Below are 72,089 nucleotides of genomic sequence, written 5' to 3'. Positions count from 1 at the left end.
TAGTGCCACTTTCCATTGAGTATTTTGTTAGTGTCTTCTTGTGAGGGATTAGCTTCACAGGTGGTCCAAATATTTCTCTTGGATTCACTTCATTCTATTGTATCGGTTGGATCCTCTTTGTTCTTCTTGGATCCTATTTTTTATCTCTTGGACCTTTTATGGTGGGTTGTATCAAATGTATTTATGTATGTCTTCACAACAATTGTAATTTGATGTAATCATTATGTATTTATATGAGACTTGGTGTACTAAGTAAAACTGTAATAATATGTTATCCTTGCAATATAAAAACATTGTATTATGATGGGATTTAGATGATAGGATTTATATCTTTAATTTAAATCATTGTTGGAATGTAATTGAATGTATTATCATAAAAGAAGCACAAAAATGTTAGTGTTATCTCATGCAAAGTATGAAACAATCATTGTTTAGTGTAATTAAGTTCCTAATGGATAAATATATATCTTAAGAGGATTAATTGACCTTAACTAAGAATTAGTTTAATTAAGTAATCCACATTGGGAAACGCTTTAGGAGTTAAGGCAACGTCTTCTTCTTTTGCAAATTCTATTGAAATGTTCATCTTTTACGTTTATGCATTGGGTATTGTTAATTACACTCTTTTCAAGTGTTTGTAGTTGAATCCTTTAGGGTTTCTTAACTGGACATTACAGGGTGACTCCTATCAGTGAGTTACGAGACAAATCTTCTTCTGGACTACAACTTTCCTTATAATGATCTTAACTGACTAAGATTCTTTGGTGGTGGCATCTCCATGATAGCTTAAACTATTTCTGGGTCCACTTCAATTCCCTTTTTTGAAACTGTACAACCTAGCAATTTTCCCGATGTTACACCAAACACACACTTCTTAGGATTGAGTCAAAGGCTAAACTTCTCCAATCTTGTGAAAATTTGGTCCAACATGTGTGAGTGATCTTTCCCTTTTAGGGCCTTTTCGAGGATATCATCCACATAATCTTCCATTGTGATATACATCATATCATGAAAGATGGTTGTCATTTCTCTTTGATAAGTAGTCCGGACATTTTTGAGCCCAAATGGCATGGTGTTCTAGTAGAAGGTACCCCAAGGGAACGTAAAAGTTGTCTTATCTTGATCTTGAGGAGCTCTTTTTATTTGATTATATTTGGAGAAGTCGTCCATTAAGGAGAACATTTCATGCACATCTGTTTGATTTACTATCATGTCTATGTTTGGTAGAGGAAAACCATCTTTTGGGAAAGCCTTATTTAGGTCTCTGAAGTCAGTACATATGTTGATGGTTTTGTCATGCTTTGATATTGGCACAATATTCGAGATCCATTTAGCATAATCGATTACTCCGATATAGCCAACATCAAGCAGCTTCTTTAGCTCAACTTTCACTATTATTGCACTGTGGGGGTACATTTTCCTCAACTTTTGCTTGATTGGTTTTACACCTGGTGCTATGGATAGTGATGCATGATGTGATATGAATCTAATCTAAGCATGTTTGCATAAGACCAAGCAAAGTTGATTTTCTTCTCTTTGAATAACTTGGTATGATCCCAATTCTCTTGATCAGATAGAGATGCGGTCAAATGAACAAGATTGGGAGTTTTTCTTGTTCCCATATTGACTGGTATTATTGGTTCAATCAAGATTGTTGACCTTTCCTGATAGTGTTTGGGGAGAGTATCAAGTCTCCCATCCTCTAGTTGGTGATCCTGTCATGCCCAAAATTTAGGGCAAAAACGGAACAATTTTTTTTTAAAAGATACTATTTTAATTAACAAGTTCGCTCTTGCGACAAGCGTTAAAGAATTTTTTTCCATTATTAAATTTGAGCTAATTCCGAAACGAACTGAGCATCGATTAATTTTTTAAATTTTAGTTGCGGAGAACCTACTGGCTGAATTTTATCTCCAAGAAATACTTATTCAATAGTTTTATTAAATTAATCAAACTAAAAGATTAGGAGAGATATTTTAATTTATCCTCCGATATGACTATACAGTCTTTTCAATTCATTTATATTTCACTTTATAATTCATCCCAATATTAAAATCAAGATATATATATTTTTTTTTGTTTAATATATACATATATACATTTTTGTATATGCATACATATATATATTTATAAATTAATTTACTTATTCTCAATACTCCAAGAATCATGCATCTACACATATATACTTAATACTTATTTGGCAAAAATGCCAATATTTTAATTCCAATTTTAAAAACCATTATATCCTCCTAAAATTTGTTTCATATTTCCCTTAACCCTAATTAAGGGTTTAATCTTCCCTCTTATTTCTCTTATAATCAAAATAGCTTAATTATTAATTTATTTAATATTATCCTGCCCTAACCCCACACGGTTAGGGTTTAAACCCTATATATTTTTTTAACTGTTAATGTTCCTAGCTGGGCCGAAGCCCTTGGCGGCCATGAATTCATCTATATTTTTTTTTGACCATGCTATGGCTGGGCCGAAGCTCTTGGCGGCCATGAAAACCCCTTTTTTCTGCAGGTCACGGAGGGAACAAACAAGTCTGGCCGCGCGCGCGCCACTGTGTGAGCGCACAGTGGACGCCGCGGCACCACTGTGTGCCCACACAGTGGCGGCCGTGGCCGTCCACTGTGTGCCCACACAGTGGGAGCCGCAAGCCGCTCCACTATGTGTGCACACAGTGGGCGCCGCACGGTCGTCCACTGTGCGTACACACAGTGGAGTCCGCAGGGCCCCCAAAACTTAATTTTTTTTTTTTTATTAATTTTTTTTTTAAAATAAAACATATAAATATATATATATATATATATATTTATATATATATATATAAATATAAATATATATATATATATATATATATATATATATATATATATATATATATATATATATATATGCTGGTATTTGCAAAATTAAATAATCATAGATAAGAAGATTAACCTAAATTCAATATAACATTTACATATATTTTTTTTTTTAAAAAAGAATTTTACTTGCTAAAACTTAAACTAATATAGTAAAGGGAAAGAATATGAAGTTAATTCAGATCTAAAAGTATATATATTTAGTTATATAGAATCATTGAGCTTTTAAAACAATGCTAACCCAAAATACAATTTTAAATACTTTTAAAGGTTACAAAATACTTTTTTAAAATAAAAGGAAATCTTTCATCGATTTTTTCTCCTCTAATCTAATATTTCATAAATCTACTTTTTTTTTTAAATACATAGAAATCTTTCAACAACAATAATCTTTTATTTGCCACAAGTGAAATATAATTAAAGTCTAAATGAAAAACAAATCTTTTATTTCTTTCCATAATACAAGAAGCTTTTTGCATGCAACACAATTTAACCTTTCTTTTTTTTATAAACCAGAAGTAGAAATAACAAGCTTTTCTTTCTTTAAAACATCTCTAAAATATTCTACCAAATTTACAGAATGTTTTCTCTGAACAGTCACAACAATAAGACTTCAAGTCTACTATTACAAATTACAACTTGCTTCTCCTTTCTCTTGAATTGAGGCATTTATTTATAACAACTTTAAACAAACATCTGCAACTGAATTCAAATATCTTCAAATACAATCTTCTGAATATCTTTCTTGAATCCTATCCTCTTTCTTCTGAATTTCCTACATAATAGAAAACACAAAATTGACCACGGAGTGCTCACCTCCCAGCCTAGGCTAACTGGTAGCCACCCCCGAGCTCGGAGAACCAATTCCTAGACGGGTAACAAATAGGCAAACACATAGAAACACAAAGCATACAAATAATCCAGACACTTTCCCAACCTGGCCTTTCACAGCACCACACTCTGGTGGTGATCATTTTTCAAAGGGTGGTAGTGGACCAAATACCCTGAGGAGAATCTGCAAGTATGTAATAAACAAGAAGCCATCTCATGGCACAAAGGAAATATCAAGAATCTCAACCCCTAAATCCTTATGCCCCCCAAAGGCATTCTAGCCTTATTACCCTCCTTATGACCCCCATTGCACAAACAGGCCATGTAGCAAGGGTCACACCAAGATCCCTTGTGATCGCTCTCAAAAGAGAGTCTCTCACTCGAGGGCTGTCACTGCTACCACCCTCAAGATCCTCTTCTCTCCCAAGAGTAAGAGATCTTGAGAAAACTCCCAAAACACATTCATTCATAAAACAAAACACCAAAAGATTTTCAAACATCCATTTTCAAGAATACAGATTTCGCATTCAACAATTTCCAGACATAAACAAGAAAAAGGCATTAAACGTAAAAATTGAAACCAACCTTAATCCGCCCAAAGGTTATTATGATATCTGAAGAAGAGCTGCCCAATCCACAAATCTTTTTCCTTCTACCCTTATTCAATTTCTCTATTCCATAACATTATTTTCTTTCCAAATTTTCTTCTGTCTCCAAAAATGGAGAGTGGGTGATTACCCTGCTATTCCCAAAAATCTTCCTTAAGAAGCTCACTCTCTGAGTTCTCACAGGATTCTCAAAAAAAACAAAAAAAAAAAGAGGAAAGAAAGCAAAAATGCAAAAAGACTCCCCTTCCAAAAGGAAAAATCTTGATTTGATTTAACTTCCAATTTTCAATTTTCGCTCAACTCAAAAAAGCCAATTTTTAAAGCATTAAAAAGATCATTATAAAGTAGAAACTTGCCTAAAATTACCCCTAACCCCTAGGTATACCTTATGGGCTTTAGGAAACCCTATTAAACTACCCCTAGGTGTTCATTTAACCCATTTTAAACCCCTCTGAAGTTTAGTTTCGGGTCAAACATAAGTTGACCACTCCAAATATTATATTCCCAAAATATTTATGACAACACATTAATTTATTTAAGAAAACTATAATTAAACACTTTCCCACCAAGAGACAAAATAAAATATTTAAATTTAAATCCACACATGTGTTAAGTGACACTAATAAAATACTTTTACAAAAATAAAACATGAGATTGTCTCTCGTTGTTTTTACACATTAAATTTAATTAACACTTAACACTCATGCAGCATATACTGATACGAATAAAATACAACACAAACGGGGTGTTGTCTCTCCAAATAGACAAACCCTGGCTTTACGAACATACATAAGTCTAGGTTTGATTCTCCGTAATTTTCCATGGTCACATGGTAAATTTCCTGCGCATCTCAATTTACACATTAGTACTTCCAAATATCCAATTATAATATAATTCAATAATATAACAATGCACATCATCAGTAGCATACAATTTTCATCTGCACAAATCAAATACAACTTTTACCAAGCAATTTCTCATAAGCAATTTTCATCCCAATTCGCATAAATTAAACATACATCATAGTTCTATATTCAGAATAAAGTCCTGCAAATTCAATAACGACATCTATCATTGCAATATCATTCTATCTAATAATCATGTAGTGTTCTATCTCATAAAGCATGTAAGTAAACCATCAAATCATAGCAATGTTATCCAAATCCTGAAATCATATAAGTTCTAAGTCTTTAAATGAATCAAAATAAAGTATCCATAATAGTCTAAAATATAAAATCCACTGAATGTCAGACTAAGTCGAGGTGAGGCCTCACATCCTCCCCCTCTAGGCATGAACTTCCTCCTGGAGTTCATCAAAGAGGTGAGGGTACTCTGATCTCATACGTGCTGCGTCCTCCCATGAAGCCGTAACCTCATCATAGCAATCCCACTGGACCCTAACCTGGTCTAGCTCTCGACCTCCAAGGGCCAATGTCTAGTGTGCCAAAATGCGAATGGGCTCCAAAGCTAGCTGCCCGTCCGACTCCACCTGCAAGGCATCCCAGTCTAAAATGTGAGACTCATCATAGATATACTTTCTCAAAACTGAAACATGAAACACATCGTGGATGCGTGACAGGCTAGGTGGCAAAGCTAAACGGTAGGCAACTGGGCCTATCCTCTCCAAAATCTCAAAAGGTCCAACAAAGCGAGGTGCGAGCTTAGAACCCTTTCCGTAACGGATCGGACTCTTATGCGGTCGCACTCTCAGGAAAACTCTGTCTCCAACCAAGTAACTATGATCTATCCTCTTTGCATCGGCATACTTCTTCTGTCTATCTTGAGCCTCTCTGAGACGCTGCCTAATCAAATCCACCTGCTGTTCCATATCCCGAACTAACTCAGGACCAATAGCAACTCTATCCTCTATGCGATCCCAACTCAAGGGCGTCCCGCAAGGCCTGCCGTATAATGCCTGGTAAGGTGGCATCCCCAAAGAAGTGTGATGCCCATTGTTATAGGCAAACTCCACTAAAGGAAGATACTCCTCCCACCGGGTCTAATGATCCATGACGTACATACGAAGCATATCCTCTAACACCTGATTGACCCTCTCTGTCTGACCATCTGTCTCCGGGTGATAGGCTGTACTGAAATTGAGCTTAGTGCCCATAGTTGCCTGTAATGACTTCCAAAAGGTGGAAGTGAAAAGAGAATCCCTGTCAGAAATAATCTTGCGGGGTACGCCATGTAGTCTAACAATGTCTCGCAAGAACACCTGTGCTACTGCTGGAGCTGTGAATGTAGTACGAACTGGTGAATAGTGAGCTACTTTGGTCAACTTGTCAACTGTCACCAAGATAGCATCATGGCGACGAGAAGACATAGGGAGACCAATGATGAAATCCATGGATATAGTATCCCACTTCCACTCTGGTATAGCATGAGACTGAAGCAACCCACCTGGATGGTGGTGCTCCGCCTTTACCCTCTGACACTCGAGACACCGAGCTACTATCTCAGCAATGAGCTGCCGCATTCCCGGGCCAATGATACAACTGTCTCAAGTCTGCATGCAACTTCTTAACCCCGGGATGTGCTGCATAAGGAGCTCTATGAGCTTCTGAGACAATGAACTCTCGCAACCCTCCGGAGGAAGGTACATAAATGCGCCCTCTGTGGCGTAACAGTCCATCGGACTCCAAAGAATAATCCGCAAATTTCCCTTCTAGAGTAACCTGAGAACATAATACCTGACAAACCTCTGCATACCATCCATCCTCTGGCAAGTGCCGAAGCATACGGTCTCTCAAGTCTGTGCCCATGGATATGGTGTAAACCTCATGACGTCTCCTACTCAAGGCATCTGCAACAACATTTTCCTTTCCCTTGATGTAGTGAACGTCAAAATCATATTCGCACAAGAACTCCATCCATCTCCTCTGACGTGCATTAAGGTTCGGCTAAGTGAAGATGTACTGAAGACTCTGATGATCTGAATGCAACTCGAAGTGATGACCTAAAAGGAAGTGTCTCCACCTCACAAGTGCATGCACTACTGCTACGAGCTCAAAATCGTGAGTGGGATAATTAAGTTCATGAGTCTTAAGTTTCCTAGACTCGAAAGCTATGGCCCTACCACCCTGCATAAGAACTGCCCCTAAACCCTCTAGGGAAGCATCTGTACAGACCATGAAATCAGCTGAAGGATCTGGTACAACAAGGATAGGAGCACTAGTAAGTGCCTTCTTGAGTTCCTGAAAGGCCTTCTCGCACTTCTCTATCCACTCAAATTTCTTCCCTTTACGCTGAAGAGAGGTAATAGGGTGTGCGACTCTGGAGAAACCCTCGACAAAACGTCGGTAATATCCAGCTAAACCCATGAAACTCCTGACCTCTGTCACACTCGTAGGTGCTGGCCAATCCATAATAGCCCTAATCTTTGATGGGTCAACTGAGATCCCATCACTGGAAATAACGTGTCCAAGGTACTTGACCTTAGACCGAAAGAAAGCACACTTCGATAGGCTGCCAAACAACTGGTTATCCCGCAAACACTGTAATACCTGTTTCAGGTGCTCCTCATGCTCCTTCTCATTCCGAGAATATATCAGTATATCATCGAGGAACACAATAACAAAACGGTCCAGAAAGGTACGGAACACCCCATTCATGAGACTCATAAAAACTGCTGGGGCATTTGTAAGTCCAAAGGGGACTACGGTAAACTCATAGTGACCATATCTAGTGCGAAATGCAGTCTTGTGGATATCACTTTCCACTATTCTCAACTGATGGTATCCTGACTTCAGATTTATTTTGGAAAAGACTTTGGCACCCTGAAGCTGGTGAAATAAATCATCAATCCTGGGCAAAGGATATCGGTTCTTGATGGTTACTTTATTTAGCTACCGATAATCCATACACAATCGTAGAGATCCATCCTTCTTCTTAACGAAGATGACTGGTGCACCCCACGGGGATACGCTAGGACGGATATGACCCTTCTCAAGAAGTTCCTCAAGCTGGATTTTAAGTTCATTAAGCTCATTTGTGGTCATTCTATAAGGTGCTCTGGAAACTGGCTCGGCTCCTGGTACTAGGTCTATATGAAAGTCAATCTCTCTGCGGGGAGGCATTCCCGGTAACTCTGAAGGAAATACATCTGAATATCCTTGAAGGATAGGATGGTCATCTAGCGATGTTTCTTTTTCCTCCTCTTCTCCTCTGTCACTGATAGTGATAGCAAAAAGCTGACATCCCTTCCGCATGCTCCGCTTAATCTGCATTGCGGAAATCATATGAAGAGACACGGGCCTCTGAATTCCGGTGATAACTATGGGCGAACCATGATCATCCTCACACTCGATCCTTTTCAGGCGGCAATCCATCTTGGCTCTGTGGGCACAAAGCCAATCCATGCCAAGTACGATTCCATAAGATCCAAGTGGAGTCACTCTAAGGTCAACTAAAGTGGTGGTCTTGCCAATCTGCAGCTGACATGCCTTAACCTCTGATTCCACTGACACTCTAGCCCCTGAAGCTAATTCCACTTCCCAACTGACATCCTGCCTAGTTGCCACTAGCCCGCAACGCTCCACAACCAATGGAGATATAAAGGAGTCAGTAGCTCCTGAATCAAACAAAATAGATACATTGTTACCTCTGATAATACCTGAAGATTCGATAACCGTGGCCTGATGATCAGCCTGGCGGTTGTCAACCACTGCGAATACTCTATGGGACCTGCCCATATCACCAACTGTCAGCTCTGAAGCGGCCATCCGCTGACTCCCTGCTACCTGTCCCTGAGGGCAATCCCTCGCCAAGTGCCCCATGGCTCCACAAGTAAAGCAAGCACCCCGTGCCTGGAACTGGGCACCCTGAGGCCTAGAAAAAGCCTGACCTCCTGTCCTACTGGATCCGCTGTACCCACCCCTGGAGGACTACTGAGTCCCCGCCGGCTATGTGTATTGCCCCTGTGCTCTCTGATCACGTTTCTGTCCCTGAGTCTGCCACTGCTTGGGCTTGGAGCCCTGCGGATACTGTGGAGGCTTCTGCCTCTAGTTCTGTGGTGTCTGTTGTGGAGGAGGGGGTTTGGAGAACCCCTGAGAATTTCGGTTGTTCCCCTTCCAATGTGGTTTCTGGAATCCATAAGTCTGAGGTGCGAGATTTCGGTTCTGATACCGATCCCTATTGTCCTATGGTCTAACCTGAATTTCCTCGGCAATCAGTGCCTTCTCTACAGCAACCCGAAGGCTCTCTGGAGCGGACATCCTAACAGGCCCGGCTATACCAGCATTCAATCCTCGGATGAAGCGGTTTACAAGAAGTTTCTCATCCTTTAGATAATCTACATATGGCAACAACTCAAAGAATTTACTCTCATACTGGGTTACTGACAAGCCTTTTTGTTGGAGATCATGAAATTCGTCTATACGACGCTGCCTGAAGTGCTCTGATAGGTACCTCTCACGGAACCTCTCTGTGAATATCTCCCAAGTGAGTGTATCAGGTACTAATCCGCATTTGTACTCTTCCTGTCTCCACCAGGTGGAAGCTGTCCCTCTCAGAAGATGAACTGCAACACGTGCTTTCAAGTTGCTCTCATAAGAACGCAACGCAAAGCACCTCTCAAGACTCAGAAGCCATGCCTCGGCCTCTACTCCATCTGTAGAACCTCCGAAGGATGGTGGTTGGAGGCGCATGACCTCCCTGATGAGATCCCCTGGATCTCGATGACCTCTCTCAAAATAAACTGGTTCCACCGCAGGAGGTGGTCTAGGCATATGCACTGACTCTGGCTCATTACCACCCTGGCTCTCTACAGGAATCAGAGCTGGGCTCCTGCTTCATTCTCTATCAACAGATCTATGACTCCCAGAGTCATGACTCCTAACTGGAGGGTTCTCTGCTGGAATCCTTTCCTGAACAATGCCAATAAGATTCTGAATGGCTGCTAGAAGGTCACGGTTAGGTTCATTTGGCTGTTCGGGAGGTGCTCCTGGGTTCTCCTCTGGAACCGATGCCTCCCTCTCTTCCTCATCGCGAGCTAGGCACTCACGTCTAGGACCCCGTCCGCGCTTACGAGCTTGTCGCGTCAACGGAGGCATCCTAAGAGGAAATAAGACAAAACAATTAATTTATTTCTTTGAGAATTAAATTTATTTAAATTCAAAATTCCATTTAACAAAATAATTTTAAATATATTTAAGGCGAAACGTAAGTGAGTAAGGTTCCTAGTGTGGAAACCTTGCTCTGATACCAAAATGTCATGCCCAAAATTTAGGGCAAAAACGGAACAATTTTTTTTTAAAAGATACTATTTTAATTAACAAGTTCGCTCTTGCGACAAGCGTTAAAGAATTTTTTTCCATTATTAAATTCGAGCTAATTCCGAAACGAACTGAGCATCGATTAATTTTTTAAATTTTAGTTGCGGAGAACCTACTGGCTGAATTTTATCTCCAAGAAATACTTATTCAATAGTTTTATTAAATTAATCAAACTAAAAGATTAGGAGAGATATTTTAATTTATCCTCCGATATGACTATACAGTCTTTTCAATTCATTTATATTTCACTTTATAATTCATCCCAATATTAAAATCAAGATATATATATTTTTTTTTGTTTAATATATACATATATACATTTTTGTATATGCATACATATATATATTTATAAATTAATTTACTTATTCTCAATACTCCAAGAATCATGCATCTACACATATATATTTAATACTTATTTGGCAAAAATGCCAATATTTTAATTCCAATTTTAAAAACCATTATATCCTCCTAAAATTTGTTTCATATTTCCCTTAACCCTAATTAAGGGTTTAATCTTCCCTCTTATTTCTCTTATAATCAAAATAGCTTAATTATTAATTTATTTAAAATTATCTTGCCCTAACCCCACCCGGTTAGGGTTTAAACCCTATATATTTTTTTAACTGTTAATGTTCCTAGCTGGGCCGAAGCCCTTGGCGGCCATGAATTCATCTATATTTTTTTTTGACCATGCTATGGCTGGGCCGAAGCCCTTGGCGGCCATGAAAACCCCTTTTTTCTGCAGGTCACGGAGGGAACAAATAAGTCTGGCCGCGCGCGCGCCACTGTGTGAGTGCACAGTGGACGCCGCGGCACCACTATGTGCCCACACAGTGGGCGCCGCTGGTGGCACCACTGTGTGGCCACACAGTGGCGGCCATGGCCGTCCACTGTGTGCCCACACAGTGAGCGCCGCGCGGTCGTCCACTGTGCGTACACACAGTGGAGTCCGCAGGGCCCCCAAAACTTAATTTTTTATATATATATATATATGCTGGTATTTGAAAAATTAAATAATCATAGATAAGAAGATAAACCTAAATTCAATATAACATTTACATATATTTTTTTTTTTAAAAAAAGAATTTTATTTGCTAAAACTTAAACTAATATAGTAAAGGGAAAGAATATGAAGTTAATTCAGATCTAAAAGTATATATATTTAGTTATATAGAATCATTGAGCTTTTAAAACAATGCTAACCCAAAATACAATTTTAAATACTTTTAAAGGTTACAAAATACTTTTTTAAAATAAAAGGAAATCTTTCATCGATTTTTCTCCTCTAATCTAATATTTCATAAATCTACTTTTTTTTTTAAATACATAGAAATCTTTCAACAACAATAATCTTTTATTTGCCACAAGTGAAATATAATTAAAGTCTAAATGAAAAACAAATCTTTTATTTCTTTCCATAATACAAGAAGCTTTTTGCATGCAACACAATTTAACCTTTCTTTTTTTTATAAACCAGAAGTAGAAATAACAAGCTTTTCTTTCTTTAAAACATCTCTAAAATATTCTACCAAATTTACAGAATGTTTTCTCTGAACAGTCACAACAATAAGACTTCAAGTCTACTATTACAAATTACAACTTGCTTCTCCTTTCTCTTGAATTGAGGCATTTATTTATAACAACTTTAAACAAACATCTGCAACTGAATTCAAATATCTTCAAATACAATCTTCTGAATATCTTTCATGAATCCTATCCTCTTTCTTCTGAATTTCCTACATAATAGAAAACACAAAATTGACCACGGAGTGCTCACCTCCCAGCCTAGGCTAACTGGTAGCCACCCCCGAGCTCGGAGAACCAATTCCTAGACGGGTAACAAATAGGCAAACACATAGAAACACAAAGCATACAAATAATCCAGACACTTTCCCAACCTGGCCTTTCACAGCACCACACTCTGGTGGTGATCATTTTTCAAAGGGTGGTAGTGGACCAAATACCCTGAGGAGAATCTGCAAGTATGTAATAAACAAGAAGCCATCTCATGGCACAAAGGAAATATCAAGAATCTCAACCCCTAAATCCTTATGCCCCCCAAAGGCATTCTAGCCTTATTACCCTCCTTATGACCCCCATTGCACAAACAGGCCATGCAGCAAGGGTCACACCAAGATCCCTTGTGATCGCTCTCAAAAGAGAGTCTCTCACTCGAGGGCTGTCACTGCTACCACCCTCAAGATCCTCTTCTCTCCCAAGAGTAAGAGATCTTGAGAAAACTCCCAAAACACATTCATTCATAAAACAAAACACCAAAAGATTTTCAAACATCCATTTTCAAGAATACAGATTTCGCATTCAACAATTTCCAGACATAAACAAGAAAAAGGCATTAAACGTAAAAATTGAAACCAACCTTAATCCGCCCAAAGGTTATTATGATATCTGAAGAAGAGCTGCCCAATCCACAAATCTTTTTCCTTCTACCCTTATTCAATTTCTCTATTCCATAACATTATTTTCTTTCCAAATTTTCTTCTGTCTCCAAAAATGGAGAGTGGGTGATTACCCTGCTATTCCCAAAAATCTTCCTTAAGAAGCTCACTCTCTGAGTTCTCACAGGATTCTCAAAAAAAACAAAAAAAAAAAGAGGAAAGAAAGCAAAAATGCAAAAAGACTCCCCTTCCAAAAGGAAAAATCTTGATTTGATTTAACTTCCAATTTTCAATTTTCGCTCAACTCAAAAAAGCCAATTTTTAAAGCATTAAAAAGATCATTATAAAGTAGAAACTTGCCTAAAATTACCCCTAACCCCTAGGTATACCTTATGGGCTTTAGGAAACCCTATTAAACTACCCCTAGGTGTTCATTTAACCCATTTTAAACCCCTCTGAAGTTTAGTTTCGGGTCAAACATAAGTTGACCACTCCAAATATTATATTCCCAAAATATTTATGACAACACATTAATTTATTTAAGAAAACTATAATTAAACACTTTCCCACCAAGAGACAAAATAAAATATTTAAATTTAAATCCACACATGTGTCAAGTGACACTAATAAAATACTTTTACAAAAATAAAACATGAGATTGTCTCTCGTGGTTTTTACACATTAAATTTAATTAACACTTAACACTCATGCAGCATATACTGATACGAATAAAATACAACACAAATGGGGTGTTGTCTCTCCAAATAGACAAACCCTGGCTTTACGAACATACATAAGTCTAGGTTTAATTCTCCGTAATTTTCCATGGTCACATGGTAAATTTCCTGCGCATCTCAATTTACACATTAGTACTTCCAAATATCCAATTATAATATAATTCAATAATATAACAATGCACATCATCAGTAGCATACAATTTTCATCTGCACAAATCAAATACAACTTTTACCAAGCAATTTCTCATAAGCAATTTTCATCCCAATTCACATAAATTAAACATACATCATAGTTCTATATTCAGAATAAAGTCCTACAAATTCAATAATGACATCTATCATTGCAATATCATTCTATCTAATAATCATGTAGTGTTCTATCTCATAAAGCATGTAAGTAAACCATCAAATCATAGCAATGTTATCCAAATCCTGAAATCATATAAGTTCTAAGTCTCAAAATGAATCAAAATAAAGTATCCATAATAGTCTAAAATATAAAATCCACTGAATGTCAGACTGAGTCGAGGTGAGGCCTCACAGATCCATACCTCTGTCAGAACTAGCATGAGCATGAACGTAAATATTTTTGATGGGCCCAAGCTCGAGAGCGTGATGTTGTGTCATAGTCAGCTAGTGTGGCTCCAGCACCCAACGTTGTCGTTTCAGATCCTATTCCCTCAGTTCCTCCCATCTTTGCACCTGTTTTGGTCTTTCTCCCTATTGCTTCAGGGGTTTTTGATCAACCTCCCTCTAAACGAGTGCAGGTTTTCATTGCTCCTTATTTGGAGCCACCTCTTATCACTTCTTTACCGGACATGCCTCCCTTGTCCCAACGCCTTAACATGTCACATAGACAGGTGGTGCCTATTAGATACCGCCATTCATTTCTACTATCAAGATATGTTTTCATTGATGTCAACATATTCCTATGATTTTTCTAGTGATTGTTGATTGGGAAGATCTTATAATCCATTTTGATGTTGTTGCTTTGTTGATCACTCTTTTGTAGAGTTCAATATTTCCCCCAGTATGTTCTGATGTGATCAGAGCTTGTGCTAATATTTTGGGATATTTTTTGAGATGGTCTTGTGTATCTTCATTTCTGATGGTTCATGATTCGGTTCTCCGCAAGTTATCTTTCTTCGTGACAATTGTCGATTGGTTGTATTCTTGAGATTTCAGATGTTGATTGATGAAGATTTGATAAGTGGTATTGGTGCAATTATTTCAAATGATTCTAACATGCTTTCTATTATTTCCTAGTCATGTCCTATTTGTTTTGGCAATCTACATTGATCATTGTTCAAGTTTTTGGTGGTTTTCATCAACCAGTATTGATCTACGTGTTATGCAATTTTCTTGGTTGTGTAGCATGTTATGGTTGATCTTGGTGTGATTTCTAGTGGACTTGTGCATTTGGGAATTTGATTTAGGACCATGTTATTCTATGTAAACCAATATATAGGTTTGGTGAATGATCTTTCTATCGTGTGATGTAATTTTGTAATTATGAGTTAAGGATTAGGGTTTAGCCAACCTTGTTATCAAGGTTGATGAATTGTATATTTAGGTGATATAGTCATGTAGTCTGGGTGTTGATGTTGTGTCTACATTATCAGAGAGAGTTTTAAGTGTGAACAAATTATTTATCCTTCGGTGTTGATTTTGAGGAGAGATTGGTGTTGTAGAGAAGACAACCATGCTTAACCAGAACTGTAATCAAGCATTCGGAGATGTTATTCTTTCAGTGAATTCATTTTGGATTGTAGTCTGAATCTTATTATAAGTTAGTGAGACTTCCTTGAGGGTTGTAACCTTCCAGGCCATTATATTTGAACATTGAGTTCTAGTAAGTGTACCTAAATGCATGTGCATTCCCCATTGTAATATTTTCACATACTACTGCAGAGTATCATCTTATCATGGGTAGGCTCCCATCATGTTTTTTCCCTTAACCGAGTTTTCCATGTCAAAATCTTGGTGTTGTGTGTTGTGCTTTCAATTTTCCTATTTGTCTTATGTTGTAGTTTATTAGATGTGTTTTTGGTGGTTAAGTTTGTTATTCTAGTGAAGAGTGATTCACCCCCCCTCTTAGTCTTCCTTCTTGATTGCTGCTAATAATTGGTATCAGATCTAGATCCTCTGGTACAAGATTAATCACTTGAGGAGATCCAAGATGGCAGCTCAAGGTGTAATATTTAAGAAGGACAGTCTGAGGTTTGATGGAACAATTATACTATATGGAAGAACCAGATGGAAGTGCACTTGAAATGTCCTGGTGAAGATTATTGGAAGATTACAAAGAATGTCTATGTTGTTCCTCAGAATGGACCTTCTACTCCTGATGAGATCAAGGAAGTTGAACCCAATATTAGAGTGAAGGAAGTATTTCTTAGTGCCTTGACTGATTCTGAGAAGAAAAATGTGATGGGACTTCAAACTGCACATGAGATCTGGGAGAAGCTTGAGATCTTGTATGATGGTGATAAACAAGTGAAAGTTTCCAAGTTGAAGATTTTGAAAGGAAAGTATGAGAGATTGAAGATGGGAGATGATGAGAACACACACTCTTTTATGGCTAAGGTGAATGACCTTGTCCTAGGTATCAGATGTGCTAGTGGAACTATTGAGGAAGATGAAATCGTTGCTAAGGTGTTGAGAGCTTTGCCTCCTGCTTATAAACATAAGGTTGTTGCTAATGATGAGATCCATAGTGTGACTACAATGACAAGAGATGTGTTGGTTGGAAAACTTGCTGCATTTGAGGTGAGTGAATTTGGAGAATCACATGGAAAGTCTAAGACATCATTTAGAGCATTTGCATCTATATCTGGTAAGTAGAAATATGATCCTGATGAGTGCAGAATATCTAGAGATATGTGTGTGTGTGAGAGAGAGAGAGAGAGAGAGAGAGACAGAGAGAGAGAGAGAAAAGAGATGGAAGAGCAAGAAAGAGAGCTAGATGAGCTTGAAGCATTGTTTGCCTGAATATTTCCTAAAGGTTTCGATAAGCATGATGGAAAGTTTCCTTTGAAATGTTTATCTTGTAATAAGATATGACATTTTTCTTCTAGATGTGTGGAGAGAATGGCTAAATATGAAAGGCATGATAAGTTTGATAAGCATGGTAGGAATGATAGATATGACAAGCATGAGAAATATGATAAGCCTTACAAGTCTAACCAGAAGTTTAGAAATCAGAAGAACTGTTATTATGCTACTGATCAAGGTGTTGTAGATGAAGGATCAGAAGGAGATGAAGTTTTGTTTAATGGTATTGAAGAAGATGGAACCTTACCCATTGATTCCACTTGCTGCACTATTGAGGAGAAAACTTTAGCTACTAACGTTGAAGAGAAAGATGAATGGGTAATTGACAATGTTTGTTCACATCATATGACCGATGATAAAAACAAATTTGTAAGTATGGAAAGATATGATGGTGGAATAGTTAGATTTGGAGATGACAAAGCCTGTGTAATCCATGGGATAGGTTCTATTTCTTTTGATAGTAAGAATAACACTGATGATGTATTGTATGTTGAAGGCTTGAAGTATAATCTTTGAAGTGTTGGACAGATGGTTGACAAAGGTTATGATCTACAATTCAAGGATGGTAAATACAAGATTTTGAATGCCTATGGTATAGAGATTGCATCTGGAATTGAGACTAAAGGTAACTTTTTTCATGTGAATGTTGGTGAGAAATGTTGTTTGATTGTTTAGATAGATGAGAGTTGGTTGTGGCATAGGAGAATGTGTCATGTGAATTTTGATTCAATGATTAAGATCAGTTCTACACATTTTGTTAGAGATCTGCCTAAAATTGCTAAGCCTACCAATCTGTTATATAATGAATGTCAGTTGGGTAATCAAACAATGATTTCTTTCAAAAGAAAATAGTATACAATAGAAGGAATATTAGATCTTGTGCACACTATCCTATGTGGACCTACAAATGTTGGAAGTGTGTAGGGTGATAGATATTTTATGCTTCTAATTGATGATTATTCTAGGATGATGTGGGTTGTCTATTTGAAGGAGTTATCAGAAGCATTTGATAAATTCAAGATATTCAAAGCTAAGGTGGAGACTGAGTCTAGACTGAATGTGAAGTGTCTGAGATCTAATAGAGGCGGAGAATTTTGTTCCAGTGAGTTCAATTCATTCTATGAGAAGTATGGGATTAGAAGACAATTATCTACTCCTAGAACCCCTTAGCAGAATGGAATTGTTGAGAGGAAGAACATAATTGTTTTGGATGCTACAAGGACTATGCTGATTGAAGGAAATGTTTCGAAGATCTATTGGAGAGAAGCTATTAGCATTGTTGTTTACACATTCAACAAAGTTCACATCAAAGGTGATAGTGGTAAGACCCCTTATGAGTTATGGTTTGGTCATGTTCCTACTATGAGATATTTTAAAGTATTTGGTAGCAAATTTTATATCAAGAGAGATGAGGATATAGGAAAGTTTGATGCTGGAAGTGATGAAGATATCTTCTTAGGATATTCTACAAAGAGAAAGGCCTACTAGGTGCTACAATAAGAGACTGAGAGATTGTAGAGAGTGCAAATGTGAAGGTGGATGAGAACCTTGGGAAAGAGATCAGAGAATGTGGTTATGATGATGGTCAACATATTGTTTTAACACATATTCAACATGAAGAGCCTAAGTAGAATGATCTGATAGAGACAGTTAACTCGGATGTTGTTGTTGTTGCTGTTGCTGATGGAGTACAAGAACTTGATAATCAAAACAATCAGAAGACACCGAGGTATGTAAGATTGAATCATTTTGAAAATCAGATTATTGGTGACAAGAATAAGGGTGTGATGACTAGAAGAAGAATCATTGTTGAAGAAGTATGCTTGATTTCCAAAGTTGAACCTAAAGATGTTGTTGAAGCTTGTAAAGATGAAAATTGGATGAGAGCTATGGAAGAAGAACTAAATCAGATTGAGAAGAATAACACTTGGGAACTTGTGCCTAAACATAAGGATAAAAATGTTATTGGTACTAAATGGGTATTTAGAAATAAATTGAACGAAGTTAGTCAAGTCAAAAATAAAGCTAGACCAATTTGCAAAGGATATTCTTAATAAGAAGAAATTGATTATGACGAAACTTTAGCTCCAATTGCCAGACTTGAAGCTGTTAGACTGTTGCTTTCTTATGCTTCTTATAAAGATTTCAAGGTATACCAGATGCATGTCAAATGTACTTTATTGAATGGTGATCTTGAGGAAGAAGTATACATTAAACAAGCTGATGGATTTTCATTATCGGATGATGGAGACATGGTATGTTAATTGAAGAAAGCTCTTTATGGATTGAAACAAGCCCCTAGAGCCTGGTATGCTAGATTAGATAAATACTTGTTGAAATTGGGATTTACTAAAGGTGCTACTAACAATAATTTGTATTTCAAGATTGAAAATGATAACATCATGATTGTTGAAGTCTTTGTTGATGATATTATCTTTGGTAGTGATAATAACTTGACCATGAAGTTTGTCGGTGATATGCAGAAGGAATTTGAGATGTCTATGATTGGTGACATGAAATTTTTCTTAGGTTTGAAAATTGCACACACTGGAAAATGTATATTCATATCTCAAACTAAGTATGTGAAGGAATTGCTGAAGAAGTTTGGGTTAGATGACTCCAAACTGGTTGGAACTCCTATCGTGACTGGTTATAAACTATCTAAAAATAATGAGTCTCCAAAAGCTAATCAGAGTTTGTATAGATCTATGGTTAGTGGACTACTATATCTTACACACACTAGACTAGAGATTATGCATGTTGTGTGCATGGTTGCTAGATATCAAGCTAATCCAAAAGAGAGTCATGGCACTGTCGTTAAGAAGATATTCAGATACGTGAAGGGAGTTGTGGACTATGGACTATGGTATCTGAGGAATGATGATTTCATACTATGCGCTTACACCATGCTGATTGGGCTAGTGATGTAGATGACTGGAAGAGCACTACTGCTGGAGCAGTCTTTTTGGGTAAGAAACTGGTTTCATCGGCAAGCAAGAAACAAGATTTAGTGTCCCTATCTACTGTTGAAGCTAAGTACATTGTTGCTGCTAGTAACTGCACTCAGGTAGTTTGGATGAGGCAAATGTTGAAAGATGTCAGATTTATTCATGATGAGCCTACTGTTGTCTGTAAAATTCATCTTAAAAACAATTGAAATTAGAAACAAAGGGAAATCAAGAATCCCTATCTAATCAAAGAATCTTAACAAACTAACAATGAAATAACACAATCAAGCAAATAGGAATTAAAATAATTTAAATCAAACTCCCTATTCCAAGAATGCATATAGATTCCATTGCTCTTCTCTTCTCTGTGGTATGATGGCTCTCAAATATTGTGCTGGTAACCTGCAAGTGACACAAAGATTCAAAGTTTGTGATTATTGAAAATGGAGATTGAATGCTCAATTTATAGATTTTTGGATGAGATTTATTGAAAGGTGGAACAAATTGATCAAGAGGTGGAACTTAGGTGAGCTCACATGAAAATTGATAGTTGAACTACTGATTGTAGGAGTGAAACTCAATAGATTGAATAGATTAATTGAGTCAACTGATTGAGAAAAAGATAACTTAAAGAAGAAAAAGAATGATTGGAGGAAATTAAGAAGATGACAAAGAAAGCTTAATTTAGAAAAAGCTAATTGAAAGATGGAAATAGAGCTTGGAGAGATAATGATTTAATTAATTAATTTAGCATGTGCTTGCATTTAGACTTACATTTTCAATTTAATATTTGCATGAGATTTATTCAAATAATTGAATTTATTTAATTCAATTTAGTATTTGAATATATTTAGAACTTGACTTTGATTTTCAATTTGATTTTTGAAATCATGCACATGTAATTGAATTTGGAAGAAATTAGAAGAAATAAGAAATTAAATGAAATTAGAATTTGAAGAACTAGAAGAATTAATTAGCTGAAATTAAATCATTTAAAGAAACTATTTAATTATTTAGAAATAGAATTTAATTAAATAATAAAGATTATTTAATTTAAAGGATTAAATCACAATTAATTAAATAATAAATATTTAATTAATATTTAGAAGAGGGTTGAATGATTAGATGATTAGAGGTAGAAAACGAGAATTAACTTATTTAAATAATAAAGATTATTTAAATTAGGGAATTAATTAGAATCAATTAAATAATTAATATTTAATTAATATTTAGAAAATGGTTAAAAATGATTAAATGATGATAGAAATAGAAAATAGAATAATTAGTAAGATGATGAGGAAATATGAAATTAGAAGAATAAGATTAATTAAATTAATTAAATAATAAAGATTATTTAATCAATTAGAGGAATAATTAGTACATGATCAATGAGACATTTTTAGGTGTCTACATTTGCCCCTCTTTGAGACAAAATCGAAACAACATTGTTTCAAAGAGAACAAAAAAAAATTATGCCCTAGTATGTCCCGGCAGCGCTGCCCCCTCAAGAGATTGTTTGTGCATTAAAGACATGAATGATCTCTCGAAAAAAGAAGAATGTGAGATAAAAGATAGAAGAATGGTTGGTTGATTAAAGATAGAGATAGGTGATGTGAAGATGATATTGAGATAGAATATGAGAGAATAAACCTTAGAATGAAATAGAATAATGAGAATTAGAAGCAATTGAAAATAATTTAGAAAGAGATGATGAGAAAAGAATCAACAAACTAGCAATAAGCAAATGAGATGAAAATTAAATTAAATGAATCACGAACCTGTGTCATTTATTTTATTGCATAATATACATTCATCACTGAGCCTTATTATTGAACAATGAAGCTTAACACATCAAGGTATAAGGAACCAAGACACAAAGATATCTCATTGAAGAAAAAACACGTAGCAAACAAGCAACAAACAAAGAAAAAGATAATACCCATCCCAGCTCCTCTAGTCACTTGTGGACATCCTTGAGTAGCATAGGAACAATACGTGTTGCCAAATGATACAAGATAAAGACTGACACGGATAAAATTCAGCAACTATACTGACCTTGTGCCTTCGTTCTTAGTTGCTTGATGTGATGGTTGATAATGTCTGATCTCAGAAAGTTGCGGACCCCGTTTAAGACTGACTTGTCTGATTTTGAGTGTATCCTCTTCTATTTAAGACAAGATAATGATCACTTTGATATGGACATAATATGATTGATAAGACAGTTTGATCAGTTGATTACAGATGTTTGACTGGATAGTTGTATCCTTTCTTAACTTTGCACAAAATGTTTGTTGGATATATGCTAGGGTATTTGTTTCTCACAAGACATTTTATTGCAAGTTTTTTGATTGATTGATTTTTTATTTTTAGTTCTTTTCCAAGAGCTTTTTTGATGTTTTTGGATTATGTAGATTGCTATTTGAATGTTTTTGGATCGATTTTTCCAAGACATTTTGCAGATGTGTTTGGTTGATTTTTCTGGACATTATATGAATGTTTTTGGATTTTATGGTTTTCAGTGTTTTTTGGATTTTGAGTTTTTCAGTGTTTATGGATTTTGAGTTTTTCACTATTTTTGAATATTTTCGAAGGACATTATATGATTTTTAGGATTTTTCAAGACTTTATATTATTTTTAGGATTTTTTTAGTTATGCCCCTAGTGTGCAGACCTGTATGACATGATGATCTGCAGAATGCACGTGGAGACAAATGAATTTTTGACATGACCAATGTTAATGCAATATGCATGATGAAGATGCTTTTCCTATTTGAACAAGGTTGGTTGTCTTTGTTTTATCATTTGTAATACACCAATTGAAATGGAGGTGCAAAACATTTCATAGATAAGTGGTCAATCGATCCTTAAGGTCCTTTGGAACATTCAACTCAACACACTTAGTGACTTAGATTTACAAATGGAGATGTGAAAAACTTCCCCATTGGTTCTTGAAACTTTGATCTTTTTTTTTTTTTTTTGCCCATGTGTGTGCAGATGAGTTAATTCCTACTCTTGTGTTCACTAAAGATCCTTAGCATCCTATATGACTAGCTACCTGGATTATCCTAACTTCAAAAGTAGCCCGAATAGAGCCTCGCTGCCAGCAAGCCTTGAGAGCTCTAACGAGGTTATAGACTATAATTTCTCAAATATTGCTCCATTGCCAGTAGGCGTTCATAGCCCTGATGGAGTTACTTGCATATTCCCATAGTCAATCTTTTTGTTGCTCTTTGTATACATGATATTTCTATTATATATCATTGCTCCTTTGCCTTGCGATGGATATTTAGCATAGCTCTTTTTCTTTTTTATTTTCTTGCCTTGACTTGTAAGCAATGAAACCTTCTTGGGTGTGACAATTACAGTGGCACTGAAGCAGAATTTTAGATTGTTCACTAGTCATATGATCAACTAGGTGTCTATAATGAATTAGAGATCTTCTTAATATGTTTGAGATATAGCAATTGATAGATTTTGGGTTAACAAGTCTCAAATAGTGAAATCATTACCCAACTATAAGTGAAGTGTCGTCACAAGGTGATGTTGAAAATGAATGACCTTAGAACACCAAAGACTTCAAGTCTGAATATCTAAGAAATGAGATGACCCTTATTTCTCTTGAATGCAAATGAATGATAAACTTGGATAGCTGCCTTGTTTTATTAATGCTGGTCTATGAAAATCAATATGATGTGCTTAGAAAGAAACTACATTTAATGCAATGCTTTGAATAATATGATATGCAATGTGGAAAGTAAAACCTAAACTAACCCAACCTTTAGGTATAATATTTGTGTAGGTAGTTCATTGGTCTTTGTTTGAAGAGTTGGATAAAGATTTGTTTTTCAATAGTATATAAGGACTCAACTAAGTGTATATGTTTAGTATCTCCAATGTTGATTCTATTAGTTTTTGGATTTTGTGGATCATCAGATGGAAATCTAGCTCCTTGAATTCAGCTATAGCCTTATGAAAATAAATGCAATTCAACTGTGGTAGATCCTCTTGCCCCTAGTCTTTCAAGTGTGGGTATGTGAGACAAATTGATTATAGTTCTAAAGTTGTGACATGAGTGGGTGTTATGCTTGTTTTTGTCACTACATTGGCATTTGATGATGGCACACATACAATTGTTGACAAGTTGCTCTGTATAGTATGATTTGGATTGGTGATTTCATTGATAAGCGGTTAATGAACAACTTGTGTAGAGGGATTGGGATCATGAGGAGAAATGAAAAGTTTGTTTGAGAGGGAACCTTGTGAGGAACATGGAGGATTATGACATGGAGATGAAGGGATGGAGGGATCTTGATCAGGATTTGGAGAAATAATGGGATCTTGTTTAGGACATGAAGGTAAAGGTATGCCTTGATCTTTGTTTGTAAAGGGATTATTAGGTAGGATGGAAGGAAGGTCTTGATCTTTCTTAGGAGGTGGATGTTGGATGGGACTTGAAAGGAAACTTTGTTCTTGAGATGGAAGGGTTTGATTATGAATGGAATAGAAAAGAGCGAGGGGATCATCATAAGATTCTTGGTCGATGGGATCTTGATCAAAAATCGGGTAGAATGGAAGTGGTTGTTCTTGATCTTTATTTATTTCAGGACTCATTTCTTCTGATTTTGGATCATCATCTTGACATGGGGAAGGATTTTGGATATTCATGGGAGATTCTTGGAATGTTTCAACCTTTTGACTTGATGAAGAATTTTTTTGAATGAGACTCTTTGAATCATGACTTGAATTAGATTGGATTTGTACGATGGATATTCCTTGGGAGGTTGTGTTATTAGATAGAGATGTCATGGATTGGTCTTGTGTGACTTCAGGGGATGATGAAATGGTGGACAAATATGGATGATTTGGGATTCGGTTGAAAGGGATTTGGTTTTTGTTAAAAGGAGTATGAGTTTGGGTGAAAGATGTTTGATTTTGATTCAATGAATTTTGATTTGTACTTTTGTTGAAAGGGGTTTGAATTTGGTTGAAAGAGGTGCTTTGATAGTTGGGTTGAAATGATTGATATAGTGGGTTTAAAGAAAAATAAGGTTTACGTGACTCTAATGTTGGGTGAACTGGGGTAGGAACAATTTTATTGAAGAATGAAGGTTGGCATGTTTGAATGGTCTCACAAGAATAAGAAGGTTTGTCTGATATCGATCCCCTCGTGGCTATCACTTCTATCATCATTTTTTCTAACTAGCCCCTATGGTTGTTAGGACTAGTCATGTCAGTCACTTGTTGTTGCAAAGTTTTTATTTTTTGAGCTAAGGTTTCCATGGATGGCGATGGAATAGGAATGGAAGGGATGAATCCTCCACCTTCCCTACAAAATGTATAATTCCAATCCATGATGTTTGTTTGTTTGGTTTGGACCTAGGATCACAACATGTAAGATGTTTTCTCCATTTCTCTAGATGTGATAATGTTTGATTGAACTTGACCAACTTGTTTGAGTTGAGGTTGAGTTTGATTGATCCTCTAATTGTGATTTGGACATTTGGGGTATGAATTTCTAGGATGATTGTGCAAATGATGATGGACTAAGATAGACGTATATGAGATCTAAATGAAGATGTATATGAGGATGATAATGCGAACTCAAAATTAGGACTATGTAATGACTATGGGTGATAATGAAGACATGAATGAGGACTATATGCAAAGACTTAGGATGATAATGAGGACATAAGTGCAAACTATGCAAAGACTTAGGACGATAAAGAGGACACAAGTACAAACTATGCAAAGACTTCCTAGGGTCACAAGTATGTAGAAATTTTGAGTTTTGACATTTCAAAAATGGACTTTGTTTTCTGTAACTTCGTGTGTATGACAAGTTTTTTGTAGTTTTCCAAATCTGAGAACAATTTTTTGGAGGTATGTATAGCTAACTGACTCAATTTTCATACAATCTCAAAAAATTTAGAGATACGTAGGATGGGGCCTGAAATAGCCCACAAGACTGACTCAATACTAGTCTAACACAATGATACATAAAAAAGCATAGAATACAATCTTAGGATGGAATGTGGACACCATTCAATGAGGTCCTTACAATAAAATACCGAAACAAAATGAACAAATAGAGAGTCTGGTAGCACTAGCTCCACTCCACGGCACACACTTCTTGGGCATGCCAGTCTCTCTTACTCTGAAGATCCTAAGATCTTATAGCCAGGGGTTTTCTGTATCATAGTGTAAGGTACATGAAGGGTATCTATGGGGTACGATCCTCACTCCCGGAATCACTGAATGCAAGATTTTTGGCAACTAAATTTGTTCGTAGTATTAGGTTTCGAGGGATCCCGATCCAATGACAGATTCTCAGAGCCAGCCACTTAAGACTTTAGTTGAGCTTATCAGTGAGGGAAAGGCCCCTTCATATGTCGAATTCACTCAATGCTCTAGCCACCTGACCAATATACTTATATAGTGGCTCAAAAAACCCACTTGAGAGTATGCTAGGAAGGATGATATCCCCAATGCATCCCAATTCAAAATACCTCTATGGGGTGATGAAATCCCTAGTCAAAGATACCCCTCACTACGTAGAAAACAATAAAAATTGGACGTCATTGTCACCTTCCTCCTTTCTTCCAAGACCCCAAAGGCAGGTGGAAAGTTGGTTAATGCTATAGTAGGTCCACCCCAAACACGATAAAAATTCTTACCTTAAGAAAAAAGAAAAATGATTTAATCTAATGCAGCCTGATTCACGTTCATTTTATAGCCTAAATTTAGGTGTTGAATACGCATGTGTATATCCATTTTAAATACCAACTCGAAAAATGAAGGCATACATGTCAATTTTAACCATTTGTTGATTTTAAGCACCAAAAGACAAAGTGTGAGATACATGCATGTCAATTTTAGCCCATGTTCATTTTAAGCACCAAACAACGAAGTGTGAGATTATCCATGCATGTCCATTTTAACTGTTGTTGATTTTAAGCACCAAAAGATGAAGTGTTAGATGATGCATGCAAAAATACTAATCTAATCCTTTCTGTAAATCCATCACATGCTATAAATAGGAGATTAGTAGTAAAATCAAACCAATAGAAAACAAAAACTCAAAACTTGACAGAAGTGAATGCGTAACAATATTTGTGCGATTGCGTGATACTTACAGATCGAATGCTTCAATCTGACAAAGCGTATGCATAATTCTGACAGACCGAATGTGTGATGATAACAGATTGATTGCGTAACACTAATAGGTCGATTGTGTGACAGACAGGCAAACAACAAAAAAAAATTAAAAACTAAAAATAAATAAAAGAAAACTAAACCCGATCAGAAACCTGCAAAACAAATTGTGAGGCCCTAGCCAAATCTCTCATCATCCATTCAATATTGATTAGATTATATTTAACTTGATAAGAAAGAACTAAGCTGTTATATCTATAAAAGGCGAGTTGTTCTTCTGAATCTTGTATCTACTTTTCTTCTTGGAGAACCTTTTGATAGCGTTTGGCTTCTCTTCTTTGTTCTTTCGTCCTTCTTGCACCTGAAATCTCGAACTATACCTTTCTTGCCATAAATTGTTATAATCAAATCATGAAATAGAAGCAATCTATTTCCAGATTAACCCAATTTTAGACAGAATTAGATAGATCAAATAATAGACAAAATAAAAAATTAGACAACAATTTTCCCTAGGAATGCGTGATTCAGAAAGGGCGATTGCGTGATTTGGATAGGGCGATTGCGTAACCCTGTAAGAGCGAATGCGTGACCCCGAGGGGTCGAATGCATAGCTCTGTCTATGTGATTTCAAGATGATGTAAGCACGATTGCATGACGAAAGATCTATTCTCAAAATTCATGTCAAATCTGTAAAAAAAAAATGCAAAAATCTGTATGACCTGCAAAAATTACACAAAAAACAAAGAAGGTAAATTAGCTGTTGATTCACGTCAAGTTCACCAAAAAGTCATCTGTAAAATTCATCTTAAAAACAATTAAAATTATAAACAAAGGGAAATCATGAATTCCTATCTAATCAAAGAATCTTAACAAACTAACAATGAAATAACACAATCAAGCAAATAGGAATTAAAATAATTCAAATCAAGCTCCCTATTCCAAGATTGCATATAGCTTCCATTTCTCTTCTCTTCTCTATGGTATGATGACTCTTAGATATTGCGCTAGTAACTTGCAAGGATTCAAAGTTTGTGATTATTGAAAATGGAGATTGAATGCTCAATTTATAGATTTTTGGATGAGATTGATTGAAAGGTGGAACAGATTGATCAAGAGGTGGAACTCAGGTGAGATCACATGAAAATTGATAGTTGAACTATTGATTGTAGGAGTGAAACTCAATAGATTAAATAGATTAATTGAGTCAACTAATTGAGAAAAAGATAACTTAAAGAAGAAAAAGAATGATTGGAGGAAATTAAGAAGATGACAAAGAAAGCTTAATTTAGAAAAAGCTAACTGAAAGATGGAAATAGAGATTGGAGAGATAATGATTTAATTAATTAATTAATTTAGCATGTGCTTGCATTTAGACTTACATTTTCAATTTAATCTTTGCATGAGATTTATTCAAATAATTGAATTTATTTAATTCAATTTAGTATTTGAATATATTTAGAACTTGACTTTGATTTTCAATTTGATTTTTGAAATCATGCACATGTAATTGAATTTGGAAGAAATTAGAAGAAATAAGAAATTAAATGAAATTAGAATTTGAAGAACTAGAAGAATTAATTAGCTTAATTAAATCATTTAAAGAAACTATTTAATTATTTAGAAATGGAATTGAATTAAATAATAAAGATTATTTAATTTAAAGGATTAAATTACAATTAATTAAATAATAAATATTTAATTAATATTTAGAAGAGGTTTGAATGATTAGATGATTAGAGGTAGAAATTGAGAATCTACTTATTTAAATAATAAAGATTATTTAAATTGGGGAATTAATTAGAATTAATTAAATAATAAATATTTAATTAATATTTAGAAAATGGTTAAAAATGATTAAATGATGATAGAAATAGAAAATAGAATAGTTAGTAAGATGATGAGGAAATATGAAATTAGAAGAATAAGATTAATTAACTTAATTAAATAATAAAGATTATTTAATCAATTAGAGGAATAATTAGTACATGATCAATGAGACATTTTTAGGTGTCTACACCTGCTATTATTTACTGTGATAATTCCAGTGCAACATCCAAAGACTAAACATGTTTCAATCAAATATCATTACTTGAGAGAGCAAGTCAGTGAAGAGAATGTGAAGTTGGAGTATGTATCTACAAAGGAACAAATTGGTGATATTTTCACTAAGCCTTTACCTGTAGATACATTTGTCTACTCGAGAGACAAGTTGGGGGTATCCACCCCTCTTGATGAGAACTAGATGCATTGATTTGCATCAATCAAATGGATTTCAAAGCCTTATCTCTTTATTTGGATTGGTGTGTTGGTGTTTCTTCTCTAGTGGAGTAGTTTATTGATCTGGTTATGCATTTCAGGGGGAGAGGGATTTATGTCCCTTTTTCGAGGAGAGAGTTTGGTTATCTATTTAAGAGCTTTGGCATTGTTGTCAAAGGGGGAGAGATATCATGTGAAAATATTATTTCTAAGTCCTAATCTTAGGGGGAGTTTGTTAGAGATATCTTCTTTCGTTGCATTGATTGTTTTTCACATTCATATGTTGCCATCAATGCCAAAGAGGGAGATTGTTGGATATTGTCATGCATTTCTACTGCTAGGATATGTTGTTGTCATTGATGTCAACGTATTCATGTTATTTTTTCCAGTGATTGCTGATTGGGAAGATCTTATGATCCAATTTTGTTGTTGTTGCTTTGCTAATCACTATTTTGCATAGTTCAATATTTCGTTTACTATATTCCGATGTGATCAAATCTTGTGCTAAGATTTTGGGATATTGTTTGGGATGGTCTTGTGTATCTTCATTTCAAATGGTTCATGATTTGGTGCTCCACAATTTATGTTTCTTTGTGATAGTTGCCGATTGGTTATATTCTTGAGATTTCAAATGTCGATCGATGAAGATTTGATAGGTGGTGTTGGTGCAATTATTTTGGATGATTCTAACATGGTTGCTGATTCTTCCTAGTCATGTCCTATTTTTTTAGTAATCTACGTTGATCTTTGTGCAATTTTTTGGTGGTTTTCATCTATCAATATTGATCTACGTGTTATGTGGTTTTGCTGGTGGTGTAGCATGTTGGGGTTGACCTTGGCATGATTTCCATTGGATTTGTGTGTTTAGGAATTTGATTTAGGATTATGTTATGCAATGTAAACCATTATATTGGTCTAGTGGAAAATATTTGTATTGTTTGACCTAATTTTATAATTATGAGTTTAGGATTATGGTTTACCCAACCTTGTTATAAAGGTTGATGAATTGTATGTATAGGTGATATAGTCATGTAGTTTGGGTTTCGATGTTGTGTTTGCATTATCAGAGAGAGATTTATGTGCAAATAAATGATTTATCCTTTGGTGTTGAGTTTGAGGAGAGATTGGTGTTGCGGAGCACACTACTATGCTTAACCAGAACTGTAATCAAGCATTTGGAGATGTTATTCTTTTAGTTCATTTCTTTTGCATTGTAGTCTGAATCTTATTGTAAGTCAATGAGACTTCCCTAAGGGTTGTAGCCTTCTAGGCTATTATATTTGAGCAGTGAGCTCTATTGGAAATTTGGAGGAATTGATTATGTGGTGCATCGATGTTTTGTCATGGATGGCAACACTGACAGTTTTGGTTATTTACCAGTTTTCGGTTGGTTTTGGTAGAGTGGTTGGTTTATAATATTAATTCGGTATGCTCTTGTATGCTTTGGTTTGTGGATTTGTTTTGGATTTGTCATTCATGCTATTCATATGTGTGTCACAATAAGTTGGTTTGGGATTTGATGACTTAGAGCTATCATTTGTTCTAGTAAGCCTTTTTGTCACTCGTAAGGATTTTACCAGCATAGCTTTGTTGAAGATATTTTGATGCATGTGATAAGTGGTGTTAGTGTGGCTTCTCGATGGATTTCAAGATGGTATTGGTTATCTTGTTCATGTTCTTGTTGATCAGTGGTGTTGGATTTGGTTTATGGTGACCTATTTTGGGTTCGGTGTTATCTAGGTTATAGACCAATTTATGTAACATGTTGGAGGATGTTCCTAATGCGTTACTGACAAGATTTAATGATTGGTTTACATTATTTTTGACCTAAGCCAAATTGGTTGATATGTTATGAATTTATTGTATTATATTTTAGGTGGTTGACCTAATTGTCTAGGTCTCGGGTTGGTATAAATACGATGTAAAATCTCTTTGTAGATCATGTATGTGTATGGTTTGCGATATAGGATTATTTGTTTGCAAATAATATTGTAATCATATGCAGAGGTTTTGGTTGATCATAGGTGATCAAATTGGGTTTGTAAGAGAGGTTTAATTCCTTTGGTATTAAGGTTAACTAGAACTATACTCAGGCATAGGAGATGTTATACTTGCAGTTCAATCTTCATTCTAGATTGTAGTCTGATGTATTTTGTAGCTAGTTAGGCTCCTTTTGTGATGAGAAGTGCACTCTAGGCTATTGGCCTTCATGCATGTGTAGGCCCCCTTGATATTGTAAACACATACTTACTGCAAAAGTATTATTTGATTATGGGTAGGCCTCCCACTATGGTTTTTCCCTTCACTAGGTTTTCCATGTACACATATTTGTGTCATGTGTTATGGATGGATGGTAACATTTATGTGATTTATGTTTATGTTTAATTTCTATATCTGCTATTCCGATATTTGGTTTATGCATTCTAGTATTGAGTTTATGTATTCTAGTAATAAGGATTTAAATACTTAAAGTTCTGTAATCTGGTGACAATTGATTCACCTCCCCCTCTTAGTTGTCCTCTAGTTATCTAATATTTCTAAACATTGGTATCAAAGCTTGTTCCTCTCTGCATAACCTTAACCTCTTTAGGAAGATCATATGGCATCTAATAGTGCAAGTTCATCAAGTAAATCTGTAGTTGTTTTCCAAAGAGAAATTCCTAGGCTTGATGGAACAATTTATAGGGTATGGAAGATTCAAATGGAGACTCATCTGAGATGTCTTGGAAAATATATTTGGGAGATCATTGAGAATGGTGTTAGACTTTTTAATCCAACATCTGACAATCCTCCTCTGGGAGGTCTTGATAAAGAGCTTGAGAATGATTGTAGAGCTAGAGAAGTCATTTTGTGTGCACTCTCTCATTAGAAAAATTATGGGACTAACTAATAAATCAACTGCAAAGGATATATGGGACAAATTGGAGACTCTGACTGAAGGTGACCCTACTATTCAAATTGCTAAACTTGATGGTTATCGGGTGAGGTATGAGAAATTGAAGATGGAAGAAGATGAAATGATTACTCCTTTTATGGAGAGAGTTAATGAGATTGTTATGGGAATTCAATGTTGTGGTGGATCTTTGAGTGAAGATGAAATTGTTTCTAAAGTATTGAGAGATTTGCCACCAGCTTATAAGATGAAGGCTATTGCAAATTATGAATTGAGAACTAAGGCAAATACTTCTATTAATAGGGATACCTTGGTTGGGAAGTTCTCTACATTTGAGCTTGAGGAATTTGTACGTTTTGTAGCTACAAAATCTGAACCTGGTTTTCATGCATCTACATAATCTATAGGAAAGAGTGATTGGAAAGGTTTATATGTGAAGGAACTAGAGGATATGAAGAAAGAAGATGAAGAGTTAGAGCAACTTGAAGCCTTATTTTCTCGAAGAGTACCTAAAGGACCAGAAGGAAGTAAGTATGAAGGAAAAACACCTTTTAAATGCTTTGCATCTACTAAATAGGTCATTTTGTAGCTAGATGTCCTTAAAGGAATTCAAGATTTGAGGAAAGAGCTAGAAGATCTTTTAGGCCTAACCATGATTATCAGAACAAGAATAAGTATAGGAGAAACAAAGAGAAATCTTGATACTATGTTGATGAGGAAGGTGTGACTGATTTTGATGATGAACCGACACAAGATTCAGCTAGTGGATCTGGAAATGGAAAGGAATGGGTATTTTTGGCTATCTAAGAAAATGATCTAGTACATGGTGTGGCCCTACTAGAATCAAAAGTTTTCAAAGTGATAGATATTGCATGCTAATCATTTATGACTATTCAAGAATGATGTGGGTTACTTTTCTAAGGGATAAGTCTAAAGCATTTGAAAATTTTAAAATCTTTAAAGCTAAAGTTGAGATAGAGACAAGATTGAAGATTAAATTCTTAAGTTCAGATTAGGGTGGAGAATTCACATCCGGTGAATTTAAAAGCTATTGTGAGAAGAATGGGATAAAGAGACAGTTGTCTGCACCTCGGACACCTTAGCAAAATGAATTTGTGGAATTGAAGAATAGAACTATCTTGGATGCAGCTAGAACCATGATGATGGAAGCTAATCTACCTCATGTATATTGGAGAGAAGTTGTAAGAATGATGGTATACACACTCAACAGAGTTCATATCAAAGGAGACACCGGTAAGACACCTTATGAGTTATGGTTTGGTCATACATCGATAGTTAAGTATTTTAGAATCTTTGGTAGTAAATGCTATATCAAAAAAGATTATTCCATTGGAAATTTTGATCCTAGATGTGATGAAGGAATATTTGTTGGTTATTCTAATGAATGTAAAGCATATAGATGTTATAACAAAAGATTGTAGAGAAGTATGAAGAGTACAAACGTCAAGGTGGATGAGCAGAACATAAGTCAAATCAGTACTTATGAGAAGGGACTAGCAATGAAAATGATCATAACTAAATAGGTAGCATCTGCACTGGAACAAAATGTTGAACCTGTTACTCTAGAAGTATCAGAAAATTCAACAGTAACTAAAGATCAGGATAGAGGAACATAAAGTTAGAAGACTCTTAGGTAAGTAAGGTTCAATCATTCAAAAGATCGGATCATTGGAGACAAAACCAAAGGAATGATGACAACAAGAAGGTTGGCAATTGATGAGGTATGTTTAATTTCTCATGTTGAACTGACATCACTAATTGAAGCTTGTAAAGATGAATTTTGGATGAAATCTATGGAAGAAGAATTAGATCAGATAGAAAAGAATAACACATGGATTTTAGTTCCCGGGCCTAAAACTAAGAATGTTATTGGAACTAAATGAGCTTTTAGGAATAAATTGAATGAATATGGACAAGTGGTGAGTGTTGGAAACCAATAACACTAAGCTAGGGGGATGAGTCAATGTTATACTAGAATAGTAGATTTTAGCTTTACTAAAAGATTCATACACCAACTGATTTATCAGTATAAAAAAAATTGAAAGAAGTAAAGCAAACAATAAGACAAACACATAAATGAGAACCATAACACATAGATTTATACATGGAAAAATTCAATGAGGAAAAACCACGGTGGGATTTGTGACTCACAATATCAATCCACTAGCCATATGAAGAGATATTACAATATATAATGGGCCTGCACTTGTAGGAAGGCTTACAACCTACAACTAATGAATAGTAAGAGGGGGGGGTGAATTAGTATGCCAAAAATCTCTGCACTAAAACACTTAAATAGTCTAAAGACAAACCAGTAAAACAGTTTAATAGACAGACCGATTATCACACATGCAAACCAAAATGCAAATAAAACATTCACCCACAAAAGAAATACAACCATAACACAAGATATTTGACATGGAAACCCACATGGGAAAAACCACGGTGAGATGGAACTCACAAGTCACTATCTGCATAATAGAAACTAGACCAGTTAAGGTCAGAGCGGTTAAGGTCTTACAATGTTCTTCACCAGAACAGATCCTGTTAGGAATCTCAATCTCTGTTAGGAGATAAGTCTGATTAAAGACTACCTTGCTAGAGGATTTTAGATTCATAGAGATGAACCACCTTGTTAGAGGATTTTACAAAAGGCTTTTGGGCCTACCCGATTAAGGGCTACAGACTTGTCAAAGATGCGAGTAATCAACAAGTGTTTGATCTATCTAATAGCACAGACTACTTGGTTAGATCCAGTATAGCTCATAGTTAATGCATTCCAACATTACTTCAGTCTTCTTTGTCTCTCACTTATTTACAACTTGATCTTCTCAAATAAGATCACTCTTACAACAACTCAACAACCACCTTAAACCCTAGCACAACATAAACCCTTTTTGCAACAACCTAAAACCCTAGACATGATGTCCTTTTAAAGGAATCTGATTTCATGTCGGTCCAATAGGATTACATTATAATTTCCTAGGTTCTATGAATCTAGACATACTTAGTAACATGACACAAAAAGCACCGTCAGTGTGTCGGCACCGTCAAACAATCGGTGGATTGGTAACTCATCACAAAATACCGGTTGGTAACTCATCACAGAGTATTACCGGTTCATACAAAATACCGGTTGTCAGTTTGACAAAAATGAAGACTGGTAAAAATGTGTTATGCCACTTTGCTCCCTCGTACTGCTTGAGATCTATGAACTGCTTGGGGTCGACATGCCGCTTCAGACCGGGAAACACATTCTGCAAAATCACCAATAGTCTAAAGACTAGAATACAACATACTGGTTGGAATAGATACCGGTTGAGCTCTAGCTCATACATATAAAGGGGATCTCAATGCAAGTGTGTGTCCATCAATGACAATCACAACATAAACATTAAAAATGCCAACAATCTCCCCCTTTGGCATTGATGGCAACACTTAGGAAAATAAAATTTTGACATCTAAGTGTTTTACAACAAAAACATGTCATTAACAAAATTGCTCCCCCTAAGCATATACACTATCCCTTAATCAATACAATGTATAGCAATTTTGCATACAGAGCATAATCATTGAGATATCAGAGCATATAGAATATTTCAAAGCATATAGCAAAATTTTAAAACTAGATACTTCTCCCTATACTTCTCCAAAATAGATAGAGTACTTCTCCCCCTTTGCCAACAATGACAAAGTACCGTTGAACAACCCTGTTTCCATTTGATATTAAAATAATAAAAGTTTATGAGAACAAGGAATAATACTAGTCAAAAACCGATTTATAGTCCTGCAAAAATTGTTTCATTGATAGAGACCATGACTCAAGTAGGGAGGTCACCACTTCTTTCTCTGTTTCCATTTGGGATACCTATTCTTCCATGGCATCAATTGTGCTCATCTCCTACGTAACTGTCAAGGCATCCAGGTTTAGATAACACTTCTGAAGAATTTGTAGACGTGGAAGTAAAACCAATTGTAGCTCTTGCAAATCTCTAGACCGTGTACTAATCTCTTGCTCCATTTTGGTTGACTGGATTTGAAACCGGTGAATGGTTTGCCCATAAGTTGCAAAGGAATCATAAGGTGGCTTAAATGTGCTCAAGTAAGACTGTAAGTCCGTTTGAAGCTTTTGCTTCTGAGCTAGCACATCATCGTGGAGTAGATGAGGTTGACAGATTTTGCTTAGTAGCAGATTTCCTTCATCCAAAGCATCCCTTATATCCTTTTGGTCTTTCAGCAGCTCAGACCAGAGTTCATTCAACTTCTTCACTAGAGCAATGTTAAGAACCTTTTGATGCTCTTTCTTGACATTTGCCTCAGCTGCTTCTTCCAGGCTCTACACCTAATCATCCATTACAGTACATAGTAGCTTAAGTTGTGCTAGTGATGATTCTGTGTTGGGAAGATTGGTACCAGGGATCAAACTGGTAAGGGTGTCTACAACCACTTGAATTATATCTTGCTCCTTTTTCCTTCGAATGATTTCAAGGCACTCTTGAACAACCTTGATGCTCTGCATTAGCTCTGATTCACTTGCATACTAGAGATCGATAGGACTAGAGATATCAACTAGTTTGGCTTGACTCCTGATTGCCTTCGGAGTCTCCATCTATGTGCTCTTCATTGCTTCCACTGCCTTGTCCACTTCTTCCTTCTTCTTTTTCTCTACTTCGTTCTTCTTTTCTTATTGCTTGTCTTCCTCTTCTTTCTTCTTCCTCTCAACTTCCTTCCTCTTCTCCTCTTCTTTGTCTTCCTCTTCCTTCTTCTTCTTTTCCTCTTCCTCCTTCTTTTCTTCTTCTTTTTCCTTTTCTTTTTCTTCCTCTTCCTTCTTCTTCTTTTCCTCTTCCTTCTTCTTCTTTTCTTCCTTATCCTCTTCTTCTTTCTTTTTCCTCTCATCTTCTTGCTTCTTTTTCTCTTCATCTTTTCTTTTCTCATCTTCCTCTTTTCTCTTCTCTTCCTCTTTCCACTTTTTCTCATCTTCATCCCTCTTCTTCTTCTCTTCCTATTCGTTAGCCACTTCCTATCTGTCCTCAGCTTGCTCACTACCCTATTCGGCCTGTTGCACCTGTTCTGTTTCCTCAGAATGTATGTCCTGAGTGGCATCTTCTATGTCCAGGGCATCGACGTCAATAGTGTCAATTGGTTCTTCAACCGGGTTTCCTTCTTCATCAAAAACTTCATCCGGTTTGGATATAAACGGTTCTTTTTCCGCTTGCAGGCTGGCCATACGTGCTTTGTGAGCATGGATAGCATGATCCATATGCTGATGAGTGTCTTTTTCAACATCTTCAATTCTTACCTCTAACAGCCAGAGTCTTCTTCTCCTTGTGAAGAAGAGTCCTTTATTTTGGTCCAAGACATCAAATAATTCTGAGTTTGAGAGGTCAGGAAAGTATTGTGCAAAGACTTTCTCCCTAATCTCCTATTCTTTTTCTATGGCAATGGACCATTTATTATCTAATGCCTTATTTAATGAATCCGGTGTTTGAGATTTAATCTTTGATGGTGACCGATCATTCTTACACAAATAAATAATAATCTCCTATAGTACTTCTTCTTTCTCCTCATCACTAAAATCATCATAATAATCTACTAAGTCATGAAGTAATTTTCTCCTAATATTCTTTATTGTTCTTTGATAATGTGTCAAAGGTTTATATGAGGAGATATCGATATTTACCAGTGCAGACATTGCCAGTTCATTCATTCTTCATCTTCTTCGTCTGTCTGGGCTTCTTTGGCATTTCATCAAACTCAGTATCTTCAGAGTCCAGTTCATTTGACTTAGTCTTCCTTTTTCTTTCAAAGACTTTTGTTGGTGCCACTTCCGGTTTCATCTTTGCAGGTGACCGCTTGGTCACTCTTGGAGTTGCAGTAGTTGTCGGTGCCGATGCTGCAGGCACTGCCTTTGCTTTCTTTGCTGCTGGTTCTTTTCCTTTCTTAACAGACAGTTCCTCGACCGATGCAATCCTTTCCAGATAGGTTCTGGTCCTTTTTGCCTTAGGATCGAGAGGTGAGGCATACCCTTCCAGCATATCGTACATCACCTCATAGCCCATTGGCTCCACTTCTTCCATTCTAGGCTCAACAGTCTCCATTAGGCATTTGTCCACCTGGATAGTGAAATAGATGTCATCTTAGTATTTATTAATAATATCACCTGAGATCCTCATCCTTTGGCTCATTTTCCATCTAAACTCATCAAAATATTTGTTCAGCACATCAGGGTAACCGGTTTCGATAGCTTGAATGCTTTCCTTGATCTGCTTGGTTACTGGTTAGTTAGGAGACCACTAGACATCTCCTACTCCAGGAAAGTAGCCTTGGAAATAGAAGAACAACCAAACCAATAGTTGTCTGAACTTGAATCTCAGTGCATTAGCCTATTTGATCGACTTTAGATTAGACAGGAGTTGCCTCTGCATACCGGTGCACAGGTCAAATGATGCATCCTCTTTAATCATTTGGTAAGCGACATTTATCACTGCAGCAGATACAGAGTTAATCCTATTGGCTGAGAATGTTCTATAGCCTATCACCATGCAGGCATACTTAATAAGATCATCCTTGATGGAGTTGACTGTCATGCCTCGTGAGTCGCTTGTTGAACCAGTGAGCTTGGCCATTTCAGTTTTGCTTACCGTTCTTAGGGCTGGCACTTCCCCTATGTTGTAGAAACTGGTGACTGCATGAATTTCCTGTGGCGTGATATCATGTGTCCTTTCCAGGTACATCTTGTCACCATGGACTCATCTCAAAATGATCCTAATATGATCCTCTATAAAGTCTTCTAGAAAATATACTGCATTATGGAGTTTCTTCTTCTCTAAGATACTATATTTCGGTTTGATTTTCTTGTCCTTTCCACAAAATAGACCTAGTTGAGAGTGGATGGCTAGAGACCCTAGGTCTTCAATCTTGCAATCAATATAGTCAAAAATTCCTTCTTCCACTATCACTCTAGCCGGAACTTGTGATAGGGCATTATACTTTGACTTCCTTTGAATGAAACCTTAAGACTCAATGGATGTACTAGAATTCGTATGAGATGCGGAAGCCATTATAGAATATTTTAAGAAATCGAGGAATACCTTTAAAATGCAAATTTAGGGCTTTCTGATTCTACTTCACTCCACACTTCGTCGGTTGCCGAATCACCGCTTTGTGTTCTCCACCTGACCATTTGCAAACTGAATTTGAATCTCCTTCAAGATTATTCAATTTCTTGAAATCTTAGCTCAAATCACCTTTTCTTCGCTCTGCACTTCGAAAAACTTTTCTTCGCTCAAAAATAGATAGTGAGAAATGATTTGAAATATGATTTTATACATGTCTCTCACCTACCACCATTAATGCTCCTCTATCAGGGTGTAAACCCTAATTTGCCTTTTTACTGTTTTCGGTCTTCTACTAAGTGACAGGTATCGCATACCGGTGAAGGTCTTTTACTGGTGTAAACTGGGGGTTCGAAAACATTTCACCATTTGCTCCCCCTAAGCCTTTTGGAGCTTAGTTTGTCAGTTCCGATATTTCCACACTAGGTGCAGAAACCGGTTCCTCTTCCAACATTGTTGGTTTCTTCCTCTAGGTTTTGTTCATGTCCACTTGAACTATTTCAACATCAATTTCTCCTTCCTAAGTGATCGGTATATCATTAGATATGCTCTTTCTGCTTCTGTAGAATCTTGCAATGTGATCCGGTTTGTTGCAATGATAGCAAACAAATCTAGATACTCTCCAAGGTCCATTGTTAATGTTTCCATTCTTCCTTCTACATGTAGCAGAAGTGTGACCATGAGCATGATAGATCATACAATTTTCTCTCCATCTGGTTGTCACTTGATGGCCACCACTTCTTGGCTAATGATTGATTACATTAAACCGGTTGTGGTTCCGGTTCACAAAAGGTTTAGGACCAATTCCTTGGGTCCTTTGAGGATATCTTCTAGTGTTATTCATCATAGACCTGCATTCAAATGCTCTATGCCCAAACTTGTTGCATGCATAACAATGACCATTAAACTTATTGGATCTAGGTACATTGTTAATAAAGTAAGGAAAATTATTGTAGGCTTTTCTCCTACATACATTGGCAGTGTGTCCTTCTTTAAGACAATTGAAGCAAATAGGTTTGAATTTTTTCTTACCTTTTCCTTTGAGTGGCGGTTGCTTCTTTGATGCTTCAAAATTTGTTCCTGAGGATTCTCCTTCCTCGTATCTAGAGAAACCAAGTCCATTGGTATTCTTTACTAGCCTAGATGACTCAAGCTTTTGCTCTAGCTTAACAATACTTTTGCTGAACTTAGCAAGTATTCCCTTTGACTTAGAGAGTTCTTTGGAAATAGCAGTATTTGTCTCCATTAGGCTTACATTTTTAGAGATGGCTATGTTCAGTTCATCTTGTACTCCTTCTTTTTCCATTCTGCTCTCATGAAGGCGAGCAGTCAGTGCACTAATCTCTTGTTTCAACTTGGAGATCTCATGATCTCTTTCCTTCACCAGATCTTCAGCTTTCCTCCTATTCTCAAGCTCTTGACTAAATTGGATAGTCAGTCCTTCCAACTCCTTTCTCAGGTTGGAGTTTGATTCATTCAACTTATTTACTTCTGCTATCATGGCTTCCATATCTGCTTCATCTGCAGAACTATTTTTAGATACCTCCATTAGCTTTTCTGCATGTTCTCTCCTTTTTGCTTGAGATGCCTTGTATTCGACCATAAGATCATCATAGGCTTGCTCAGACTGAGTGAGCCATTGAGTAAGTTCCCTCAAGGTGTATTCCCCCATATCTCTTTCCAAGTGGTTAAACTTATAGAAAGGTAGGCTTTGATACCAATTGATGAATACTAAGAGGGGGGGGTGAATTAGTATGCCAAAAATCTCTGCACTAAAACACTTAAATAGTCTGAAGACAAATCAATAAAATAGTTTAATAGACAGACCGGTTATCACACATGCAAACCAAAATGCAAATAAATCATTCACCCACAAAAGCAATACAACCATAACACAAGATATTTGACGTGCAAACCCAAATGGGAAAAACCACGGTGAGATGGAACTCACAAGTCACTATCTAAAGAATAGAAACCAGACTGGTTAAGGTCTTACAATGTTCTTCACCAGAATAGATCCTATTAGGAATCTCAATCTCTATTAGGAGATAAGTCTGATTAAAGACTACCTTGCTAGAGGATTTTAGATTCACAGAGGTGAACGTCCTTGTTAGAGGATTTTATAAAAGGCTTTTGGGCCTACCCGGTTAAGGGCTGCAAACTTGTCAAAGATGTGAGTAATCAACAAGTGTTTGGTCTATCTAATAGCACAGACTGCTTGGTTAGATCCAGTATAGCTCATAGTTAATGCATTCCAACATTACTTCAGTCTTCTCTATCTCTCACTTAGTTACAACTTGATCTTCTCAGATAAGATCGCTCTTACAACAACTCAAAAACCACCTTAAACCCTAGCACAACATAAACCCTTTTTGCAACAACCTAAAACCCTAGACATGATGTCCTTTTAAAGGAATCTGATTTCATGTCGGTCCAATAGGATTACATTACAATTTCCTAGGTTCAATGAATCTAGACATACTTAGTAACATGACACAAAAAGCACTGTTAGTGTGTCGGCACCATCAAACAATTGGTGGATTGGTAACTCATCACAAAATGTCTGTTGGTAACTCATCACAGAGTATTACCGGTTCATACAAAATACCAGTTGCCTGTTTGACAAAAATGAAGATTGGTAAAAATGTGTTATGCCGCTTTGGTCCCTCATACCGCTTGAGATCTATGAACTGCTTGGCATTGACATGCCGCTTCAAACCAGGAAACACATTCTGCAAAATCACCAATAGTCTAAAGACTAGAATACAACATACCGGTTGGAACAGATACCAATTGAGCTCTAGCTCATACGTATAAAGGGGATCTCAATGCAAGTGTGTGTCCATCAATGACAATCACAACATAAACATCAAAAATGCCAACAACAACACACTACTCAATCACAATAGGAGCCTCACTGACTACATAAAATTTCAGACAAGAATCCAGAGAAGTCTAAACTACTAAGATAGCATCTTCTATGCCAGAATATAGTTTCTATTTAAGCTCTATCTATTCCAGTTGAAACCCTAAATCCTTTACTGGATAACCCTTACAATAAATTCCTCACATACATAATCCCTCTGAATAATTACATTCACATATCAGTTCCATTACATCCATATTATTATTCTATCAAAATGATCTAATCAATCTACCCTATATACCCTATACAAATTTATGCCTTGTGTTGACTTATAAAGATATATACAATATCAGATTACATGTTGGCAAGATAACATATATGAATAAATATTAAAACAAATTGTCGATGTCGGATCCAAGATATGTCAACCTCCAATACCGATAACCTTTTCTATACCATGTCGGCCTGCATTGCCGATGACCCAAGAAATCCTTTTGTCCTAGTGGTGTCGGTGCCTGTGTAGAATATGTGAAGTGCCTGTCGATACACCATATGAAGCTAGAACACAAAATCATGTTGCCATCAATAACAACATAGTGAAACCAACTAATAGAGTGTCAATTTCAAACAATCTCCCTCTTTGACATTGATGGCAACACTCATGTGAAAAATGATCTAGGTTTCATCTGTTGGTTTCATCTTGCCCTGCGCCCCTTGAGCTGAATATGTAAAATACTCCATATCTCCAAAAACTCCAACATTTTGTAACTTTCCCTAATGTATGCAACCCTTTTATTCTTTTTCACATTTAAACTACTCCCCCCTTGACATCAATGCCCAAAAGGAATTGTAAAAAGAATCTAAAAGAATTGTACAATGAATACCTCCAAAAAAAAGTCTTACCAGAGCTTGACCAAATTCAAAATTTCTAGACAAGCCTTCTCTAGTAACTCCACATAAGTATCCCAGCCAGTTTTGAATGTGTCAGAAACAAATACAAGACCACTCAATAAATTTCAAAAGATTCTTTCTCATTTACCTCTACCAGTGTGGGCTTTCCCATCATATCCATGCATTCCTTCTTATGTACACAGAGTGAATCCAATCTTGGACTCACCAAACCTCTCAGACTTCTGGCTCTCCGAATTATTTTATCTCTTTCCTTCTCAAGAGAAGAAATTTGATTCTCCAAAATCAAAATTTGACCATCAATTGATGTAATCAGTGAAATTAATCCATCAAAAGAGTTAGCAATAGTAGCAATTTTCTCTTGTATCTCTTTTATCTTTTTGTCTACATTTATTGTAAGTATTTCAGTATTGAAACATACCCTATATATATTTGTACATTGTTTCAAAGGATTTTCTATTAGAGTTAGCTTCTCCTCAATCTTTTTCTTCTCTGTCTCAATTACCTAATCAAAAGTGGCTCTCTTAGCCTGGGTAAATCTTTCTAATTCTTGCCGGTTTGATATTTGTTATAAGGATTGAAAGTATTTTGATATGTGCTCAGTTGTTACCTTAAGCTTGCCGGAAGGGCTTTCTTCATTTTCAATCTTACACTCCGAGACCAATCTGTGTAGAACAGTGATTGATTGATTTATAATCCCCTTGTTTGTAGTTCCCCCATTCATCAGTTTTTGAGAAACCATCATCATAAGTTCAGTGGGACTCATCTCTGTGATGCTTTTATTTTCTATCTAAGAAGTGTTGATTGTCAATAATGATGGGCCAACAACTGGTTCCCTGTCGGATTCCCCTATTTTCTCCTTTGATGTTTTATCCTTTAAGATCTCCTCACTTGCACCAGTGGCTTTCCCACTTGGTGTAGTCTGTGTAACTACCATTTCCTCTAGGAGAACAATATACTCAACATGTACATTAGTATCCGAAGGACAATTGTCCTCAATATTAGTATCCTGTACAATGTTATCTTGTTCATTCACTGTATTAATCAAAATTTGAGTATTTGTTTGTACATCTTTATTTACCAATGGCTCAATTTCCACTATCTTAATATTTTTAAAACTGAGGGTGAAGTACCCATAATCCCCTTTCCTTTCCCTTCAACCGGTGTATCTACACTATCTATTTTTGTCTCCGATGAAGTAAATAATCCTCTGTGTTCTCCCAAAAATTTAATGCATGCCTCTTGAGTTTCCTTTATTACTTCATTCACTCTCCCTAGCTTCAGGCTAGTTATCCTATGTTTAATATTGAAGACCTTTATGTTTTCCGCCTCAATTGTCTTATCCATTTCATCTAGACTTATAGTAACACAGATATATAGTAGGTATTGAATTTTAATGTGTTTATCCTCTTGCATAGTAGATAATCTTCTAGCATCTAACATGTTATATAACTCAACCGGTATTTGAATTTCTATCTCTATTAAGGCTTTCTTATAGATATCTAAGTATAGTAAGACTACTTCTTCTACCTCTCTCTGTTCATCATCCTCTATGTTTTCATAGTAAAATTTAACATTCTTCAACATGCCATCTTTTATAATTTCATCTACAATTTTTGCACAAGTTTTAGGTGTAACCTTACCATAATTAGTGTCATCCTTCTTCTTCCTCTTGGCAATACCAGATGGATCTATAGGTGTAGCTTTAGATGCTTGCTTCTATGCTAGTAGCTTCATTCTGACCTTCTTAACCTGTTGCTTCTTTGCTTCCACCTTTGTTTCCTCTAGTTTCTTCCTAACAACCCTCTTAAATGCTAACAGAGTGTCATCCTCTGATTCAAATTCAACAGTAACATGTTCAATATGAACTTCCAGATCCTTCCTCTTTCTACTTTTCTCTAGGACAACATCAATTAGTGCCTTGATATCATTTGAGACCTTTTTTACAAATTTACTTGCTTTTCCTTCTTCTTTCTCCCTTTGCTTCCGTTTGAACTCTATTTCAACCTCTAGAGTCTTCTGTTGTGCATTTCCATAGGGCTTTCTGCCTCATCTATTGGTGCATCAATTAGAATTTTTGCATAGGCATCAAGTGTCATGCCCAAACTTTTGGGCAAAAATGGAACAACAAATTTTTATTTTTTAACAACATAAATTCATTAAATAATCTACATTAGAATGGAATTAAATGAGTTTTGTCTTAACTAAGGGTTAACATAGGATTAAAGAATGGTTTACTAAAGTTGGTTTCATTAACTAAATCAATATGGCGACAATAATTATAGAAGACTAATTATTCCCTAAGAGGGGTCATCTCAACTTAATTAATTAATCTAATTAAACTAATTAATTTCCTCTAATTAAAATTCTCCAACAAGAATAGAGAGTTATTAATTATCTCATTAGTTTTTAAAATACTCAAGGCTAAATAAAATACTGATAATCTTATCTCATATTAAAATTAATTAACTGAATGTACGCAATTTCACTTTTAAAATATAACTAATAAAGTTAACTAGTTTAATTATAATATTTGCCAAATAAATATATTTTATAAAACAAAGTCGAATATTAAATCCTCTTAAACATTTAAATTTCAACTATTAAATATTTGGCTAATAATGACCTCATCGGCTAGAATTTTACATAAAACAAATAGTAAAATTTCATTAATAAAATCCCCTAAAGGAATTTTAACCCAACATCCATATTTAATTAAACATGAAAAAAATAACTATATAAAATTCCTCATTAATAACCCTTGTTAATAAAATTTAATCAATTATGTGAATAATATAACTATATAAAAATTAATCCACAATTTTAATTAAACCTTGATAGTAAAGACTAAATAAAAATCAATTTCACCCTAGTAAACATTAGGAGTTAATAAATCCCATATATTGACTATAGTTAAATGGGGGGGTGGCGGGGGGGGAATTCTGTTTTAAATTTTAAAAATGAATTCCCCTTCATTTCATTTTAATATTATTTAATTATAAACCCTAACTAGGGTTGATCTATTCCGATAACTTAACCTATTCTTTTTATTCTTTCTAAATGCTAAGCTGAACCCGAATATGGGCTAGGGTTGCATATCTTAACACATCTTTTATTTTAAAAGCTAACCCTAACCCGAAAATGGGTTAGGGTTGCTTATTTTATCATATATTATTATTATTTTTTGTTGACTTTTCTTTTGGTGTGTGTGTGTTTTGCAGGGTTTCATGGTGGCGACGGAGGAAGGCCGAAGGCCATGGCAGAGGGCGTTATGCATGGGAGACCGCAGGGGTTTAGGGAGGCGGTGATAGTCTCTGTGGTGGCCACCCACAGTGGCAACCGAGGCCACCACTAGGGGTCGCAGCCCACAGCGACGTCGCGGCATCCCTGTGGGACATGACCCATAGTGGCGCTGCGGGAGCCCTTGTGGGTCTCGGCCCACAGTGGCAGTCGAGGTTGTCCCTATGGGTCATGGCCCATAGTGGTTCCGCGGGTGCCCCTGTGGGTTTCGGCCCACAGAGGAGGCCCGAGCTGCCCAGCTACAAGCTCACAAGGGCTTCGGGGGGGGGTTTGAGCTCCCTGCTTTGTTTATCAATTTTTTTTTTAATTTAAATTTCTTTTTTTGTTATATAGATAAAAGATGATATATATATATATATATGTATGTATATATATATATAAATAAATATATATTTATTTATATATATATATAGAAAATTTGTGTAGACATGCATGATTTCAGTATGAACGAGAAATTTAAAATGACAAGTATTAATTTTCCAGAATATAATGTATCAAATAAATCTCTCTCTATATATACATGAGCATGTTTATTTTATTTATTTACAGTAGCATACATGTCTGTTTTATATCTTTTTTTTTTTAAACATATATAAAACTGCAGGCATTATTCCTTATAAAAAAATATACATATGTACATATGAAAACATATATATGTTTTCAGGTTTAAGTCTGCATTTCCATTATTTAGAACAGGTTATTATCAATAAATAGAGTAATTTCATTCTTTTTATGTCCTTCATTAACCTATAGTTTTTTTCCTATGATTTAACATATCCAATAACTAGGTTAATAATATTTCCTACTAAACATGCATTTTCCAAATTTACAGAAAAATAAATAACAAAAATAAATGTATTTACTAAATAGTAAATATAGCAGAAATGATTTTATTTACAACTGCAATATAATTCTTTCGAAAATCCATTGATTAATAATAGCAAGATAAAATGCACTATTAACTCTAGATATCTATTTATTTTTCCTTTTTCAATAACACATAGAAAAAGAAAATAATTTAATTCCTTTCCGCATTAAAATTTTAAAACAGAATAAAATGTCATTTTCCAATCTTTTTCCAGCAACTATATCAATACATAAATAATCCAAAAAGGCATTCATCGCATTTAAAGGATAAATACTTCAAGTAAAATACATTATATTATATGGTAAAACTTAGTCAAATAATACATTTTCTTTTCTGCAAAATAAATACAATAAGAAAACTCTTTTTCTTTTCTTTTCTGCAACTAAAGTACAATAGGAAATCTTTTCTTTTCTGCAACTAAATACACCAATAGGATCATTCCAAATCTTTTTCTTCAATCTTTTTGCAAGCAAAACCTCCGATAAAAAGCTTGAGGTTGTGACCATGGAGGCTCACCTCCCAACCTAGGCTTACTAGAAGCCACCCCCGAGCTAAGAGAATCAAGGCTAGATGGGAAACACACATACAAACACATACATGAAGAAACATAACAACAAAAGACACTCCCAACCCAAGGATTACAGAATGTCACATATGTGACTTTTCAAGTGGGGTTAAGGTGGACTATGTACCTTGAAGAGAAATCTACATATAGAGAACATATTGCCATAACAAGGCTGCAAATAAAACATCCACAAGTTCCAAACTTGTCCCTATAATCCCTTATGTCCCCCAAGACATACAAGCCAACAAAAATCCCCTTATGACCCCCATTGCATAAACAAATTACAATGTAGCAAGGGTCACAAAATCCCTTGAGATTCACTCTCTTCCAAAGAGAGCCTCTTACTCAAAGGTTGTCAAACAACCCTTCAACCCAAGGCCACTCTACCCTCCCAAGGGCGAGTTTGGCCTTGAAAACTCCCAAAAACAAAAACATAAATACTCAACCAAAACACATAAGGAAGAACTCTACTTCTTCCTACACATATAAAAATACAACAATGGAAAAACAATTACAACCACAATCTTCTCAAAAGAAAACATCATACAAGAGATATGAGTTCAACCAACCTTAAATCCACAACTTTTTCTCCTTCAAAACTTAGCCAAAATCTTCCAAAAACCTTGCAAAAATTCTTCAAAAATTTTATGTCTCCAAAATGGAGAGTGGGTGATCAAACTTCTCCCTCCCAAACTATTCCCTGTGAAGAGAATCCTCACTCTTTCCAACCCACTTGGGAAGGGTGAAGGATGCTCATTGGTTGGTCTTCCCAATACATTACACACTCCCTAACCAAGGCACCTCAAAAAGGGAAATGGAATGGGGAAGACAAATGACACTTATGAGGAGCGTTATCTAACCTAGGAAGGCTCTTCTAAAGATGAAATTCAGCCAACTTGGGAAACTCAATTTTTGGGGAGGTTAAACAGGCCCTAGGGAGTGGACACATGGCTAAATTTTGCCTTCATCCATAGGTACATCATATGGCCCACTAAAAATGCCCCTAATTTGACCCCATGAGTTAATTTAACCCCCTAGAAGTCCACCCAAAGTTTACCTACAGGTCAACCCTAAGTTGACCTTTCTAATGGCTACCTATCCAAAGTTTACTTGGGACCATTTTAGGATAATTGAAAATATATGCATTGGTAAAATAAATTTCCTCAAAAAGAGACATGACAATGCCAATTCATCCTACAACACATGTGTCAAGTAACACTATAAAAAGAATTACACATCACTAAATCACACATGACAAATGTCCCTTTTTTGGAATTTATAAATTAAACAATTTTCAATTTAAACACACATCCAAGCATAACATTTACAAATTAAAACACATTTACAAATGAGGGGTTGTCTCTCCAAATAGACAACCCCTGGCTTCACAATCGCACATAAAAGTAAGCTTGATTCTCTGAATAATTTCCATGGTCACATGGAATAATTTTCCCGCACATCTCACTTGGACATTAGTAATTTCAAAAATCACATATAATATTATGAAAAGAATACAATTCAGACATCGCATAAAATTTCAATTATAAAAATCAAGTATCTAGTTATCTGATAACATCCATATACAATCATCTACTAAATGGCATCATCCTCATAAACATGAAATTAAATCATTAATAGAGCATGCATCCATAATTTCTAGTATAAAAATGAAGTATTGCAAATCAAAGTAAATGACATAATCATATCAATGTTATCCATAACATGAGATCATATATAATTTGGGTCCATAATGCATCAAAATATAGTATCCAAAATAGGTCCAACAAGAAAATAACTGAAATGCTATGACGGCTTGGGGTAGGGCCTCACATCAAGAATCTATGCATCCACCTCATATCCCATTTCCTATATCCAAATCTTTTGGGGCTTAACTTCTTCCATGAGACTCTTATCCTTCTTTACCATGAAGCAAATATTGGTAGAGTATTTCTCTACTATATTCTCGAGTACCCTTACCCTAGACTTCATAGATTTTTGAAATACCTTGAAATATCCCCATATCTTATCATCTCTTTGGCTTCCTATTGCAACAATTGAGTGTTTTAATTGTCTTCCTACCAGAATGTCAAAAGCCCATTGTTTCCTACCAGAACTGGGTGTATCATTCAAGAAATATAGCATCAAGAAGACTAACAAATTCCCATACCAGAAAGTGCCCTTCTTCTCACCCTTAATCTTTCCTAAGTTGATTAACAACTCATCAAGCATCCAACCACAAAGATGTAACTTTACATTGTCTCTCATCATTTTATATGCAACCAAAATCCATGAACTGGAAACACAATTTGATGTTTGTGTCAGTGATGGTGCTCACTTTCATGGATCTCTTGTCAGATGTAGCATCGGTGATCTTCCTTACGAAGTCATTTGAAACTTTCTTATATGGATGTTGCGCTACCAATGACAAACTAGTAATTGGCCAGATGGCTTCTTTAGTGATTCTATAAGGTCTATCTAGCCATATGAATTCCCCATGTACTCTTCTTAGTACATATCTAATTATCTCATCCTCAAACTCTGGAATATCCAGAATGTCTGTAAACCCTAGTTATTCAATATGTTTATATACTAGTTTTATCTTTCCAAATTATCCAATTAGTTCACTCATATACATTCCCTTGATCTATGAAGCTCCTAAGTCCTCTATATGATAGTGAATGTATGCCCTAACATCCTCTAGATACACAACTCCCTCCAAAATGCAAGACAATGCTCCAACTGAATCTTCCTAGGTAGCCACATGTGGATACAACTTGAAAATTGGCCTTGGGTGGTCCTTGACCTCCACAACAGCTGGGTTTGCAAAAAGACCAGGAATAAAAGATGATCTCGCTTCCATTTTTAAAGATAAATACCTTTTCTCACTCTCGGTGAACACCTTCAACAAATTCTTCTAGATGCTGGTGAAATCTCTCAAGAAGAAATCTGTTTGCCTTTGAATAGCCTCTGATCACACTTAGTTGCTTTGAATCACTCTAAAATTTCTTTGAATGCAGGGTGATTAACAATGAAGTGTATTCGACCTTATATCCTTTGAGAAAAAACCCTAATCTTCCATTGACATAAATGACTGTCGATGAAAGATACTGGATCTTTCTTAGAACATATCCATGCCAAATAATCCTCTCCAATATCTGGAACATCTTCCAGAACCTCTTCTTGGGGCATATGCAGCATCTTCATGAATTTTTCCTACCCCTAAGGCATCTGCCTTAGTTACCGGATGAGCTCACTGTCGGTGCAGGAGAAGCCTCTTTTGTTGAATAACTAACCAGGACATTCCCATCAGATGATTGTTCTTCAGTCTTCCTCACCCATCTCTAAGTGCGATCTTTTCATATTTCACTAACCTTCTCTTTTCCTTTTTCATTTGATCCTCCATTACTAATCGGTGGATTTCTACTCTTGTAGAACTTAGCAATATGTCCAATTTCATTACATGCATAAAATGTAACATTGTTCTTTTGAATTGCTTTGCTAAAATCGGTAAAATTGCTTGACCTACACCAATTAGCCATATGTCCAAATTTTCCACAAGCATAGCATTTAACATTCATTCTACAATCTTTTGTCTTATGACCAATTTTATTGCATTTAAAACATTTATTGGGAGAAGAATTAGTCTGATTTTCTATTTCTACATCGCCTAGCCATGTGACCAAATCTATTGCAAACAAAACATCTACCATTGAATTGTCTTACTGGTGCCTTATGATTTTGATCTTCATTAGCAGTACCGAAACTTTGTCCTTGCTCAAATCCAAGCCCACTAGAATCTCCAATCTGCTTCTATCTTTTCAATAACTCATCAAGTTGTGCTGAGCTGATATTGAATTCTTCTTTGTACTCACTTGCAGTAGTTAAATATTCTCTTAGTATTATCTTTTGTCTCTCAAGCTCTTTCTCATTGCCCTGGGATTGTACCAAATCATTTCTCAACATATTATTTTCATGAACCAACCTACTACATTCTTCAAATTTATTCTTTAGGGACACAACAAGATTTTATTCTTTTTTCTTTCTATCCTCAATCTCCTTAGACATCCTCATAGTTATAATTTGCATTTAATTCTTCTTAACTATGTTCTCATGATTCAATTTCTGACATTGTTCCTTAAGTACATTTTTATCTTCATCGTCTTGATTTTTCAAAAGTTCCTTCCTCCTAGCTTGAACAGATGATAGCCTCTCTTGTAGGAAAAGAATGAATTCCTTAGCAAAATTCAATTAATCTTGTAGCTTTAATTTCTTCAACCTTTCAGCATCATAATCTTCAAGTGCCATCTCAAGCTGCTTCTCCAAAGCCATATTCAATGATTATGAGTTCAAGATCTTCCTCAAGCTATTAAACTTCCTTTGAGGTAGAAGGCTCTAATACCAATTGTTGGAAACCAATAACACTAAGAGGGGAGGTGAATTAGGTATTATACTAGAATAGTAGATTTTAGCTTTAATAAAACATTCATACACCAACTAGTATATCGATATAGACATAATTTAAATAAGTAAAACAACCAATAAGCCAAACACATAAATGAGAACCTTAACACACAAATTTATACATGCAAATCCTCAATGAGGAAAAACCATGGTGGGATTTGTGACCCACAATATCAATCTAGTAGCCATATGAAGAGATATTACAATATATAATGGGCTTGCACTTGGAGGAAGGATTACAACCTATAGCATATTGCTCAATCACAATACGAGCCTCACTGACTACATAAAATTCCAGACAACAATCTGGAGAAGTGTGAACTACTAAGATAGCATCTTCTATGGCAAAATACAGTTTTTGTTTAAGCTCTACTTGTTTCGCTTGAAACCCTAAACCCTGAACCAGAATAACCCTTACAATAAATTCCTCACATACATAATCCCTCTGAATAGTTACATTCACATATCCATTCCATTACATCTATATTATTATTCTATCAAAATGATCTAATCAATATGCCTTATATACCCTATACAAATTTATGCTTTATGTCGGCTTACAAAGATATATACAATATCAGATTACATGTCGGGAAGATAACATAAATGAATAAACATTAAAACAAAATGCCGATCTCGGATCCAAGATATTTCAGCCTCCAATACCAATAACCTTTTCTATACCATTTCGGCCTACATTGCCGGTGACCAAAGAAATCCTTATGTCTTGTCGGTGCAGGTGCCTATGTAGAATATGTGAAGTGTTTGCCAGTACACCATATGAATCTGAAACACAAAATCATGTTGCCATCAATGACAACATAGTGCAACCAACCAATAGAGTGTCAATTGCTACGAGTGAGGAATAAAGCTAGATTGGTTTGTAAAGGATATTCTTAGAAGGAAGATATTGATTATGATGAAACCTTTGCACCGGTAACTAGGATTGAAGCTGTGAGATTATGTCTTGCTTATGCAACACATAAGAACTACAAGGTTTGTCAGATGGATGTCAAATGTGCATTTCTAAATGGATATCTTGAAGAGGAAGTTTATATTGAGCAACTTGATGGATTTTCGCTTTCAGATGATAAAAACATGGTTTGCAGGTTAAAGAACACTTTATAGGGATTGAAACAAGTCCCTAGATCTTGGTATGCAACACTGGATAAATATCTTTTGAAGATTGGTTTCAATAAGGGTAATGCTGACAATAACTTATATTATAAGATTAATGATGATGACTTATTGATTATTGAAGTCTTTGTTGATGATATCATTTTTGGAGGTGAAGATAAGTTGTGTATGGAATTCTCTAACAATATGAAGAATGAATCTGAGATGTATATGATTAGGGAGATGAGATTTTTCTTAGGTTTGCAGATTACTCAAAATGATAAAGGTATTTTCATCTGTCAAACTAAGTGTGCTAGAGAGTTGTTGAAAAAAATTGGTTTTGGAATTTCTAAACCGGTTGGTACACCTATGGTTACAAGTAAGAAATTGACAAAGAATGATGCATCTACACTGGTAAATCCTACAAGGTACAAGTCTATGGTTGGAGGTTTGTTATATCTATCTCAGACTAGACCAGATATAATGAATGTAGCTTGTATTGTATCAAGATATTAAAGTGATCCTATAGAAAATCATGTGAGTGTGATGAAAGGATTTTTAGGTATTTGTAGGGAACAACTGAATATTGTTTGTGGTATCCTAAGAATGATGACTTTACATTATATGCATATACAGATGCGGATTGGGCTAGAGATGCTGATAATCGGAAGAGCATATCTAGTGGAGCTTTCTTTCTTCAAAAGAAACTTGTTTCATGGATCAGCAAAAAGCAATCATGTACATATTTATCTACTGCTAAAGATGAGTATGTTGTTGTTGCTACTAAATGTACACAAGTTATATGGATGAAGCAAATGTTGAAGGATATAAAGGTGGATTGTAATGAATCGGTAGTTATTCACTGTGATAACTTTGTTGCTATTGATATATCAAAGAATCTGGTATTTCATTCTAAGACAAAGCACATATCTATCAAGTATAAATTTTTGAAGGAAAAGGTGGAAACAAATGAAATCAGACTGGTTTATGTGAACACTAAAGAGAATATTGCAGACATTTTCACTAAACCTTTGCCTAAAGAATCATTTGAGTACCTTAGAGATAGATTGGGGGTTTATGCCCCTTTGGTAGAGACCTAAATGATGCTGATTGTCATCAGTCTGGCATGCATTTACATAGATACTATTCATTCTGGATTGATGTGGCAGTGCTAATACTCAAGGGGAGTAGTTAGCTATGTGGTTCAGTGGATTTATGATCTTTATTTGATATTTATGTCAGATCTTCAGCATTGATGTCAAAGGGGGAGAGATATATGTGAAAAACAAAGCTTAACAGAATATCAATCAAAGGGAGAGTTTGGTTCAGAGCTTCATTGTAATATCATCTTATGGGAGATTGTTGGATATCTTCCTTTGGGGGAGACTTGTTTGGCATTTCTTGGCACTTGGATGTTTTTCACATCTAGTGTTGGCATCAATGCCAAAGGGGGATATTGTTGGAAATTTTGAAGAATTGATTATGTGTTGCATTGATGTTTTTTCATTGATGGCAACACCGACAATTTTGGTTGTTTCCGATAGAGTGGTTGGTTTATGATGTTGATTCAGTATGCTCTGGTATTCTTTGGTTTGTGGATTTTGATTGGAAATTTCATTCATGCTATTCAAATGTGTATCATGATTAGTTGCTTTGGGATTTTATAACTTAAAGCTATCATTTGTTCTAGTAATCCCTTTTGTCACCGATAAGGATTTTACTAGCAGAGCTTTGTTGAAGATATTCTGATGCACGTGATAAGTGGTGTTGGTGTGGCTTCTAGATGGCTTTCAGGATGTTGTTGGTTATCTTATTTTTGTTCCTATTGATTAGTGTTGTTGGATTTGATTTATGGCGACCTATTTTAGATCTGGTGTTATGTAGGTTATGGACCGGTTTATGTAATGTGTTGGAGGATGTTCCTGATGCATTACTAGTGGGATTTAATCATTGGTTTACATTGCTTTTGGCCTAATCCAACTTGATTGATCAGTGAATTGTGGGTTTATGTTATGAATTTATTGTATTATCTTTTAGGTGGTCAACCTAATTGTTTAGAACCCGGGTTGGTATGAATATGATGTAAGATCTCTTTGTATATCATGTGTGTGTATGATATGAGATATAGGACTATCTATGTGCGAATAATGTTGTAATCATATGTAGAGGTTTTGGTTGATCATAGGTGATCAAATTGGGTTTGTAAGAGAGGTTTAAGGCCTCCAGTATTGAGCTTAACCAGAATTGTACCCAAGCATAGGAGATGTTCTACTTGTAGTTCAATCTTCATTCTAGATTGTAGTCCGATGTATTTTGTAGTCAATGAGGCTCCTTTTGTGATTAGCAGTGCACTCTAGGCTATTGATCTTCCTACATGTGTAGGCCCACTTCATATTCTAATCACATACTTACTGCAAAAGTATTATCTGACTGTGGGTAGGCCTCCCACCATGGTTTTTCCCTTTACCGGGTTTTCCACGTACAAATCTTGGTGTCATGTGTTATTGATGGATGGTAACTGTTTTGTGATTTATGTTTATGTTTAATTGCTATATCTTCTATTTTGATATTTCGTTTATACATTCCAGTACTGATTTAATGTGTTCTAGTAATAAGGATTTAAATGATTAAAGTTAAGTAATCCAGTGACAACTGATTCACCCCCCCTCTCAGTTCTCCTCTGGTTATCTGAGTTGTCTAACAAGCTCTAGGCAGTGTGTCTGAATGCGTGTGCATTCACCATTGTAATATTTTCACATACTACCACAGAGTATCATCTTACTATTGGTAGGTTCCCACCATCTTTTTTCCCTTAACCAGATTATCCATGTCAAAATCTTGGTGTTGTGTGTTGTGCTTTCAATTTTCCTATCTATCTTATTGATGCAGTTTATTAGATATGTTTTTAGTGGTTAAGTTTTTTATTATGGTGAAAACTGATTCACCCCTCCCTCTTAGTCTTCCTTCTTGATTGCTGCTAACAATTCCTAGTGAAACTTTTCTTCCCCACCTACTTTGCTACTGCTGGGTATGTGAAGAATCATGGTGGGCCAAACAGGCCCTTAAGTGGCACTGAAAATCAGAAAAATGGAGTTAGGCAAATTGACGTAAAAAATTAAATAACTTACCAATATTATTTCAAAAATAAGTAAGAATAAAATTCATATCAAATTGAATATAGTTTCTAAGCTACTAGTTATTTTTTTGAAAAAAAAAAAATCTATTTAATGAAAATTTTACATTTCAATGTGGTAGTACTAAAATTTTAGAATAAAATATAAGTAGCGGGTGTCTATCTGACCACCCTAACCACAATAAAATCATAATAGTTTTTAATAAGATTTTAGATGTAAGTAGAAGACTCATGTTTGGATATGATACATTTCTTTTTTTCTTTTTCTTTTAAAATAAATAATTAATTATGATTATTTTACTATAACTTTTTAAAAATATTAAAAACTCTAATGTGTGACCACAATAACTTGCTCAAAAATTTATGAAATTCAAATTTTGTTTTTTTAATCCTATAGTATATGAAGCATAGAATGTGACACATGTTTTGGATTCAAAAAATGTGATACTATTTGAAAGTTATAGATATTTTTCAATCAACCTATCAATCAACACATTAGTCATGACATCGCCACTTTTTGGCCCCTCATGGTCCTGCACATACCCTGCTCCAACATCTGAGTTTTCCTGAGGTCCTTCACTCTACAATGGTTGATAGGAGGCATGTCGCTCCTATCCTCTATAAATGCAAGTTTAAGTAGGGCCCCATTCTAGATTTTTGACAGCGCAAGTCTTCACAAGTATGTTCTTCATCCCTTCCTTTTCCTATCTTAGTGCTTGTTGGTTTGCCTATTTGAATGACAAAGAAGGCCCCACCTTCTCCTGATTTTCTCACTACCCCTCTTCTAGAGGCCCACAGTCCTATTCTTGTTCCCTCTTCTCCAAGTGAGTCACCTGCTTCCTACATAGTGGCCTGCAAGTTCGACTCCTTCGAGGATATCCTGGCCTTGTCTATTATCTTCACACAATTGTTCACCTTCACCTCCTTCAAGCCTATAGACAAAGACGTGGCTGCTAATTTGTCTCTTTCTCTCACTATTGGTGAGGCACCCGGTGTAGCCCTTGTGATAGTCCCTCTCCAATCTTTCCCCCTTCTCCTTATGACCTGGATTGGGAGGACAAGGCTCTTCTTGAGGATGATGATCTCCTGCAGTATGATACCCTCCTAAGGGCTGATCATTAGGACTTTAATTTTTCATTTAAATCTTCTTTCATGTGTGTGCGATTGTGTTCCCATGTGATTGCTTTTCATTCCCTCCAGGAGGACCTAGGTCACTTTGTAGGTACTTGGATACGAGAGGTTGACTATTTTTATCCATCGGGCTCTCCTGAAGGACCCAAGTTACTCCGTAGGTGCTTGGATATAGAGGATTTTATGTTGTGCATATTCCTCTATTTGTCTACTTCCTATTTGTCGTATATTGCTTTTTGACATTCGGGGACGATGCAAAGCATTGGGGATATTCTTTTCTTTCTTCCATGTTGGCCCAAATTTTTATTTTATCTTTGTCTTCTTATGCTCTTCTTCAGATCTGAGAAATTTGGCACTATGATGATACACCCATCTTGCAGTGATACTATATGTCTTTTTGACATTGTTATGCGTCCGAATGCTAAACTATCGAATCCCCTTATCTTCTTGTATTGCATCTTTTGATGTTGTGGACATTTATGTGTCACTCTATATTGGTGGACTTTCATGGAAACATCTCATTATGTTGACGTGCCACAACTACTCTTCTCCTTAGAATGACATGCCTTCCATGCCTATCAATCTAAGGGGGGGCATCATATCTACATTTTATCTCTTATCGCTTGCATCAGTTTCATTTGCCAGGTTGTTTTTTCATGTTTCCTAGGTGGGGGCCAAACCACTTGATCTTTTTATTTTCCAAGATCTCGTAGGTGGGGGCAAAGCCACTTGATATTTTCCAAAGATTTCCTAGATGGCAACCAAACCATTCCTGATCTATATCTCTCATGTTTTCCTTGGTAGGGGACAATCTACTACTTACCAAATTTATCTACCCTATTGCATGGCTATCTAGCATGTTTCTACCCATGCGGATAAATCTATCTTTATTTTTCCTATCACATGGCTATCTAGTGTGTCGCTACCCATGCTAGAAAAATTTATCTTTATCTGCCCTATTGTATGGTTATCCATACTAGCATATCACACCCTATCGTATGGCCATCTAGAATAATGCATCTTGCTACCCATACTGATGTATTTTATACCAATGGCAACCTCTCATCTCATATCTTTCTTTAGCCAAGGGTTTTCTTCTAGAGCGAAGTTTGTTTCTATTATGCTATCTTATCCATTTCTTTATTTTACCATCCATCATGCTAGTTTGCAGCTAGTGTGTGTTTAATATTTACCAAATCGCAACATCTGTACCAAATCTCGACATCATCTCACTCGGAGAAACCTTGTCTGATCAACAAAAATATGCCTCCCTATCACCACTATTCTTTCTATGTATCTTCCTCTGATTTAGCTTCACATCCCTCAACAAAGGCATGCTCGCTAAAGTGGGGGAAAATGTAATATCAAAAATATTATCCCTTGTAATTATTATGATAAATGGTTCTTATTCTCCGTGTCATCGGAGGTTAGGATCTTCCATTGTGTCCTTTTGTCCATTCAGACCATCCATGTCAACTCTGTCCAAAGCATTACCAACTTTGCCAACATGCCACCTTTAGGAACACAAGCATGATGCAAAGACGTTTGTGCAGCATGCTAGTGTCCCTCAAGTCTGATACTCTATAGGTGGTCGTTTGAGTGTTACGCCTGCACCCAAAAGGAATCTTAATGCCTTTGCATGCACCCACTAACATCTAAATTCCTTCTTGGCTCTATATCTCTCACTTGGGAAGCATTTGGGAGGATCTTTGATAATTTGATTAATTGTTTTCTTGCAGGTTGAGCTCTTGGAGAGAACTCAAATCCATTCCACCATTGTTGTAGCACTACCAAGCATTCCAAGTACACCATTCCAAGCACTTCCAAGCATTCCAATCTTCAATCAAGATTGGGGAGTTATCTTAATCCTCTTTATTTCATATTTATCAACTTTGTTTCCAAGTTTACATTACATCGTTATTCTCCTTATCACTTATCTCTCTCATGGCTTTCTTGGGTTGTCCATGGAAGTGGAAACACCAAAATGGGGGTCTGACTTAGGTAGGCTCCAAAACACAACCCCCAACATTTTCCTTTCTTGCACATGTGTAGGTACACTATCGTGAAGAGGAGATTAACTTGCTGGAGGCTTCATAGCATGGATCTTTTGTTTATTTATTTCCTTCCCTTTTCTCCTTCCATTCTATCTTGGTTATCTTGTACATCGTGTTTACTAGTTTACTTTCATTATTTTCTATACTCTTATTGCATCATAATCACACTTAGAGATTTCTATACGAACTATGTACCTCATCCGTACAGGATGACAACGTGTTGTGTTGGTATCCTAGATATGCATGCTCGTCCCGAGGATAGAGACTCTGCAAAGTCATTCAGAGATGCTTCTCAGGTGTCTGACACTTTTTGCATAAATCTATCATCCCCTAGCTCATCTTAGTGTTGGTTCACAGAGGTAATTGGAAGGATGATTTGTTCTCAAGGATCAATCATCCTTCAAGTGGCAAATTCCCTCCATCACATCGACACTAGATGAAAAAGGGTATCTAGAAGTGTTTTTGAAATTTCTTGAAACTAACTGGAAGTACCCTCTGTCTTAGATGTGGTATTAAATATGTGCTATAGAAATTTGCATATGCATGATTCTTTTTGTCAAATGCATGACTGTGCACAACAAATGGGCAGCTCTAGACCCTATATGCACTATAACAATTTTACTTTGATCAAATGTGATGTTTTGAATGTCATATGTATTAATGTTTTGGTTAGATGTACAACTCTAAGAGTCACATGTGCAGAATTTCTATTCAAATGCATAATTCTTGATCGTATATGCGCTAAACTATCCTGAATTGAGAATTTTGAATGTTTGACAATGTTTTTCAATCTAAAAGTTGGATTTTTTGAAATGATTGGACGTCTTTCTTATGTGGTATGATCATAAACATAGTAAACACTTGATTAAGCACTTGTTTTTGCCCTAATATTCTAGACAAATAGTGTATGTTCTAGGCTTTAAAGAAATCCCAAGTTTTCACGAGGTACAACACATAAAATACACATCAATCAGTTATATCTTAAGGAAATTGGCTTCATTATCATTTCTCTGCCCACAACTTGGTACCCTATCAGCTCATACAACCTTGTTACCCCCTAAAGGGCACCCATTTTTTTTTCCTTTGTGAGAGCTAGTGGAGTCCTATTATAGGCCTAGAAATAAATACTCAAAATGGGAGTTCTCACATACACTCAAGAGGGACATATGGTGAGTGTCTTCGAGAGAGATTCTTCCCTCTCTATGCACTGAAAGAATGATAATGTTTGGAGGTGAACCGGGTAGGCTTCTATTTTAACTTGGTGCTAGTAAGGGATTTGTTTAGCACGTTAGGTTATAACTCAATTAAGAGGTCTCCTAGCCTTGTAAACCAAGGTCTGCTATATCCGAAGGTATGAAGGAGAGCTATTCCCAAGCATTGTCATTGATTTGATTTTCATAAAACCACATCTATTTTAAAGTGAGTTGGATTACTTAGCGTTAGTCATTCCCACTTGGGTCCTTCCCCTCTCACCAACCTTATGGGCTTCTTGGGAGGGCAGGCCCGCTAAATAAATGCACTACTTGAAATCACAAGGATATAGGTGGGTTTGGATTTTTGATCAACCAATTAAGGGGAGATAATATACCTACCATTATTGACCTTAAAATACGAAAGAAATAAGTAGATTTACACCCGTAGATTAGACTAGATGCCTATTTTAACAAAAATAAACACAAAGTCTTGTTGGAAAATATCTTTGACCCACGAATCTGCAAAATTCCTATTAGTAGTTAGAGAATTTTGGTCTTTGGCTTGCAGATCAACAACCTGCAAACAACAATTTAGCAGTTAGTTACAAAAAAACTAGATTTTAACGCAGATTATCAAATGCGTTATTTTATGAAGTTTGTGCACTATTCTGAAAGCTATATGTACTATTTTGTAAATTAATTATGCTAATCTTCAATTTATATGCACTAAGATGAGACCTAATTTCATAGAACTGAGAACTATATGTGCAAAAACAAAATGCATGATAGTTAATTGCAAAATGTGCTAAGGAAAGAGTTAAATGTGCTAAAATAAGTATTATATGCATTGTTTTGAGTGTTGCATGCATAGTTCTGAGAGTTAGATGCATTGTTCTGAGTATCGCATATGAAAAAACATGTTTTTTGTTTGCCTGTTCTTCAAGATACCTATGAGAAAATTCAAAATTCCTACAAGAAAAATGGTTAATTTTGGGCAAACTACCCCATGATGGGCACCAAAGATGTACACACAAAAAGGAGGGTTATCCCCTAGTGTACCAATGAGACATTATTTTAAGAGATTCAAATAAAGCATATAAGCAACAATATACAAAAATCTCTCAAGAGCATCCCATTGCCCCCTATCCCCAAGGACTTAGTGAATCTACATTGTTAGTGCTCTCACATTATGCACAAGATTTAACTAAATGACAACTTAGAGAATGAGATTACTATTATGATGTGCAATTAAGATATCATGAGAGCTAAATGCAAGATATACAAGCTAGTATGAAGCTAAAATGTAGATATAAACATGATATAAACAAGATGTTAAGCTAAAATCATGTTAAATAAGCTAAATGATACTAAATGGATGCACAAGATAGATCAAATTGAGCATTAGTTTGATGCAAAAACAAGAAATGATTTGCATGCTGGAAGTGGCTCTATTTATATACTTTCCAGGACTAAGAGTGAGATGGCATGGAATCAAGGGTTGAGATTCAATCTGGCAAATTGGATGGCGAGGATGCAAAGATCATTTATGATGGAAGGCTTAAGTATATGGAGGTTGAGATAGAAAAATCATATTTATTTCTAAGTGTGGGCTCAAGAGGAAATCTTGAGTAAATAAGCATGGCACAAGCAAGGTCCAAGTACCTAAATGTAAGGTCCAAGTACTTGAATGCAAGAAGCAAGGAAGGTTAAAGTACCCAAGTGTAACACTTAATTACTTTGGATGCATGAGTAAGGAAGGTTCAAATACCATTGAGTGTATGACTTAGGTACTTTTGATGGATGGAGCAAGAAAAGTTGCAAGTACCCAAGTGTAAGACTCAAGTACCTTTGATGTGAGCATTTTTGACCAATTTAATTTTCAAAATAGATAGTTATAGTTTCACTTGTCACATTTTGATGTGTTTGATGAGGTAGAAAAGGGGATGAGGATGTAGATTTGTAGAAAAATGCAAGTGGGTGAGCGTGAATAGGATTTTTTTTTGAGGAATTTAGGAAAAGTGAATTATATAATTAAATCGGAGGATTCAACTATATAATAGAGGAATATTTAAATAACCATTGCATCTAAATAATTATTCAAGCCATATTTATGTGTATACAAATACATAGAAGACAACAAGAACAAATAAAAGATGTTGTAAGGGAGGAACAAAGACAAAGATGCAATACGATTGAAAGGCATAGATATCTTAGACGTAGAGAAGAAGTAGCACTAGAAGAATTTCAAGCTCATAGTAGAGAAGGTAAAAATACAATTGGAAGGGGTCGTCAATGAACTTGTAAACAAGAATCTCATTCTTAGAGGGAGGATAGGCAACAAGGTCACCAACAATCAATCGAAATGCAAAAAGATCAATCAGATGCAAACATTCAAATGAATTTTCAGAATGAATAATTGGCATCTGCTGAGTATATACCTCAAAATACTCAACATGTTCCCGAACCTAAAAGAAATGGAGGAACAAAAAAGAATGTACAAAATATAGACAATCCTAATGGAATTCTTCAAAATGATTTGAAAAATACTCAACTTGCATTGCGACATTGATTAGACAACTTTGTTTCTTGAGCAATGTGTTATGCATGTCAGGAATGTTACCTTGGATTAAAAGTGTATCACACTTCACAAGGTCTTCTATGTAGTAGGTGTTTTCATGAATGAGGAAATAAAAAATTCTCTTCCTCGAACAATATGGATCCAAGACTACAACCACAAGAACTTCTCAACTCGACACAAGTAGAAGAAATGTTTTGATTAAAAAGAAAGCAGTGTTAAAGAGGGTGCTGACCCTTTACAAAGACAAAGACTATCAATATTAAAAAGACCAACTAGGGGAGAAAATCCCAAAAAGAAAAGTCGAACAGGCCAAACTAACCTATCAAACCATCAACAACCCAACCCAAATCAAGAGGGGGGAGAAAAACCTGGAACTTGTCCAGGGGGGGCTTGGGAAAGGGGGTTAGATTTTCCTTTCCTCCTACGGAAAAAAACCATCCAAGAAACACTATCATTAGGAACTTTTAAAGAAGGGTCATTAGCAGTTAGGGGCACCTCATCATGAGATGAATCAACGGAAACAAAATCTGAAGCATTAATCCTCAAGTGGTCTTCTATAGCATCTTTCCACCAAGTAGCAACACCTTTGCGATGGGAGAGAGAACAGTCAAAAGCCAGGTGACCCATTGAGAAGCACCTTCGACAGCAAAAAGGGAGGCCCTCATAATGCAGCGGTTGGGTTCAAGGCCTATCTCCAACCATAAGAACAACATCCCTAGGGAGGGCTAGAGATAAATCAACATCAATTAAAAGGTGAGCAAAGTTAGAATGACCCATGGAGAATGTGGCATCATCAACCTTCAAGAAGCTGCCAATGGAGTTACCGATGGCCTCAAAACAAGAATGTTCCCAAAAATGGAGGGGGAGATTGAGGAGGCAGATCCAAACTAGATGCACAAAGAGGGATTCTGTAAGGGGGTTGAAGGAAGGCATCCAGGGCTTGATAGAGAGGAAGTGATCCCCCCAAGTCCAAATTTTTTCTAGAATCAAATCATGCTCATGAGTAGAGGTAAAGGAGGCAACAAAAAATCCCTTAGCACAAGGGAAAAACTCAATGCCATGAGAAACAAGGGGCTTCCAAGAATCACTCACCTAGCGATGAAGGTTCAGGAGGGAAGGCCAAAACCCAGTAAATCTACAGACCAGAGTGCTACATTGATAGAAGTCCATATTCTCCAAAACCTCTCGGCCACAGACCACAATAAGAGAGGTCTTGGCACAAGGGAGAGGACGAACACCCTTAGAAGGTTGGGCAGTAGATTTAATCACACGGGCAAAGCTATGCTTCCCAACAAAGGGCCTGGATAGAGAATCTTCACTCTTAGCATCACCCAGAGCAGCAGCAAGGGCCTCCAAATCCAAAACTTGGTCAACACCAGCCATGGGTGACCCGGCCTGAAACCCTCGTGCAAAGGGCATGGATGAAGGCAAAAGGGAGCCATCATCAACAACCACAGGAGGGGGGAGACCAACACCCTATAGACCAACAATAGAGGTAGACTAACAAGACGAGGCACCCACAACTCCCACCATGGAGGAGGCAGGGCTGCCAGTAGGGGATGTCAAGAGAGAGTCCAGCGAGGGCCACAAGGATCCACCACCAGTAACGTTCGCAGCAGCACTGCCTAGGATAGGGTCTAGGTTTTTCAAAATCGCCTAGGCGGGAGACGTTGCGGGAGCCATTGATTGAAGAGATAAATTATAAGTAGAAGAAATGTTGATTGCATGTGTAAGTCCAATTTTACAAGTCACACATTCAAAAGGGGGTCAATACAAATACAAAGTACACTCAATAAGATTTCCACAAAATATTGAATGAATTTCCAAGATTCTACCACATCCAATCAAATGCTTGCTAATAATTATTGTTTGAAGAAAATATTAGTGTGGCACGAATTACAACTTTATAGTAAATAGACAATATCCCTATAAAGCATTAAAATACAAAATAGAGCACGAAAATTTCTATTCAGATGTTACAATTGATCATAATGCTCTGTATGACTTGGACAGAGATTGTGATCACAATATCTTTGACAAAATAAAGACGGTGCAAATGAAATTTGATTTTGACTCAAATCAAATTGTATTTGTTGGTCTAATTGTGGAAACAGGTGATTCTAATATCATAGATCACACAACATCAATGGCTTCAAAATCACCAAACACGAAAAGAGAAATGGAATTAATCTAGGCATGGGTGAATAATCCAAATGTAGATCCTCCCAAATTGATTGATTGGCCTACAATTGGTATATCTCCAATCAATGAATATACAACATCAGGTTTAATTGACATGGAATTGCCAGCTCTATTTGCTGATGGTAGGTGTGATTGGTCAGAACCAAGAATAAGATGAGTACACCTACTTGAGTATGTGAATCATTTGCTTTTCTATAGGAACCACCACTTTGGAAAACACCCAAGGTTTCAATACTACATGATGAACATGATAATGAGGCACTGGGTACAAAATGCAACTATTGTATTTGCTAAAAGGAACCTTTGGGAGTTGCCTATCATAATAAATGAATTACATGAACACAAGGAGAACTTTCCAAACTCACACCTAGCTAATAAATTGATGCAATTTGGATCAACATTGAGAGGTACTAGATCATATTGGACAAAATGTCAAGCAGAACTATCTAACATGCTTCATCAAATCGGAACACCGACAATATTCTTTACAATCAGTGCAATGGATTTGTATTTGGTAGATTTACATGCATTGATGCTAGGAATAGCACCAAAAACTCCATATGAAGCTCAAATTTGGAGGAAACAAAATGTTATAAAAAATCCTCATATAGTCGCCCACTATATGCACTTAAGACATTCTATATTTAGAAAAGAAATAATAGAAAAGATATTGAATGTTAAAGACTATTGGTGCAGATATGAATGGAAACATGGGGGATCACCACACATGCATGGTTTCTTATGGATACATGGAGCACCAAATATGGACAGTATAGATTTGTCTAATGAACAAGAATTGAATACTGGTGAAAGATATTTCTATTGCATTGTTCATGCATGGAATCCAAGAGTAGATATTCATCAATGAAACATATATGTATAATTACAATGAGTTTCAAATGTAACTTATGTAATCTAATATAAATGTGAATACTTTCTACATAAGAAACTAATACATTCATTTTTACTATTGCAGGAATTCCAAAACTTCTCTCAACATCCATGTCTGAAAAACACAAGACAACTTGTTGAGACAGATATTGATCAAGAGTATGAAGAAATTTTACACATGGTACAAAGACATGCAATGTGTAGAGAGGGTGCATGTTTAAGAAAGAAACAAGGAGGAATGGTTTGTAGGTAATAAATTTATATATAGATGAAATGTAAAATTTTGAAAAAACATGTTGAATAGTATTTATTAATAAAATAGTAGATACAATTCTCCTTGGGCCTTAAATTTACATGGATCAAAATTGTAAATAGACATAGATAGTGGTGAAAAGAAATTTGAGCCAACAATAAATGATGATAGAGTCAATTCACACAACCGCTACATACTACAATTGTGTAGAGTTAATATAGAATGGCAACCAGTTCTCTCAAAACATGCAATGATAAAGTACATTACAAAGTGTGCAGCGAAAGCAGAGAAGAGCTTAGAAACCTACCATAAAATGCTAATGCATCTTGCAAATATATAAAACCCAAATGATCTAGCAGCAAAGACATACAGGAAGCTCCTGACTGAAACTATTATAGAAAGAGATGTTGGAGCTCAAGAAACATGCCACATCCTCTTAGAACTTCCCTTGGTTGAGAGTAGTAAAATATTTGTTAATTTCAATGTTTCACGTGAAGTGTTCAAACCTGTAGTTGTATGTGATGAAGATAACAGTGAAGAACAGACAAAATTATTCATTGATGGATATAGGAAAAGGCCATTCTCTATGGAAGCTATCACCCTTATTCATGCAACTAGATCATGGATATATAATCCTTGACGAAGAAGAGATAAAAAATGGGATCTTAGGGAAAGAGAAGCTATTTTTAGAATGTTTCCAAGGTTTCTATCTATACCTTCATGTGAATCAAAAAAAAATGTTGATTTTTGTTTATCAAAATTATTACTTTACATGCCATTTCATGACATGGAAAGAGATATATATGACAAAAATGGCACTATAATACCAAATTGGGAGTCACTCAATTATAGCCCTTGGCATGTGGAGTGAACAATAACTACAAAAAATAATGAAAATATTAGTGATTCAAAAACTGAAGACAAAGGCATCATTCAAGAAAACACTACAAAGCATGAATGGGAGATCATATCAAGGCTACATCATCGTGATATAATGCAACTCTTAGAAATAGATATGTTATGAATAAGGGATATTGATAGACTAACAGATTGGTCTAACAATATCAAAGTGATGAATATATAACTCAAGCAATCAATTTCATAAATGCAATGAGAGAGAACAAATGCCTTATACATGATGATATACCACAATATAAATTATGCATGCTTGAGTGACAAACAAGAGAAATCATTGAACGTAATTATGTCACACTAACATATGAATAAAAATGGGATGCCATTGTATATGATAATTCAAGGAACAAAAGGAACAAGAAAGTCATACCTAATTGGTGTGATTACTAAAAGTCTTAAAAGTGCAGCAATATCTAATGAATCTCCCCTTCTATTACTTGCACCAACTGGACTTGCAGTATTCAACATAGGAGCATCGAGTATTCATTCCAAGTTGAGAATTATAATAAAAGATTTTTCTCAACTAGAATGAACAAGACTAACAACTTTTCAAGAAGAACTCTCATATGTGAAGTATATATTGATTGATGAAATGAGCTTCATTGGAGAGAAATTACTAGACAACATAGATTCTCGACTTCATCAAGCATTCCCACAAAATTCTAATCTAAAATTTGCAGGTATATTTACTATTGCATTCAATTATAAAAAGCATTTTATATTGTAATAAATTCAATTTAAATGTATTAAATTTCCATATTTGCATTATATAACATTTAAAATTATGTTTATCAAGTATTGTCATGTGTTTCGATCATTTTAGTTGGAGACCTAGGTGAGCTGACTCTCATCAAAGACAAACTGACATATGATAGAAATAGACAAGAAAAGATACTATGGAAAGACTTCAAAATTGTGGTTACCTTAGACAAAGTATTTAGATAAGATGGAGAAGACATTAAAAAAATATAATTTTGTCAACCGTTGACAAGCCTAAGAGAAGCACAACCTACAATTGATGATTGGAAGTTGCTAAAGTCAGCAACAAATAGTAACATTACTACAAAAATCAATGAAGAGTTTTACAATGATGACCATTTGTTCTCCACAAATGATAATGTTTAGAATCATAATAGGAAAAAATATATTCTCTCAAACAACTTGTTGCCCATAGCATTGCAACAAAAGTTTGAACTGTTAATGCAACTGAAGGAGGTTCTCAAGACACGCTCGATATTGAGTTATTGATTAGTAAGAATACAAGAATATTGCTAACTTCTAATCTATGGATAGAAGCATATGGAAATATGTTGGATTTGGTAAATTGTTGTCATTGATGTCAACACTATATCCCAGTTAATCTCGGTGATCTTCTTGGTTTTGGTTGTGATTCTAATCTGGTATGATCAGATCTCTAGAATCAGTTTTGGATGCTCATTCTTGATGGTTGCATGCTTTCTATATTTTGAACATGGTTCATGATTTGGTGCTTTGGTTGTTATCCCTTTTGGTATTTTCCTTTACCATCTTGCCTCTGCTATCCCGGTTAGCTTTACCAGTATGCTATTTTGGTGACTTGGTTAGTGGATTTTGGGTCTAGCTTATGGAATCAGTTTCTCTCATGCTGAAGGTGTTTCTTGATCGTGTCCCAAAAACTTGGTGACTTTGCATTGGATGGTGTGTTATTATGATGGTCCTATTTGGATTTAGTTAAAATTTTTGTTACTTCACTAAGGGTTTCTACCGGTTGGTGAAGCATGTTGGATTTTGGTCTTAGCGGAATTTCCAGTGGATATAATTGTTTGGATATTTGATTTAGGTCCATGGTATATAATATAAATAATTGTATATGGTGAAAATGGATAACAAATAACAACAATATTGAAAGACTAAAATGGATTCAACCACCAAACCCTAGCCTAACAATGAACAAAGATCCACCATAACATATGAAGATAACCTAAGACAATGCAAAATAACTCAAAATCACAAAGATTATACCATCACATGTCCAATAGGGTTTTGATCTCCATTCTTCCTATCTCCATTGATCTTGTTTGATATGCTTGCTCTCAGATTTTTGTATGCACAAGAGCTCAATAAAGAACGGAATGTGGTTGCAAGTGTAGCAAGTTGCATGAAAGATCATTAGCATGAGTGATTAGGGTTTGACAATGAAGAAAGCATCTCCTTAAATAGAAGACACAATATGAAATGGAGGGTTAAGATTGAGAGGTGTAAAAAGAGAGGTCGGCTAAGATTAGAGGGTAGGTATAAGAAATACCAAAATAATGAAAGAGGTAGGTAGTGTAGGAATTAAGAGATGAATGACATGTGTCATGTGTAGAAAAAGATAATGAATTAATTAAATAAATAAAGATTTATTTAATTAATAGAAGAAGTAGGACAATTAAATAAATAAAATATTTATTTAATTTAGGAAAGGGATAATTTAAATAAATAAATGTATTTATTTAAATGAGAAATAAGGCTAGAAGAGGATAAATGAATTAATTAAATAAATAAAGATTTATTTAATTAATAGAAGAATTAGGCTTAGATAATTAAATAAATAAAATATTTATTTAATTAAACATGACAATTTTAGGTGTCTACATTTTGCCCCTCTTTGAGACAATGCGGCTTGTCGCGTTGTTTCAAAGAAGATAAGATGAACTGATACAAAGTTGCCCCAAGATGGGAATTATATGCCCCCTCGAGAGATTGGATGAAAATGTCTGAAAAGATTGCAGACAATCTCTCGATAAGAAAGATGGGATAGAATGGACTGATCAGATAAAGTGACAAAGTCACAGGATGAAGAATACTGACTCGGGAAATGAGGGCGAGGGCTAGGGTAGGATATAAGATAGACCACGGGGGAAAATACATCCTCATTGTCATCTACACACTTACGAGATCACAGTGCAGAGCGAGAAAAGAGTAGCAGCAGTCAGCAGCAATGGCATTCATTCATAGATTCGACCGTGTCCGCCGATTCCAGTGACTAGCCGATGCAGGAGAGCCGGTAAGTACCCGAAAACCTCCTCGTACTTTCACGCATTTCGAGTTTTGTCATAAATGCATGTTTAGGAGCAATAAATGCGCTAGGAATAGGATAGTATAAAAGTGCAAAAACGCGCAACCGCGTCTGTGTTAGCACCAGGCGCGTCTGTGTCCAACAGGCGCGTCTGTGTCGGGTCCAGGCGCGTCTGTGCCTGGAACCGCGTTTGTGTTGAATGCGGACGCGTTTGTGAAATGTAGCAGCGTCTGTGCTTTTTAGTAGCGTTTATGTCATGTAGGGACGTCTGTGTTCCCTGGTCGCGTTTGTGTCTGGCATAGGCACGTTTGTGTTCAGAAAACGCGTCTGTGTTTCAGAAGTGCGTTTATGCAGTCTATAAGCGCGTTTAGGAGTTAAAAGCGCGTTTGTGTTGTAAAAGTGCGTTTGTGTGTTTAAATGCATGGTTTTAGTCTTTTAGGTCAAATCGGCTGTTCTGTGATGAACATACGCTGTCGATTGGATAAGCTGCTGAGAGGATACACTCAAGCAGGTCCTCTAGGAAGATTAGGATAGATCAAGGCACTTTGTGATGAACAGGGAGCACCAGGATAGGCAGCACTTTGTGATGAACAGGGAGCACCAGGATAGGCAGCACTTTGTGATGAACAGGGAGTGCGAATGTGAGTGACACTTTGTGATGAACAGGGAATGTCACACACATAGTACTTTGTGATGAACAGTGAGTACCACTAGGATAAATAGCAACACTTTGTGATGAACAGTGAGTGTCACTAGGGTAGATAGCCATATGCATTTAGGTAGCAAGTAGCATTTTGTGATAAACAGTGAATGCCACGATAACTGACAAGATTGATTGTGTGACTGCAGGAGTATTTGCCGATGTTAGAGTCACGGGAGAGATTCCTGTCGACTCAGAGACTGCGACCAGAGTTGTCAATTCAGGACATGATTTTCATTGAGGAGATGGGTCTCACACATATGCTCTATGTGCCCGAGTTTCGGGCAAACATGGGGTTGCTGACTGCGTTGGCCGAGAGATGGCACTCGGAGACGTGCACGTTTCACCTGGCGATGGGTGAGATGACAGTGACATTGGAGGATGTGTACAGGATACTGCATATCCCTATTGATGGAGAGTTGATTCCCTATGACCGTGACGGTGACAGGGAGGCATTGAGACGGGTGTTTCAGGATCCCGGTTTGGAGATGCGAGCAGGTCATGTAGCCTGGGATACCATGACTGCCACAGGGTTAGCATTGCCGGCAGTTGTTGGGGGAGTCATCAGTGGGTATTTGTGTCCAGACAGGGCCACACGAGGATTGGTAGTGGGTTGGGGAGGGGCATTGGAGACGCTGATGGCAGAGCACACCAGGTATGCATGGGGGCCATGTGTCCTGGCACATTTGTATTATGAGCTGCATCAGTTTGTGTACCACGGGTCAGTGGGTTTAGGCTGCGGCGTGACTCTCTTGCAG

Source organism: Cryptomeria japonica, chromosome 4, assembly GCF_030272615.1.
Source record: "Cryptomeria japonica chromosome 4, Sugi_1.0, whole genome shotgun sequence".
NCBI lineage: Eukaryota > Viridiplantae > Streptophyta > Pinopsida > Cupressales > Cupressaceae > Cryptomeria > Cryptomeria japonica.
Note: the sequence above shows the minus strand (reverse complement) of the source record.